The sequence below is a fragment of the Choristoneura fumiferana genome, chromosome 29 (assembly GCF_025370935.1).
Source record: "Choristoneura fumiferana chromosome 29, NRCan_CFum_1, whole genome shotgun sequence".
Lineage (NCBI taxonomy): Eukaryota > Metazoa > Arthropoda > Insecta > Lepidoptera > Tortricidae > Choristoneura > Choristoneura fumiferana.
In genome coordinates, this window is record NC_133500.1 from 11,088,432 (window position 1) to 11,160,520 (window position 72,089).

A 72,089-nucleotide genomic window follows, 5' to 3' on the forward strand; every position below is an offset into this window, starting at 1 on the left:
ACGAAGGTGACATCATCCCGTCAGTGTTAGGAAAACCATCCACATTAGGTGGTTTTATTCCTGCCTTTCCATCATTCAAGCCTATATAGGACGTATATACGTCCCACTGCTGGGCAGCCTCCTCTCCCCTCCTCCCCTCCTCCTCTCCTCTTTTTCTGCCGTGTCACCTAGTAACATAGTTTTAGTGCTAGTTCTAGTCTTAGTTTTGGAGCCAAAATAAACTTTTCTTTCTTTCTTTCTTTCTCTCAGAATGAGAGGGCTTGGGCCGTAGTTCCCACGCGGGCCCAGTGCGTATTGAGAACTTCACGCACCATTGAATTGCTTCACATTTTTGTGCAGGTTTCCTCGTTCTTTGACTGTGCTCGTGGTAAATTGCTCAGAGGTGCGATCCAGGGATCGAACTCACGATCCTCTGCTTGAGAGGCCATAGGTTAAACCTAAGGGCCACCACGGCTTTTCGAGTTTCCTGCCTTTCCGCAAAAATATTATTCCCAAATGTTTTATTTGCCAGACTGTTTTATTTCCCAACACTCAATTCCTTCGAAACTAAAAAAAATATATCAGCGTATTCTCTTCTAGTTTTTAACCCCTGACGCAAAAAGAGGGTTGTTATAAGTTTGACCGCTATGTGTGTCTGTGTGTCTGTATGTGTGTCTGTCTGTCTATCTGTGGCACTGTAGCTCTTAAACGGGTGGACTGATTTGAATGCGGTTTTTTTATTGAAAGCAGGTTTTCTAGCGATGGTTCTTAGACATAGTTTATCAAAATCGGTTCAGCCGTTTTTGAGATATTGAACTTTTATAGAACACAGTAGGTTAGATTAGGTTTGTTATATAAAAGTTCCGCAAAAGATATGGTTTCAGAGAAAATCGCGGGTTGGGAAAACAGTTTGGCAAATAAAACATTTGGGAATATCTCGCCGAAAAGACAGAGAACCTTTTGATACATTATTTTTATGAGTTTCACTCGCAGTAACTCCTAGGCTCTCTCTTGTAAGCCATGGTGGCCTAGTGGTTTGACCTATCGCCTCTCAAACAGAGGGTCGTGGGTTCAAACCCCGGCTCGCACCTCTGAGTTTTTCGAAATTCATGTGCGGAATTACATTTGAAACTTACCACGAGCCTTGCGGTGAAGGAAAACATCGTGAGGAAACCTGCGAAGCAATTCAATGGTGCGTGTGAAGTTCCCAATCCGCACTGGGCCCGCGTGGGAACTACAGCCCAAGCCCTCTTGTTCTGAGAGGAGGCCTGTGCCCAGCAGTGGGACGTATATAGGCTGGGATGATGATGATGAACTCTTAGGCACTGTTCCGCAGGGATATGATTTGGGCGAATCCTTCTCCTACTACCCATATCCTATCCACACTAATATAGGTAAATGCGAAAGTGTATGTGTTTGTATCTTTGTGTATTTGTCCGTCTATCACGTCTAAACGGAGCAACGGATCGACGTGATTTTTGGCATAGAGATAGTTTATTTCTACCACAGGACACTTGCACAAACCTGCGAGGTAACTTAATGGTGCGAGTGAAGTTCCCAATCCGCCATGGGCTCACGTGGGAACTACAGCGCAAGCTTAGAGTAGGCGCGTGCCCTGCATAGTATATCCTCTTAATGCCCAAAGTCCTTTATTACGGTCTTATCAGTAATTTGACATTGAACTATCTCAGAAGTGACAAAGTTTCATGTTCATTATAACAAAAATTGAACTTGGGCGTTAGATAGAGACGATGATAATGATGAAATCTGTAGTATAATCCAGGGTTTCTCAAAGTTATGGATCCACGTACCCCCAGCGGCGTCTTTAGCCCATGTAGCGCCCGGGTGCAATTATTACTTTAGCGCCATCTAGGAAGAGCGCGGTCAAAATGGAATAGGTACAAAGTACCGCGGCCGGCGCCCCTAAGACCACTGCGCCCGTGTGCAACGCACACCCTGCACTATAGGTAAAGACGCCCCTGCGTACCCCTGTTAAAGTTTTTTGACGACAGCGTCATGGGTGTGTGAGATAGTTAGGTTTTTTATTTCAGTCATTAAAACAATCAATAAGGTAACAAAATAACAATCTTGCTATTGGCAGCCACCATTACGTAAATCTTGTCGCGAACCCCCTACCGTTGAATGGCGAACCCCTAGGGATTCCCGTACCCCACTTTGAGAAGCCCTGGTATAATCTAATACTTATAAAAGATAAGATAACCATATCAGTTGGCTACTGCTATCATTTCTTTATAAGTTTTTGACTGGCGCCAACTATAGACGTCATTTTCTTTGAACTGAATAACCGCAAGAAAAATTCCCGGTAAGATATTTATCTACTATCGTACAGATTAACGGAAGAATTTATAATAGTAGATTGTTCAAAGAGGGACTAAAACCAGGCATAATGACATGAGATGTTTAGCCACCCGAGCAGAGCGAGCGTGCTATAGTTCGAGTGTAATTATGGTTGTTTAGTGTCGCGTTAAACACTCTTCTTTTCAAAAATACGATTAATGGATATCTGTTCGAAATTCAAACACAAAAAAAGCGGCTTTTTCCTTTCTTTTACTTTTTTTGTGAGGTGACGCTTTATATGCTTGCGTATTATTATTATTTCACGCTCTAAAAATTGTCTATATACAATCACTGAATATGGCGATAATCCTCCATCCACAAATACCGTGATTGGCTGTTTACGGGTTTCTAACGTAAATAAAAAAAAACTTTAATCCCTAGAGATTAATAGGAGCTTTAGTCTCGAATTTCGATATACAGAGACTGAAGTTTAAGAGCATGGGAAGTGAAAATAAACTAAAGTCCTAGGTGCCTAGTGTGTTGACCTATGGTATCTCAAGCGGAGGGTCGTGGGTTTGAGCCTATTAGGACTGGAGGTCTATGAGGAAGGCATTCAACAGTAAACTGCTCCGTCAATATAATCCGACAATTTTCTAACATTTAAGACACCAAAAAGTGGCACACTTAATTATGCATGTGCCTGTTGATGTGATTATAATCTGTTCAATACATGATTGAACATTAATATAATAGGAACCTTTAGTTCCGTTTCTTTTTCTTCTCTGTAGTTGTCCGCCTGGCAACACTGGTTGTACAAAAAGCTTCGCAATGCAAGCTCAACATAATATTGTAAAATTGTTTCCATAATAAACAAGTTTATTAAAATATTCTACTCTGTTATTTTACTCAAGAGAGTAAGTGGTCCTTCGAGCCGGATCGCGCACTATTTTTTAACACACCATGCTGTCAATAATGAGCACAGTAAGACTACAAAATTAAGAGTGGTCTTCAATTGTAGCCAGAAGAAGAAAAAGAGACCAAAAAGAATAAAACTTACGTCACCAAGACCTTGGCAACCCGGTGTTCATATTAGATGGCTGGAAGTGTCTACAGGATTGACAGATTCTATTGAAACAAAAGGAAAAAATAAAAGAGAAAAAGAAGAAGAGAGGAAGGAAGGGATAGACGTCCTAGCGTAGATAGTTATGAGTTTATGACGATGAGGCCCGCGTGTCTTCTCTCAGAATGCCCAGAATGAAATGAATATATTGACCCGGATAATCACCCTAACCCCCCTTCCCCCCCGGATGCCTGACTATTCTACCTTACCTTATTATTACCTACTAAACCTACTTATAGGTAATAAATCCCGGGTAAAAAACAAATTATATTTAATCCCTCAGTTAGATTATTTAAATAATAGAAAAACTGGTCAAGAGCATGTCGGACACGCCCAAAATAGGATTCCGTAGCCATTACGAAAAAATTAAGTAATATTTTTCTAAGGATTTCGTATTTTATACGGAATCTTCCAAGTTTAGGTATATTTTATACCTTAGGCTGCTATTTACTCATAAATAGTTCTCAAGCAAACTTAGCCGTTATAGTTTTTCTTGACAGTTTGATATACTTACTACCATCATGATTTTTTTCAAAATATTCCACCCACCGGTTTAGATTTTAGAGGGGGGGGGACGCTCGATTTTAATGAAAATTTGCACTTTAAAGTTGAATATTTCGCAAACATATCACTGAATCGAAAAATCGTTTTAGCAACCCCCTAATGATTTTAAAAGACCTATCCAACAATACCCCACATTATAGGGTTGGATGAGAAAAAAAAATCACCCCCACTTTACGTCCATGGTAGGTACCCTAAAAAAAATTCCGTGCAAAATTACAGCTTTCTAGCATTGATAGTCCCTGAGCAAAGCCGCGGACGGACGGACAGACAGACAGACAGACATGGCGAAACTATAAGGGTTCCGTTTTTGCCATTTTGGCTCCGGAACTCTAAAAATGTTGGACACGTATTCTTCTTTTGTCAATCAATTAAAAAACCGGCGTAGAGCGAGTCGAACTCGCGCACGAAAGGTTCCGTACCATTATCTAAGCAACATTAGATATAAGCAAAAAAAAACACGTTTGCTGTATGGGTGCCCCTTTAAATAGTTATTTTATTTTGATTTAATTATTTATTATTAAATTAAATATACGACTAAATGTTCTACGAATATTTCAAGCGTCTACCTGTTACCGTTATTAATATCGAGCAAAAAACGGCAAAAATATCTCGTTTGTTGTATGGGAGCCCCCCTTAAATGTTTATTTTATTCTGTTTTTATTATTTGTTATTATAGCGACCTTACATAATTTCAACTGTCTAACTCACGGTTCATGAGATACAGCCTGGTGGCTGACGGACAGATGGACGGACGGCGAAGTCTTAGTAATAGGGTTTCCGTTTTTACCCTTTCGGTATGGAACCCTACTAAATTACAAAGTGGCGCGTCAAAATTGGGGAGTGGGGGTCCGTCACGACACTCCTTAGTAAAAAGTGTACGTAAGTACGTCGCACGAAACGTTTTTTCAATTTAAATTTACTTTAATCGGCTATATTAATTTTTATTTAGTCAATTGAACAAAAAATATTTATATTATAAAAAGTTTTTTCCAATTGACAAAATAAAAATTACGTGTCCGATATTTTTTGAAAATGTTGACATACTAATACAATTTTATACATTTTTAATATTATAATCTATTCTTGAAAACGGTTTTCCTAAAAGACCGAAACTTGTTGACGGCCGTTATTTTTTTAATAGTTCTGCTACAAAATCATATTTCTTTATCAATGAACAAGTGGTTGTACTTACATAATATCAAATATTAGCATATCATATTTGATATTCGTATCTTTAGTCCTGCATTCCTTCAACAAAAATCTTAAGCAAAATCCCTAGCACGTGGCAAACTTCCAAATTAAACCATACATTTGCGAAAACGATAACATTCAATTGTGAACTTTATGTTCTTGAAAATAAAGTTGCACCACTATTTTGCTGGTGCAAGACATTCTTGTTAGAATACGCGTCCCGTATTTGACATTTCCTAGTAACTTTAGTCAGCGTTATGACAGGCCTTAAACTACGAAGTTCGAGATTCGAACGTATCGTGCTGTCCCGTTCGCGTTAATAGTATTTAATAGCGGAGTAAGAAGGACGGTACGATACGAACTGGAAATTTCGCATTTTGGAGTAGCCCAAGATCAAGAAGTGAATGAATGGTATAAAATGGAATTTTTAATTTCACAGTCAATTACCGTCTCTCTTTCGGTGAGCATGTGTCTTTGAATTAAATATAAAAAGTTTTTTTTTATTTAACTCTAGTGTATGGATACAGGTGAGTCATGTAAAATTGCGTTTCTTTTTAAATTCTGAGACGTATTTTAATATCATTACGCAACAGTTGTTGAAATGATTGAGCAAGAGTGCGTGCTCCTCACGTGTGATTTCTGCTTTTGTTTTATTTTTACACATGTTATTAAGACGAACAATGTTTGTTCTAGTCAATATTCTATAAAATGATATTATAACGGATAACTCACGTCTTAAACTGAGTTTAGCTCGAGTTTGTGTGCGTGTTGCGGCAGCCGCCGAGTCGCGTGCTCCTGAGAGGAAGGGCTACGAAATAGCCCGAAACATGTCGAGCTAAACTCGGTTTAAGACGTGAGTTTTCCGTTATAATATCATAGTTCAAAAAATTCTATAAATTATCCTTTTTCTTATATAAGTAGGTACATTTTTAGTTTAAAGAAATTTGTTTATTACTTAACTAATTATAAGGATATGAAAAAAATATTAAAACAAAAAGTCATCGATAAGTTTATATTGTCACAAAAGCATCCAGTGTGGTCCAGCTTAGTGTTGCCAGGGTGAGTCTAAAAAACGAAAACCTAAAGTTATTTCTCGCATTGGAAATTTCCGTTGTCATTTTTACGGTTATGTACATAAAAAAATCCAAAAAACGTTTTTTTAAACTACAAGTACTACTACGTTTTTTTATATTTAAGGAACAAGTCAAAAGTAAGGTAACGTTGTAGGTACCTCATTTAAAATAAGTCTATTTAGGCAATTAACGTTGACACAGTAATAAACAAGTAATAAATTTGGATTATTTAAAAAACACATACCCGCAGCACCTCAAACTGCTTCAACTTTGCCCTCTGTCCCCAACATTGCCTGATTTGATTTAGAGTCGATAACTTAGCACTCGTATAGGTTTTTAAGCTTTTATGTATACGGGTATTATTATTATCTACGACGATAAAAGTTTAAATAATATATATACAGGTGTTAAGTTATCGACTCTAAATCAAATTTTGACAAATATTAATCGTATACCGCATCTTCAAATGTAGGTGAACTCGGATCTAAATAAGATATAGATAGTGCCAAGAGAGTTGAAGTGAATGATTACACACACAGCTACAACATGTCGTGTAATGACAGCAGGATGACATTTAGGGGCTGTTTCACCATCCATTGATTAGTGTTAACTGACGGTTAAATGTGATGCCGTCTCTATTTGTTTTGTTCGAATAGACGGAGACGGCATCACATTTAACCGTCAGTTAACACTAATCAATGGATGGTGAAACAGCCCCTTACTCATACATTCTCCGTTTGTGCAATCAGCTATTTTTGTAGCTGTACTATGTTTTGTAATCATTCACTTCAACTCTCGTGACGCTACATGAGACCCTTGTCTAAGACGTATGTGTGTACCATCAGCCAAATATGTGGTCTACCACCCTAAAGTTGATAATCGTTTGCATGTCATAAAACAATAATGCCAATAGACGTGTCTGTCAACTTGAAAGTTCGACTTTAGCGACATATTCATTTGATAGGAACTTGTTCATGATAGACCACTTATTTGGCTGATGGTACATAAAATATATTAGTCGTCGTATATTTTTTTTTTTTTTTAGCCTATAAGTGTCCCAAAACTTTCTCCTTACTCGTCTCTGGCCTCGGCAAAAGGCTGGAACAAATCGTTTCTTTTAGCTACCTTTACTGGAACCCAATCAGTGGTGATTTTGCAATCCATGCATTAGACATGTCCTGCCCAGACTTGAATTGCTTGTGACATCTAGTGCCATACTATGCTCTGCATAGAGAAAAGCGTTTTAGTCAAAGACCATCTGAGCATAGGTTAGGATAGCTTATAGTGGAACTTCAAGTGCTTTCATGGTTATCAATACGTTTGTCGACTTCTGTCGATCAAATCCATATTCGTCATCAACTTAGTCTTTGATATTCAATTGTAGAATAGACAAAAGTTTTATAAGAATGTTATAAATGCAAAGATTAGACAAAGAATTTGCGATAAATCCAACTTTCAATAGATTATTCAATAGATTAAAACACGCTGTATTATATATTTTTTTTCATAATAATAATAATATAATAGACATATCAGACATGGCAAATTCAGGAGTTGTCAAATACCGCAAATACCGCACTATCGCATTGGTATACCCAATGATGTAATAATCACAATCGTTTTCAACACTTCTTTCTGTCATACGGTGTAAGACGAGGGTAGAAAGAGACGGTAAATGCGATCGCGAACGTCAGCGCGTTGAGGCTTCTCCACATCTATCGACGCGGAATTGGCTCAAACCGGCCAAGAAACGCCTTATGTCCACGCAATAAGGGTGAAAAAGACGTCTTCCCGTCGGCACACGTCGTTTCGCGTCGGCCGAGCCGATCGACGTCTTTTTCACTCTTATTGCGTGGACATAGAGTTTTTGATCCCCCCCCCTCCCCCAGCCTATATTTGTCCCACTGCAGGGCACAGGCCACCTCTCAGGATGAGAGGGCTTGGTCCGTAGTACCCACGCGAGCCCAGTACGGATTGGGAACTTCACCCACACCGTTGAGTTGCTTCGCAGGTGCAGGTTTCCTCACGATGTTTTCCTTCACCGTAAAGCTCGTGGTAAATTTCAAATGTAATTCCGCACATGAATTTAGAAAAATTCAGAGGTGCGGGCCGGGGTTTGAACCCACGATCCTCTGCTTGAGAGGCCGTAGGTCAAACCACTCGGCCACCAAGGTTTTTTGATCAGCTAAAGCTGCTTCCGCATCGATAGGTTTGGGAAGACCCTTAGATTAACTTATGAAAAACTGGCCTAGCGCGAGTTGGACTCGTGTCCAAAAAAAAGGGTGTACAAAATAGATATGTCAAAATATAAGCTAGGCGTTATATTAAATACTCTATTCTTTTTCCGTATTAAGGTCCGCTTATACCTACAGACTTACAGACATTGAGCGTGCCAGACACGTGCCGTGGCAGACAAAATAATATTCTTCTATATAATGTCTATTAACGTATTTATATCTATGGTTACACGGCCGCGAAGACGCCGACAGACACTTAATATAATTAATATATTATTTCGTCTGCCACCCACCAAAAAAAAACCGACTGCCTTAAAAAATAGTGGGCTAGAACTTTGCTAAGTAGCTAACTTAAAGTTCAACAGTCGGGACCCATTAGGTAAGAATTTTTGAGCGTCACGATTTAAATGGGTCCCGACTGTTGAACTTTAAGTTAGCTACTTAACAAAATTCTAGCCCACTAGACTTGTTTTCTTCTTTTTAGTCGTGATTTTATGTATGTATGTATGTATGTGTATTGTTTTATTTCACACTTTTTTAATAGTTCTGTGAAATGGGTAGATTAAAACTATTATAACCCATATATATTGAAAATTATTAGCTTTCATTTGATACCCTTCTCGATAGGTTTGAATAAAAAACATTTTTAAAAACTTACAATTTGGCGGCAAAATTCCGCCATTTTGATTTTTCAAGAATTTCATGTACCCAGTGTCACTCGCGTTATCAAGACGAATCCAATGACGTATCATTTATCAAAATCGGTTCAGCCGTTGAGTAGTTATGAGAGGACATTGGAATATACATATATACATACATACATATCCCTCAAATACATAACCCTCCTTCTTTGCAGTCGGGTAAAAACCTAACTGAAGAAATAATTAGATTAGGAAACTACCCAATTTAAGGTCAATGTCCCTAACAAAATCTTAACCCTCCTTCGCAGTCGGGTAAAAACTTCTACAAAGCTTATTTTTCTTAAATAGATACTCTGTAACCAGATGGGTCAATCCACTTTTTAGTGTAGCTTGTTACCATGGTAACGTCTCCTGGGTTACCCATTAAGGGGCTGTTTCACCATCCATTGATTAGCGTTAACCGACGGTTAAATGTGATGCCGTCTCCGTCTATCCGAACAAAACAAATAGAGACGGCATCACACCTAACCGCCAGTTAACACTAATCAATGAATGGTGAAACAGCCCCTAAAAGTGTTATTTTATAGGGTACAAATCCACTAAGAGTTAGGAGTTGTGACAGTTTTAAGGTAATTACTTCATGGCTCATTTCCTAAGTGTGCTAATGGTTTAAATTGCAAATATTTTGACTGACGTCTCCTGACTTACGGGGCAGATTAAAACACTAAAAAATTGATTGACCCAGATAATGATGAAAAAATGAGGAAAGATGTTCTAGAGCTGAGAATCAAACTTAGGTCTTCAACAATCCAGGACTGGTGCTGTATTTAAGCTTTAATTTCACGGCAAAACCGAAAATAAGATTAACAAGACCAAGGTTCGATTCCCGAATCAACATTTCTTCTCTGATTTTCACTGTGTTCTAGATACAATAATTATATTTAAGTAAAATAGTTTCTAACTAGAAAAACATAACATACCTACATAATTAAATTTCCTAATTGAACTTTTCCGACTTAATACGACAGCAAAAAATTATATCTGTAATTTATCTTGTAGTTCGTTAAGCAAAGTTATAACGCGTAGAATTACGGGTTTCTTGCTAGATCTGGCAACATCGCTCCCGCCTCAACCAGTATATAAGGGTGGCAACTCACTAAAAGCAAGTATTCTGTCCCTTACCGAGTGACAAGCAACAAGTCAGTGAACAGTAAGCGTTTATTGTATTGTGATATTTTCCGGCGTCAAAAAAAGGTATGTCAAATTGATTATGCTAAATTATTGGTAAAAACTCAATAACTATTTTCACGGGGAATTTTCTGAAATAGAATAAAATTGAATAAAATATGAGAATTCATTTCATACATTTTTTTATTTGCGACCTCGATTTTTAAATGTTACAAAAAAGATTATAAATCGCAAACTCTTGCTTAGTGTTTATCAGTGTTACCACAAAGACTTGGACGACCGCTAAACATGTGTTTAGCACGTAGTTCATAGAAAGCTGTGTAGAAATATCCTTTCAGGCAAAACATACAATATTCAAGTAGTTATGTGTGTAGTAAAATACTCGTATACAATATGATTAGTTTAATTTTACTTTGTGATGGGTGTAAAAGTTTTTTTTTATTCGTCTTTTCTATAAATGCAGGGTATAATTAACACTTAAAAAGATAGAGGCGATTTAGCGACCACATGCATTGACTTGGAAATTCAACCTTATTTTATTAGTTATAAGATACAATATCCATTGAAATTAATGAAAATACTACTGGCTTTAAAAATATCCTTTGTTAAGTATGTAATCGACAGCTGCTTTTCATTCAGTGGTAGTATAATAATAATAAAATAAATAAATATCACGGGACAATTCACACCAATTGACCTAGTCCCAAAGTAAGCTTAGCAAATAAATAGGGCCTTATTAAGGGTAACACCTAGAAGATGTCGTAAATGTCGTACCTAATTTCGGGAATTATTTAAGTATATATAAGATTCTTAACTCACTGAATAATTTGTACTTTATCTAGTTATTCCTATCGGTGATTTGTTCTCTATAAAGTAGGCTAAGATTCACGAGGATATATTAAACATTAAACAGAGATAGCTTTCAATTAAATGTAAGATTTGTAATGTCTGTTCATTAGTTTTAAATAATATTCCTAACATGCGAACATACAAACACAGAAAGTTCATTATCTTTTCTGAAAATTTTGAAGATGTGTTCCAACACAATATGGTGCGTGTGCAGTTTCCAATCCGCACTGGGCGCGCGTGGGAACTACGGCCGAAGCCCTCTCATTCTGAGAGGAGGCCTGTGCCCAGCAGTGGGACGTATATAGGCTGGTACAGATAAGTTTAAGTTGCGAAAAGTTTCCAAAAAGTTGGAAAAGTACTCGGAAATTTCTGGAAATTTTCACAAGAATTATAGGAAATTTAAATTTAAGAAACGGAAAGTTTCAATCCCTATACAAAATTGTGAGAAGTTTCGGAAATTTTCCTATACGAAAAATTCTGCAATTTTGGTAAGTTTCCTTTGGCGCATCAGTAGGCTGGGAAGTGCTCTATCTCCCATTATCTTCACTTACCATGAGGCGTGATTGTGGGCAAACCCAAGAACTGTGCACTGTTCAAAATTCAAATTCAAATCATTTATTCAGTAAATAGGCCGCAATGGGTACTTTTACACGTAATTTTTGGGGTTCCGTAGCCAAAATGGCAAAAACGGAACCCTTATAGTTTCGCCATGTCTGTCTGTCTGTCTGTCCGTCCGCGGCTTTGCTCAGGGACTATCAATGCTAGAAAGCTGTAATTTTGCACGAATATGTATGTAAATTAACCGACATAATGGTACAACATAAAATTAAAAAAAAAAATTGTACTAACTCCCATAGACGTAACATGGGGGTGTTTTTTTTTTCTCATCCAACCTTGTAGTGTGGGGTATCGTTGAATAGGTCTTTTAAAACCATTAGGGGGTTGCTAAAACGATTTTTCGATTCTTTTCATTAAAATCGAGCGTCCGTCCCCCCTTCTAAAATCTAAACCGGTGCGTGGGTGGAAAAATTAGAAAAAATCAGGATGGTAGTAAGTGTATCAAACTTACAAGGAAAACTGTAACGGTTAAGTTTTCTTAAGAATTATTAGTAGTTTAAGAGTAAATAGCAGATTAAGGTATAAAATATACCTAAACTTGGAATATTCCGTACAAAATATAAAATATTTAGAAAAATATTACTATTTTTTTTCGTAATGGCTGTGGAACCCTATTTTGGGCGTGTCCGATACGCTCTTGGCCAGTTTTTTTTTAAATGCGCCGCAAGAAACTTGACAAAAAGTTTTTTTTTTTCAAAATAATTACAAATTATAAATACTTAAAAACTACAGGTATACAACACACACAGTACAGTATGTAAATTCACCACCTGCTAAAATTGATTCCTTACTTATCTATCCATTCCATTCCATTGTAAAGGTTGCATGGAAGAGATCGCTCTGAAGCGAAAAGGTCGCCTATCGCTTACCTCTGAAAGTCTCAAAAAAATTGGTTTATTAAAACCAAAAACAAATTACAGAAGGGTTTCCGTTGGTTCCACACTAGGCTAGTCTTTGTGTATATACCTGTGTTTTCCGTACTGCTTGCTATGTGTGGGTGTGCAATAAAGAGTTATGTATTGTATTGTATTGTAGGTATAAAATAAAAGAAAAAAATATCATGACAAAAAACTAAAATTTTGTTAAGGAAATCATAGTGAAATTGATTATTAACAGGTTTCATCCTGGTGCATAAATCAGTGTGTTCGACTAGACATTATGATAAGAGTCCGCCCATGATGCTATGACAGAGCACAAAAACTATGTAGTTAAGGCATAATTAAAAGTTGACGATTACAGTCTGTCAAAATACGATATGAAACCAATTACATCCCACTAATTATTATAAATGTGAAAGTTTGTTTGTTAACTTTTCACGTCTAAACCGATGAACCGATTTTGAAATTCGGTATACAGATAGTTTGAGTACAAGTACGGGGAAAGACAGGATATTTTTCACTCCGGAAAATTACATAGTTCCCGCGGGATAGCGATAAACGAATTCTACGCGGGCGGAGTCGCGGGCAACAGCTAGTTGAATTATAATCAAGTATTGATATTACAGAATTAATTGGTTATTTGTACAATAAAGAGTTTCCAGTGATATGTAGGTAATAATAGATTTGTTGACTTGTTAGTAAAAGAATTCTATTCTTAGATATGAGTGATTAATAATAATAATCCCAGCCTCTAACGTCCCACTGCTTGGCACAGGCCTCCTCTCGGAATGAGAGGGCTTGGGCCGTAATTCCCACGCGGGCCCAGTGCGGATTGGGAACTTCACACACACCATTGAATTGCTTCGCAGGTTTGTGCAGGTTTCCTCACGATGTTTTCCTTCACCGTAAAGCTCGTGGTAAATTTCAAATGTAATTTCGCACATGAATTCCGAAAAACTCAGAGGTGCGATCCGGGGTTTGAACCCACGATCCTCTGCTTGAGAGGCCATAGGTCAACCCGCTCGGCCACCACGGCTTCTGAGAGAGATTATCTCACTGAAAAAAGAAGATTTGCTAACAGTAGCAAAAAAAACTGTTTCTTGTAACATACCAAACATAACTAACTAAGGCTTACTAGTAGCTAAAAGTTAGGTGATGTCTTTCAAAACAGGTTTAGCTATATTAGCATAATTGGTTTTGGTTCCTAATTAGTAAATTTAGCCTAACTAGTTCAGCCATCCCTTTTTTTTCAGTGAGATATAAAATTAAATTTAAAGATGTAACCTTAAAGATAATTATTAAAGATGTATGCAACGATATTATACAAGACCCCTATAGATGGAGAGATAGATAGAAACAGCACCACACGCAATGTTTCTATCTCTTTCGGGTATGCGCAAATGACAGGAGTCACGTACACACTCTAGCTTGACTATAACCATCGCGTCGCGCTATACCCTTAATAGGACACCGGCAATATATTATCACCAAAGATAAGAACCATCGCTAGAAAACCTGCTTTCATATTTAAAAAAACGCATTCAAATCGGTCCACTCGTTTAAGAGCTACGGTGCCACAGACAGACAGACAGACACACATAGCGGTTAAACTTATAACACCCCTCTTTTTGCGTAGGGGGTTAAAAAATCAAAGCCAATCCAAATTGGCAATATTTACGGTTCAAAATCAAATGTCTTGACAAGGTTGTCAACCCTTTGAAAGGCATACCGTATTGTTCTTGAGTTAAAACTTTATGGCGTAATATGAACTTTTTCCTGTACTTTCATACCTGCGTATTATTACAGTCATTGTTTAAAAATAGTTATTATTATTATTATTATTATTATTTGTAATTCATTGTATTTTATGTTGAAAAAATGACTTTCTGCCAAGTTTCTTGCGGCGCACAATGATGGTCTTTCCGAAAGCGCTGGTAGTTTTAAAAAATGACGTGTAAAAGTGCCCATTGCGGCCTATTTACTGAATAAATGATTTTGATTTTTTTGATTTTTTTTTGATTTTCATATTGTAGAATTCACAATCTTGCCACGGACATTGACTTGACCCTGATTTTAACCCCCGACGCAAAAAGAGGGGTGTTATAAGTTTGACCGTGTCTGTGGCACCCTAGCTCTTAAATGGGTGAACCGATTTGAATGCGATGTTTTTTTTATTTGATGCAGGTTTTCTAACATTAGTTTTTAGACATGTTTCATCAAAATCGGTTTAGTCGTTTTTGAGATATTGGACTTTGAAGTGACAAAGTCGGGGCTTTCCAACTTTTTGTTGGTTAGGTTAAGTTTGAATTAAAACCGCTTTAGTTTTGGACCTTAAAAATGTCATAAATTAAGAACTTTTACATTGTTTTACGATACATAATTAAAAATAGGTACCTACCTTAATTCTTAATTATCTTTTAAAAAGTAAAGTAAGACCACTAGTATTATATAGCTTGACAGATTTTGATGAAATTTGGTATGGGGGTAGCTGACACCCTGGATTACAATATAGGCTACTTTTTACGCGACTACCCAAAAAAGGAGGGTATTTTTTACTGTAATCTGTACTTTACTGTAATAATACAACACACTAATATAATACACCTGCTCGTTTGCCATCCAGTCGAATAAAAAAAAACTAATAGTGACATCCTGGCAGTCCGGCCAGGAACGTCACCACAGGACGGAACTCTTCAACGGTAAATGATATAGACTTGAAATTTGGTATGCTAATGTAGTTTGGGTGACAATACAAGTACAGTCAACAAAAATCACACTCAGCAAAAAGCTAGTATTAAAAATGAAATTTTCCCAAAAACTTATTATATCCTCCTGAGTCCTGACATTTTTTAACAAACTTAGCGTTTAAAACCTAGACGTGGTTGACCTGCTTTGTTATTTTGGATATTATTATAATATTCTTAGAATTCTTTATTCAATGAACAATTTGTACTTTATAAAGTACATTCGGCCGTTATTCTTAGTGTTAATTGTTCCTTTATAAAGTCGCGAGGACTTAGAAGGATATTAGTAGGATTTCATTACGTTCACAAAATCCTACATTACTCGTAAAAGTTTAGCTTAAAGTTAACGAGACATTCATTGTCTGTTAGGCGGTACGAGGTTCGCTGGGGCAGCTAGTTTGTAATAAACGAGACTATGCAGTTTTCTTTTACTTCTGACATACGAGGGATTGAATGCTGATTAATATTAAACACAATAAACGTTTAAAAGTTGATGATTTAAGAAATACAACACTGTAGGTCGCGTTAGTGTTATATTACGCTTAGATATTTAGACTTATCTTTGTATGTCAGACCTATGTCCTTCATATAGTGCAATGACATAAGAATCAAATAAAATGTGGCAATTGAAGTAACTGACCTAGCGTGAAAATCATCATTATCATCATATCATGAAGTCAATGTACTCTGTAAAAGAGTACAGTGAGATTGTATGTTAGCTTTTTTATGTTGAATGTTTTATTCTTATTTTTTGTGCCTTGTTCAGCACTCCATTAGTTTTTGTTCTATTTTGTATGACATTTTTCTTATTATTGTGAGCTAATTTTTAAATTTAGTTTAATTTTATCACATGGGCATTATAATTTTTAAGACTTCATTTGGCACTCGCGATACAGACCCAGTCTAGTGCGAAGGCCGTCGAAAAGTCAGACGATGATGTTATTTGTAATATATTCAAATGTGTATTTCTGTAATTTTTTGTGCACTATGTAACTTTATTGCTAAATTAAAATTATTCTATTCTATTCTAATTAGTTATTTTATTATTTATTTGATTGATTGTTCCTATTTCCGTAAATTTTACATTTAGATTGTAAAATCAATTTTATTTTCGTGTGGTTACTTTTAACTATTGTCATTATATTTTTTATTTAATTGTAATTGAATAGACTGATGAAACACTTAATTAATTATTATTATTGTTACAGGCTCCCATTAGTCACACTACCGCCATCTATTGTGGGATAGTCAAAATGTTCCATTTAGTGTCGCTACTCGTCGCCGCGGCGCTGGTGTCGCTCCAATGCGGATCGGAAGCTCATTCACAGATGGACACTAACCAGCTGGATAACGAATTAAAAGTCAATGGTAAGTTCTCACATTTTATTACTAAGCAATCGAAGTGAAAACATCCTGAGAAGACAACTTCTTCGCTTTCTCCGCTGGATCACGCAGAATTTTCCCTCCACTTTGTTCTCCGCTCGGGGCGGAATGGCTTGAAATTAAATAATCGCTGCTTTCGTTAGAATGGGTCAGGTGCAACATAAATATTTTGGAGGTGTTTTATTTACGGCTTTCCTGAAGTTATGCTAATTCTAAGCATTTTATAAAGAACTTATGCCGTTTCATTATAATTACTTTCAACCAGATAATAGTACAACCAATCTATTTTTAACCGACCACAAAAAGGAGCAAGTTCTTACTACTATTTTTGTTATTGCCTGTATATAAAATACTAGTGCTTACCCGCGGTTTTGCACGCGTAAAACTAATGAGTTCAACAATAGACTGTATAAAGCAGAAAATAGCACGCGAACACACAAACTATATGTTCGAACCGCAACTGGAAGAAACACCGCTCGCCTGCCCAGCTTTTGTTTGACAAGAACTGCGTGCCCGGTACCACGAAACTCAGCGGGCACGGCGATAAGCGATGCCCATCATACAGTTTGCGATAATTTAGCGACTTTCGTAATTTCGAAACGTTATCGTAATACTTGCCAACTGCGAATATTAAGTATTGAACAACTGACAGACCTCAACGTTGCAGAGAACGAACGACTTAGACTTGCAGATTCGTCGCGACGAGAAATCTACTTACAATTTCAGATAACGCGTTTCCATACATATACTCACCAGCTGCGACTTTTGAATTTCAAATGAACTGAATTTCAGCATGTTTCGCTGAATCGCTTTGAATATGGCACGGACATAAATAATATATACGTGTGAATGGGCTTCATTCAAATAAAAATTGTCGTAAAACTTCATGTTTTGAATAAAATAACCAACAACCAGAGCAGGCCCAAACTAAGTGTCGCAAATACGCTCTTCTTTCGAACAAGTACATATTTGCGGCACTTGCAATAGAAACTTTGGGCCCATGGTCGTCCGACACAAAAAAAATTGTAAAAGATGTGTCGGACAAGCTCTTCGGCGTCTCAGGCGACCGTAGGGCTGGTACCTTCTTTGCCCAGCGCCTAAGTTTGGCGTACTCTTGGTTTGGCGGTGCAGAGGGGCAATGCGGCCTCCGTCCTGGAGACGATGCCCCAAGTGGGCGATCTCCAGGGTATTTTTTATTTGTAATTTTTAGTTTTGTAAAATTTTGGTTTGTTAATAAATATCATTTAGTAATTTTACCAACATATTGTATAGTCAAAGACATAAATATATGTACGTTACCATGGCGTCCAAAATATCTGTAGGTACACCTTTAAGCAACTTACCATAAAAAACACGAAAAAATTACATATAATAAACACAAAAGCAAATTCAATTCAATTCTATTTATTTCATTCACACAAAAATCCATATAAGGATAGTAACAATGAAAATAAAAATAATAACAAAAAAATATTAGGCACCAACTGTATTAGGGCGTTTTCACAAAAAAGTGCATGCTTTCTTTTTTCAATTTTGGAAAAAATATGGCTTTTCCTACCTAATAAAATGTCCCAATCAAGACAGTTCTGTGACGTTTTTTCATACACTCGGTATAGGCGTCACAAAACTGACTCACAAAATTTGTATGAAAAATTAAATACATTTTGAAAGAAAATTACACGTTATTTTGAAAACGCCCATTTAATACCTGTTGCATTATATTACTTTCCAGTGGTACCGTCCCCAAAACGCCGGCCCCCAAGTTCGTGTCTATACAGCAGCCGCCCCCCGAGAGCGCCGTGCTCACCGCCGCCCCCCTCGAACTGCATTGCGAGGCGATGGGGGTACCCGCGCCAACCATTCAGTGGCTCAAGAACGGAGAACCAATCGCTGACGTGAGTATTATTCAACAAGACACCCAAATACCCGTGTAACAGCCGTGGTGGCCTAGTGGAACCTATCGCCTCTCAAGCAGAGGGTGGGTTCAAATCCCGGCTCGCACCTCTGAGTTTTTCGAAATTCATGTGCGGAATTACATTTGAAATTTACCACGAGCTTTGCGGTGAAGGAAAACATCGTGAGGAAACCTGGACAAACCTGCGAAGCAATTCAATGGTGCGAAGTTCCCAATCCGCACTGGGCCCGCGTGGGAACTACGGCCCAAGCCCTCTTGTTCTGAGAGGAGGCCTGTGCCCAGCAGTGGGACGTATATAGGCTGGGATGATGATGATGATGATGACCCAAATACCTACTAGAGGAAACTAATATCAAAACATTTAAACGCCGCCTAAAAGATTTTTTATTGAGAAATCTTATTATAGTGTTCAGGAATTCGTACCAATTTGATCTTATTATTATTTTCATTATGAATTCTGACATTTTCCGTTTCCATTTTTTATTTCATTACTAGCTGTTGCCCGCGGCTTCGCCCCCGTTGTTTTTTTCTATATTTCATTCCATAAAAACCTTCTCCTGACAACAACGAACACAACAAAAAAAGAATTAGCGAAATCGGTCCAGCCGTCCCCGAGTTTTGCACTTAGCAACACATTTTACGATTCATTTTTAATAATATAATATATAAGAAGATTATTATTGTTTTTACTGCCATGACTGTATTATTATCTAATGTAGTCGGCAGTGAGGTTTACAAAATATAAATAGTTTAGTTGGTAATCCTTATCGGTATGTCCTGTTCTTTCCAGTATCTGGATGAGTCCAATGAGATCACGGCCGTCTACCCGTCTAGTTTGGCCTGGCTCCTCTCGACCCTGGTCATCAGCAGCGCTGCGAGCGGCGACGTCTTCACCTGCGTGGCGACCACTGGCTTCGCGACAGAGACTGCTTCCACCACCGTCTACACTGAACAAGGTATCTGCCCTACGAATAAATATAATAGGAAGGAATTGTGACTGCTTTAGAAAAATGGCTTTGCGTGTCCTAGTAGGCGGGGCTTAAAAGCGTGTTCTGCGCGTCATTTGACTGACATCTGACATTGCATCACGCGAGCAAACCTTCTTCTTCTTCTTCAGCCATTTTCTACCATTTTGGTGTAGGCCTCCTTCAGCTTTCTCCACTTCTCTGTGTCTGTGCCACCTGCATTCAGTTTGACCCGGCTATTCTCTTGATGTCATCCTTCCATCTCATCTGCGGACGTCCTCTCGGGCGTGTCGCGCCCCAGGGTCTCCACTCCAAGGTCCTCCTGCACCACGAGTCGTGCTTTCGAGCGACGTGGCCCGCCCAATGCCAAAAAAAAAACAGTTGAAAAAGAAAAACATACACTAAACCTAATCAGTAAAACAGTTTTTTGTGGCAAAAGGAGCGGACTCAGCATTTGCTGCGAGTGTAAGCGTAAGCCATTTTCAGTCCACCCCCCTCCCCCCACTCCTTACCGCTTTAACACATAACAAATAGCGGGTAGACTTAATTAACTAACATGCACCTTAAAAAATAACCGAACAATAGCTGTTAAAAAAACTCATGTATCTATGCATTAAAAAGAGAAAAAGAGTTATTGCTCTGTCATTTCATTACTCTCTTTTTTTAAATGCACGTCTATTTGTAAACTCGAAAATGATTCGTATTTGAATCATAAGTCGTTTTGGTTTAAAGTATGGCCTCTTTTTATAAGGAATTTGTTCTGAGTTACGCTCTCTGACTTATTATATTTATTTATATTATTTCCCGTTTGATTTTTTGTTTGGTTTGTCCCTACTGTCCTGTGGTGGAAAATGACGAATCTGAGGTAAATAAAACGCTATTTTTCCAGGTGAAGATTCCGAAGATCTGCTGAACCTCCCACTCTTTACGCTGCCTTCCAAACCCATCATCACCTCGTACTACATCCAGCTCTTCCAGGATATCGGCACCAATGCAGTTCTTCCTTGCAGGGTCTACAGCCCCACAGAGCCTCAAGTCTACTGGCAGGACAAGAGCCACAACGTCATTTATGGAAACTCCAGGATGAAGGTAATTTCAAAGATTGTTTTTGTTAAAAATTAAATTTATTTTATGCTGACTGTACTGTTTGTTGACTACTTTCGCGCATTGTCATCCAAAATACATTTTCGTACCAAATTTCAAGTCGATGCTATCAACTACCAGAATTTCACTACCATCCATCCCATCCCAGCCTATATACGTCCCACTGCTGGGCACAGGCCTCCTCTCAGAACAAGAGGGCTTGGGCCATAGTTCCCACGCGGGCCCAGTGCGGATTGGGAACTTCACACGCACCATTGAATTGCTTCGCAGGTTTGTGCAGGTTTCCTCACGATGTTTTCCTTCACCGCAAAGCTCGTGGTAAATTTCAAATGTAATTCCGCACATGAATTTCGAAAAACTCAGAGGTGCGAGCCGGGGTTTGAACCCACGACCCTCTGTTTGAGAGGCGATAGGTCAAACCACTAGGCCACCACGGCTAGAATTCACACTCGGCACATTCGCACATTCATTCACATTCGGCACGAATTTCACTACCAGATGAATATATTTGTCACCGGACTTACATCAAAGTATGCCAAATTTTATGTCAATCAGACCACTGGAAGTAGATCAAAATTAGGTTGTAAGATTTGACCCGCACATGGCAAGTTAATTAAAAGCTTGTAAAAATCTGCGATTACAGTGAATTCATGTGTTCCATTTTTGCGCGCGTGTGTGCGTATGTGTGTGTGTGTCAAGGTTTCGGTTTATTGTATTGTATAATTTTCTGTAGGTGCTGCCTTCTGGAGACCTCTTCATCACTGGTATCCGCTGGAGCGACATGGGCGAGTATACCTGCATCGCCAAGAATCTTTATGGGAAGACCAGTGCCGTCAGTTTCCTATACCCTGCGAGGCCGAAACATGTAAGGAAATATAATTTAGTATTTTTTAAACGTCAAATAAATACAATCCAACACCATACATAGTCAAACCGCCTCGCGTCTAGCAGGCGCAAAGATGCCCAATACAACCATAGCACCAGAATACTACGAAATTGGAGAATCGAAGTTCGTATCGTACCGTCCCTCTCATTCTCGTATTAAATAATATAAGCGGCAGCGGGACGGCAAGATGATAAATAAGTGTTATGTTTTGTTTAATTAGACCAGGTTAGTGTTATGCACAGTAAAGTTATTCCAAATCTGTTATGTGAAATATGGGGCACCCAAAAACCGAGCCAACTTTTTCTCAAAGGGCTGGCAATGCGTCCGTACTTAATTAATGTTATGGGTGTTAATGTGTTTTTTTTATTCGACTGGATGGCAAACGAGCAAGTGGGTCTCCTGATGGTAAGAGATCACCACCACCCATAAACATCTGCAACACCAGGGGTATTGTAGATGCGTTGCCAACCTAGAGGCCTAAGATGGGATACCTCAAGTGCCAGTCATTTCACCGGCTGTCTTACTCTCCACGCCGAAACACAACAGTGCAAGCAGTGCTTCTCGGCAGGATTAGCGAGCAAGATGGTGGTAGCAATCCGGGCGGACCTTGCACACGGTCCTACCACCTGCAAAACACACCTGCACCTGTGTCGTGGTGATTGCTTGCCATCAGGCGATCTGCCCGCTAAAAAAAAAACTAAATGCTCGATGGTTTCCAAGCTCGGAAACGAGTCACAGAAATAAGGTCAAGGACCCATGGATTGAATGACAGATTTTTTTTTTCAGTAAATGATGCGCCGCACCAAGGAAGTTACCCGCCGATGCAAAAATGATGTTCCTATTCGTAGTAAAAGTATTTAATTAAAATTAACTTATTCCTTAGATTAAGTTCGATTAATTTAGATCATTTTATAATAGGGCATTAGGCAAAGCTCTGCGCAGGGGGCGACACTAGCGCAAACCGCCATGACAACGTCAGTTCTCTTTATACTTGTTGTTGTTTCTTTAAAAAAATATGGCTCTGTCCATTGGAGGACAATTTTGCCAGTGTCTAGTAGTTTTTGCCGTTGTACGGTAAAAAAAAATCTAGAAAACGAAATATGAGAGGTGATGGTGGATGAACGATGACAGCGCCCTCTTTATACTTGCTTTATACCTATTTTGTCGCCATGACGGATCATGAGCAAAGAGTATTAATACCTATAGAAATCATGACATATTTTTTAGTAACAAAATAAAATGATATTTACATCGATAGCAGCGATAGAGCTATATTTCAAAAAAAAAATTGAAACAATATGATATTATGGCATCCTATGGACATTAAGATACACAAAAAACTGCTTACGGTTTGTGCCAGTGCTGCACTCTGGCGGCAGAAAATTGCAGTAATACTCCCAATTGCTTTTTCATAACTGATGGCATTTTTTATTTATTGACAGGGTAGTTTGTTTAATTATTTATTAAGTAGTAAATTTGGATACTACGTACACCAAATGGATGTGCCGGGTACACATTTTACTAAGACCCCTAAATTTTGTTATAGTATAAAGGAGCGGCCACACCACTGCTTAAAAAACGGTGACGGTACGGAATCGCAGTGACGCATCGTATGCGCACCGTTTTTATCGCATGCTCTCGACACCGCTGCATAAAATACACAATCACAGTGACGTACCGTAAACGTCAGGACTTTACCGAACAAAAGTCGTGACGTTTACGGCACGTCATTGCGATTCCGCACCGTTTGCTTATTTTGAGCAGCGGTGTGGAGAGCATGCAATAAAAACGGCGCGCATACGATGCGTCACTGCGATTCCTTACCGTCACTGTTTTTAAGCAGCGGTGTGGTCGCGGCCTAATGTTGGCTTGAAACATCGTTCAGGAATAATTAAGAGTACTTATACACAAGTATAACCTTGATTTTTCGGGAAAATTTCATAATTATATCCAAGGTTTCTTATAAAGTTATGTGAAACGATGAATCGGCCAAACATTGCGTTAGAATTATAACAAACAAATATGCGACGCAACGTTTACTTTATTTTTGACAATATTGTTTCACTGATAAACCCTCGTCTAACTGTTTTGTAACTGAATAATTAAAACAAAATTAAATTTAAAAAAACAGATGCAAAACTTAAAATTACTTAAAACTGTACTTAATTTAAATATTTGTGAGTAGTCTAATCATTTATATTTATATAACATTACTGTATTTACGTGTTGTATAAAAATAAAAACTACTTTAAACTTTTATTAAGCTGATTGTTTAATGGATACAAATCGATAAATAAAATTAAAAGTGTGTTGATACAATTTTTTACAAAGTACGAGAAATCGTGTAAAGAAAAGACCAAACCGCTGCTCAAAATACGGAGACGATACAGAATCGCATTGACGTGCCGTGAACGTGACGAATTTACCCCATGCTCTCTCAAAGTTGTGATTTTTACGGCACGTCACTGCGATTCCGCACCGCGGACTTTGAGCAGCGGCGTGGAGTGCATGCGATAAAATCGTGACGCTTACGGCACGTCACGGCGATTCCGTACCGTGTGCGTATTTTAAGGAGCGGTGTGGTCGCTCCTTTAAAGTTTAAATCGCGCTGTTTTTCAAATATTCACGTTATTTAGTACAACATTAGGATTATTTTGCCTCTTTGTTTTAGGATGTTATAAATAAGTACAACTTAAATATTTAACTACATGTTTTGAATGTTTATATGTCCTGTGATTTGGAAATACATGTTTTATTATACAACTAACAGCGTTTTTATTATTATAAGGTTTATTATTTAGCTTGACCGGTTTGTTATTATAACATTTTTAACTTTCGTGATTTTCACTCATAGTAGGTGGACTGAACTGTGTGTACACTTCAGTCTAGTCGTGACCACGGTCACTGTAATGTGGTCGAAACGTCGAGGTAAATATTGCTCGTGTGTTTTAGCGTGATAAGTCTTTGTGGTATATTGACTGTTTGTTATTGTTAGGTCAAATTTATTGGGTTAGGATCGAAAAACTCACTTTTTCGAAACGTACACTGTCTCTAAAAGTGCACTTACCAATAGATATACTTTCTCAAATAGTGCATTTTCTCAGCAGGTGCACTTTTCAAAAAGTACATTTTCTCAGATAGTGCACTTTCTCAGAAGGTGCACTTTTAAAATTATGGAAGTATTAACAAAAATCTCGAAATTTAATAAACGGGCAAGCGCATGTCAAGCCATGCTTAGTGTAAGGTGCCCGGTCGAAAATTTTAACCCCACTTTGTATATGACAGGTATTCAATTTTTTTTGTAGCGTTTTACCATTTTGTCGGCATGAATAATGTACATACATATACCAAATGTGTGCGCTTTTTGAAATAGTGCACTTTTCAAAGAGAGCCCCATTGGGAAACTGTTCCTTTTGGGAGTGTACATCTAGCGGAAAGTGCACTTTTAGAGAAAGTGTACTTTTCGGGATAGTGAATTTTTCGAGCCTAACCCAATTTATTAATTGAAACCTGACCTGACCAGCGGCGTAGCGTAGTGGGGGGAAAGGGGCGACTCACCCTGGGCGGCACTATTAAGGGGGGCGGCAAAATTCCATAATAAATAATACTTTGCTTGCCGAGTGGTTAGAGACAAGACTATGAAACTTGAGGTCCCGGGTTCTATTCCCGGACGGGGCAGATATTTGTTTGAACATTTAATACGAAAGTCTGTTCTCCGGTCTTGGACTACTACAGGAAAAATAGCATATTTTGGCGGCAAAATATGTACATCAATGAAACTTGGCACTAGAAATGAAGATCTGCCGAGTCCTACAAAAACTAAGGGGCCCTTCCCCCTCCCATATTCTCAACAAACTAGGCTATTCACAGCAGTCATCCGCCATAATAAAGCATTATTATGGCCGCTATATGACGGTAAGCCGTGTGGCCTAGTGGTTTGACCTATCGCCTCTCAAGCAGAGGGTCGTGGGTTCAAACCCCGGCTCGCACCTCTGAGTTTTTCGAAATTCATGTGCGGAATTACATTTGAAATTTACCACGAGCTTTGCGATGAAGGAAAACATCGTGAGGAAACCTGCACAAACCTGCGAAGCAATTCAATGGTGCGTGTGAAGTTCCCAATCCGCACTGGGCCCGCGTGGGAACTATGGCCTAAGCCCTCTTGTTCTGAGAGGAGGCCTGTGCTCCGCAGTGGGACGTATATAGGCTGGGATGATGATGATGATGATGACGGTACCGCTGATCCTAGGTAACCAAAACTTTAACGTTAGCACGGTCTTTATTTATCTAAGCGTGGCACGACACAATAGCCGTACACCCCCATCTACCGGCACATAGATATCGGATCGGATAGTGTGAAAACGCTTTTAATTATTGTTTCTGGCGATTTATCTGACATATGACATACTGACAGAAATCTGCCAGGAGTTTCGATTTTAAATGCAATGTGCAATGTAATAATTAAGAATATTTAGTTGATATGATATAATATGAAATAAAGATGCCGGAAAAAGAGATGTCAAAAATCTGGTCACGTAATTTTAAAATATTTTTGATGACATTAATACGGGTAAGATTATTGAAATAATATAAACATTTTGCGATAATAAGTGTATCTCAATGTTAGTAAGTAATCGAAACTGTATAAATTTACTTTATTTACATACGATAATACAAAAATATTACAAAAGCAAACAAATATAAAAGTAAAACTTTGCCCGTACCGACTTTTTTTTTTTATTCGACTGGATGGCAAACGAGCAAGTGGGTCACCTAATGGTAAGAGATTACCACCGCCCATAGACACCTGCAACACCAGGGGATTGCAGATGCGTTGCCAACCTAGAGGCCTAAGACGGGATACCTCAAGTGCCAGTAATTTCACCGGCTGTCTTACTCTCCACGCCGAAACACAACAATGCAAGCACTGCTATTTCACGGCAGGATTAGCGAGCAAGATGGTGGTAGCAATCCGGGCGGACCTTGCAAGGTAAGGTTTGTAGTTTATTTGTGTACATTTATGTGGTCGATAAGTATATGTACTACGACTGGAAAAGGGTTAGGCTGCGTTACCATTAGAGAAGTGCGAGGAAAGTGTTTTTCTCGAACCATTGAACCAATAGGAACGCTTCATTTACCTATACTCGCACAGTACACCCCTAGTGAAAACAGCTGAGCGAAGTGAGGATAATAAAGGTAGTATTTAAAGTACTTAAAAAGAAATAACAATAACCTATAGTCAAAATACCACGCACAGGACTTATCACGCTAACACACACGAGTTATATTTACCTCGACGTTTCGGCAACATTACAGTGGCCGTGGTCACGAGTAGACTCAAAATCTATCTATGAGTGAAAATCACGAAAGTTTAAGACAATATACAATAAACTAACCAACGAAAAGTTGGAAAAACCCCGACTTTGCCACTTCAAAGTTCAATATCTCAAAAACAGCTGAACCGATTTTAATGAAACATGTCCAAGAACCATCGCTAGGAAACCTGCTTTTTAATAAAAACCGCATTCACATCGGTCCAGCCGTTTAAGAGCTACGTTGCCACAGACAGACAGACTCTCCTTTTGTGTCGGGGGTTAAAAATGACGATGAGCAGGTGGGTAGTTGTGCGCCGGTATTAGTCGCGCGAGCAGAGCGCGTGTTCCAGCAGCCGCCGTGTCGCGTGCCTATGGAGGACTACGAATTAGCCCGAAACATTTCAAGCTAAACTCGATTTAAGACGTGAGTTATCCGGGTTCATTGTCACTGTCAGCAAAAAAGCATGTAAGTATTAAAAATGTTTTTTTTAAGAATAAAATTTGTTCTAGTACTCAATATCTCTGCTATATTGGCGTCGAACCAAGCGACTCTATATTTATTTGAGTTGCGCAGTGATTGTGCTCTGTTGGTCAGTTTGGTACTCCAGCACACACCGTGGCCAAGAGGGCCAGTTGATAGAGTTTGCAAAGATGGCAGACGACTTCGACAAGTAAGTTGGTAAATATGATTCAATTCAATTTCAATTCAATTTATTTCAAATAACAATGTACATTGTGTTTGAAGTTACAATACATGTCCAAATTATTTAACAAGTCAAATTAAATTACTACAAAATTATTATTACTAATTATAAAAAAAAACTACAAATTTAATTAAATATGTCAATAACATTTGTCAGCAATCTGGATTAAAAAAGTAAATAAATTAACATTCAGTATAATTATAGTTTGCAAATAAAGGCAATATTCAAAATAGGCAATTAAAAAGACCATTTTAGCAATAATCCCGGGCATGATTACAAAATTCCTTTAATTGTTTTTTGACTTTAATTTTGTTTAAATGTGCGACTGTTACTAATAGATTTTAGTTCAACGGGTATTTTGTTAAACAGAACTATTCTCTGATAACCCGTTGAGTGCTTAGCAATTTTGAGATTAGTACCTACTATTTGGTTGAGGCAGGTCCTTTCAGCTTGTTGCGAGTCGTTTATCTCTCTGTTCAGCAGTTTCAACATCATTGATATAGCTCATCAAGTCCGTAAGCACCACTAAAATGTACAGGCTGGGTACGGTGAGAATTCCAAATTCCTTGAAAAAGGGTCTGCAAGATGGTAAATATGACCCTACAAGACAGGGGTTGGAACCAAAAAGCGGTGTAAAAATGGTCGAAAGTGTAGTGATGTACGCTCCTTGTGTGCTCATAGTTCTGATAGACTAAGAGACCTCACACTAGCGTCTTTCGAGCGTTGTCGTCGAGCCAGAGACCGCGCAACGTCGTGATGCCAGCCCAACGTTTTTTTGCGAACAAGTCCAGCGCCGCGTGAGCCCGGCGTTCGGTAGCCGGCCATGGCCGGCGTCACGTCGACGCTGTGTGGACGCTGGCACGACAATAACGCTCGAAAGACCCTGTAATTCCGCACATGAATTTCGAAAAACTCAGAGGTGCGAGCCGGGGTTTGAACCCACGACCCTCTGTTTGAGAGGCGATAGGTCAAACCACTAGGCCACCACGGCTTCACCATAAGTATTTTAGTGAAATTTTTGAGTTGAAAATGACCTCTCACGATAAAAGTTTTACCTTGGAAAATATACCTACTATGCGGCAAAAAATCTGGCCCCAAAATTTTTTTTTATTCGACTGGATGGCAAACGAGCAAGTGGGTCTCCTGATGGTAAAAGATCACCACCGCCCATAAACATCTGCAACACCAGGGGTATTGCAGATGCGTTGCCAACCTAGAGGCCTAAGATGGGATACCTCAAGTGCCAGTAATTTCACCGGCTGTCTTACTCTCCACGCCGAAACACAACAGTGCAAGCACTGCTGCTTCACGGCAGGATTAGCGAGCAAGATGGTGGTAGCAATCCGGGCGGACCTTGCACAAGGTCATCATATAGAATGCAGTAGGTTAGGTTAGGTTAGTTTAATATCAACTCTGAAGAAATTACTATTTCAGAAATAAATTACTTTATGGCAAATGAAAATTCTAGAAAACGATACATTCGGGCATATTAAATTCGGGCAAACGATAGAGAACCGGTCCTACCACCTGCAAAAAAAATTAGTAAGTAATAGGTTATTTTGTAAGAAGAGTGGGTCAAATTTTGTGCCGCTGAGTATATAACAAGGTATTAATTAAATAACTGAAAACCACAGGATCGTGGGATTAAAACCGGGACCACACAAGATTACATTTGAAATTACTTGAGCTTTACGGTGAAGGAATCAATGATCCATAATTGTCATGTTACAACAGCTAATGTACCTAATATTATAGTAATCGTAAGTCAGGTTATAGTATATAAACAGAAGCAGGTAGTATTTAGTAGAAGTTATGTAACGCATATATTAATCGGTCTTATTTCCTACATGGATCCTGTAACATAGGGACTCCTAGCATAGGATCGAGAGACGTAGACTGTTGTTTGACTCTTAACATATTTAACGTTTGGGCTCCACAGTAAACCAGCGTTACTGCACATAATGTGCGGCAACACATGCTGAGTGGAGACCCTTTTTGGTATCCTGTCGTGTCACAACGTAACTTAGGTTTAGTGCTAGTTTTAGTCTCATTACTGTAAGGTGGTGGTGCTTATGGAGCCAAAATAAATCTATCTTTCATTTCTTTCTTGTTTTTAAGCTTTGCAATAAATTATTTTCATTTTTTTTTTCATTTTAATATTCGCAGGAGGCTCCGTGGTGACGCGATTAACTACGTAATAGAGAGCAAAGGGAGTGGTTGCGTGATACCTACACTAGACCCATTTGATGAAGAAGCTATGACGTATGAACGGGTCTTGCCACCAAGCGTTTGCGAAGAAACAGACTGGGTGGACTGCTTTGTAAGATATATACGAGTATATGTCGGCGGCCGATCGTAAAATCAGCCAAATCACGAAATTCCTAGGCATATCGTGAAATGGTGCCATTTCATGAATTGGCTAAGGGACATCCACCATATCGTTCAAAACTCAACGTTTAACAATTGTTACAACCCCAACCCAACCCCACCCTACCCCCCCCTACCCCAACCCTAGTGACGTTTAGGCAAATCATGAAATGCCTAGGCATTTCATGAAACGCCACCATATCGGTTCTGGTACTTCGCGGGCCGCTCCCGCGGCATGCTCGCTTCGCTCGCTCGGCTCGTGCGGTGTAGGCACAATTAATTCTAACCACTCCTCGCTTCGCTCGTCGAACCTAAATTTTTCTTTTTTTCGACATATCACAATGTTCCCGGTATAGAGCTAGGAATATCGACGAATGCGTTGTTCTTATGAATCTGCCGTATTGTTTCTCAGGCACATCGTGATATGCCTGGCCAACTTTTAGGCATATCATGATATGGCGCCATGCGCCAAGGAATGTGTTTTTCATGAACCAATAGGATCGCTTCATTTACCTCGCCTCGCTCCGCTCAGCTGTTTCCACTAGAGATGGGCTGTGCGAGAATAGGTACGAGTAAATGAAACGTTACCGGTTCATGAAAACATTCCTCGCAACACATATTCACGCATGGTGGAAACGCAGCCTTATGGTAAAAACTCCCTTTTCTACAGATGGACAAATGCTTTGTCACACAACGAATCCGAGAGAAACTAAACGTGTCTTGTGTTTACCGAGACTTGATATTTGTGGACAGCTCCAAACACCACCTGGGGCATCCGAAGAAGTTGAGAGGACATCAGAAATATATCTTGAAACAGAGCGATCATGTTCACGTGACGTGCCATGATACAAATCATCGGTAAATAAAGAAAGAAGACATTTATTCACATTATAAATAATATAAATTTATAAATTAGATAGGCATAACGTTTACAACAAAAATTAAAAAAAAAATTAAACAACTCGCAAATAAAGATTGGTTTTTGGAGTATTTTTTATTTCAACTCCAAATTTTGTTACTTTTACGGTCATCCCGTAAAATCCATATAAGACTCTAAAAACCAATCTTAATTGATTGCTTAATAGCGACAGGTCTTGTCTGGGTGAGCGGTTAGTTCCGAGGGAGTGTTAAAAGTTTCTCGATGAGGGCTAAAACATAGATGTCGCTAGTGTCGCTGCTTAAGTGACTAAATAAGAAAACAACCAAGCTGAGATATGTGGTGCATAGGAGAAATTTGTGTCTGTACTCCTGTCATGTGGTAGTATAGGGGTATAGCACGCGGCACAGAATGCTGAGGACCGGGTTCGATTCCCAGAGCAGGTCTCTTTTTCTGGTTTTTCTGTGCATCTATGTTTCAGTTTGTATTTTCTATACTCATAAATAAAACAAAAAAATACAAAAATGAAAATACATACACGGTGTGTGTGTGTGCAAAAGTGGAACGGCCGTTGACTCAGCATTATGCTGAGGCGTTAGACACCTGCAGCGCTGATTTTCTGTCAGAGCCGTCTGTGACTCAAGTCTGTGTGTCTGTGTGTGGTGTGTGTGTGTGTGGGGAGGGGGGGTACGGTCAAGGACTTAAATTCATGAGTTATTACGATTTACCTTGTTAATTAATGCGATGTCACTATGACGTTTACTGTGAAATGGTTCCGTGGTGGGTCTGGGATTAAAGTTCTTAACCGTACATCATCATATTACTAACTGTTCACATTACGTTTGGCTGACGGCTCTTGGTCTATGCTAAGAGCCCGCAACGGCCAGACCTTCGGTATTTTATAATTCTGTTTTTTTTTTATATTGTTAACTCAGGTAATGGTACTGTCACACTGGCTGTGTATAACTTTTGTTACAACTTGTTAGATGTTTTAAACACTACCACATTGGTATAAAAATGTTATATAATATATGCGAGGAAAAAAAACAATGTTCTGTTCAAAATTACGATATTACTTTTTAAAAACGTACGCTCGACCAATGGACAGGCCATCTATTCAAAATTCATATAGAAAAAAAAAATGTTGCGCGGTTTTCTTTTATTTTATTTTTTATGAAGTGACTTTTTAAAAGCTTCCATATTTGGCCAACAGTTTAAAAATTGGAAACTATTTTAAAACTAATTAGACTATGCATAATAAAATGAATGAATCCTTAATATAATTGAATAGATTTATATTCGTATGTTCGTATTTTCTTTCTTTCTTTCACGAAACTAAATCGTGTTTTTTTTAATATTTTTGCACAGTTGGCATTTTGAGGTTATTTCTACGCCCTAAAAATCCTCCATTCACAAACACCGTGTAGGCTGTTTAGGGGTTTCCAACGTAAATTAAAAAAAAATACTTTAATCCCTAGAAAATAAAAAGGAGCTTTAGTTCCGATATGCAGAGACTAAAGTAACATTTTAAGAGCATGAGAAGTGAAAAGGATATTTAGTTTTGTATTGTATTGTAATTTTGAAGCTTTGCTTAGTTTGGGACTGGGTCAATTGATATCAATTGTCCCATGATATAATTTCTTTACTTATTTATTTTTTAAGGTAATATAACTAGGTACTTACTTTACTTTACTCTTAGGGGTGCTAATTATTATTTTACAGGCTAAGTCCGCCGCCGCCATCTTCTATGAACAAAAAGACGAGCATCCCTGAATCATTCAGCAACATTGCTTTTGGGTAATTATGCTTAACCTCTTCACCGCCAGTCATCCAGTCGTGAGAGCCAATGGAATGCCTCACACGCCACGGTCATACATGAACATGACATACATTATGCAATTAAAAATCGCTGGTTTTTCTGTGGCGTACAGAGAACGTCACTTCGTTAGTTTTTTGGCAGTGAAGAGGTTAAAAATGTACTGTAAATAGAACACATTGAAAGAACCAGAAAAGAGATTCTGGAGCGTTAGGGCCTTATCACAATAGCGATTTGCGGGCGAGTTGAAAGCGAGGCCGAGCGCGCAGCGAGTTCGCTGCGAGCGCGTAATGACTTAGATCTGCGGGCGCACAAAGATGTCGCTGCGAGCGTGCAGCGAGTTAGCTGCGTGTAGCGCCGAAGACGCCCTATTATTATGCTAGGCTAGGGCCACACACATCGCGATAACGCGAACATTCGCTTTATCGCGATGTGTGTAGCGAATATTCGCGAATACTTCGGCACTACGGGCGAAGCCGCAGACACTTTCCCCACTGTCGGTAAACTCGCGCACATCATAGGGTTTCTTTATCGATCGATATTTCTTTGTTTGCAATGTGGCCATGCACAATGCCGTAGGCCGAAGACGAAGTTTTATCGCAATAATTTTTATGCGCGATGTGTGTGGCCCTACCATTATTGTACAAGAGTCTACAATATGGCGTTTTTGGCGCTATACGCAGCTAAATCGCTGCGCGCTCGCAGCGACATCGTTGCGCGCTTGCGGCTTTTTTGTTGGCGCTACTTGCGTGTGACGTTACATGCAAGAAGTCTTTCTCTGACTAGTCTTGAATTTTAAACCTTTATATATAACTCTGTTATTCGTAAAGGTAGCTTCAAATTGTTTTTTCTGCTCGATAACATGCATTGGCCGTGGTGGCCTAGTGGTTTGACCTATCGCCTCTCAAGCAGAGGGTCGTGGGTTCAAACCCCGGCTCGCACCTCTGAGTTTTTCGAAATTCATGTGCGGAATTACATTTGAAATTTACCACGAGCTTTGCGGTGAAGGAAAACATCGTGAAACCTGCACAAAGAAGCAATTCAGTGGTGCGTGTGAAGTTCCCAATCCGCACTGGGCCCGCGTGGGAACTACGGCCCAAGCCCTCTTGTTCTGAGAGGAGGCCTGTGCCCAGCAGTGGGACGTATATAGGCTGGGATGATGATGAACATGCATTATCTGGCGACTTGTAGACGCCCGTTGTTTTCACCGGTGTTGTATGGCTTCGTCGCCGAACAAGTGTCCGGTGCGTGTGTCATTGTAAGCCATACAAAACCGCAACTCCGGCAAAAAAACGGTCCGCTGTCCGGTGAAAACAACGGACATCTACAAGCAGCCTCAAGTTTTAGTTTATGAAATAAATAATGAATAGTCAAATCCTTTAGTATTTGTAGTTCATTTTCATTACATCACTTCATTAGTATTGTTATTCTTTAGACGACCAGATGGCCTAGTGGTTAGAGAACCTGACTACGAAGCTTGAGGTCCCGGGTTCGATTCCCGTGTCGGGGCAGATATTGTATGAAAAATACGAATGTTTGTTCTCTCGGTCTTGGGTTTTTAATATGTATTTAAGTATGTATCTATCTATATAATTATATTTACCGTTGCTTAATACCCATAACACAAGCTTTGCTAAGCTTACTTTGGGACTAGGTCAATTGGTGTGAATTGTCCCGTGATATTTATTATTTATTTATTTATTCTATCGTAGTTCTCAAGGTGTTCTGAAATGGACTGGACTCAAGACCGGCCTTCGGCGGTTACCTCAGCGTAAGCAGACGCAGGGTTCTCGCCTCAACGTCCTGATGCTGTGCTTCAACGCCATCTCCAAGAATGGTTTCATCAGGAAAATGCCCAAGAGTCATGCTGCTCTCAAGAAGATGGGAGCAGTAATACTGAATGGGTGAGAATTAATAAGCTGCACATTTGCACATTAATCTTTCGTCGTCAGAATTAATAGCGCTCGTGATTCTGAGTAAAAAGAACCCAGAATTACCTAACTAGAAAAAAAGCGTCATTTAACCCCTTCACCGCCCCAGTCATCCAGTCGTGACAGCCAATGGAATGCCTCACACGCCACGGTCATTCTATTCATGACCAACATTCAGCTCGAAATGAATCCTTCTGCAATGGAATTAAAAATCATGTTGATTTGTCGCTGGTTTTTCTGTGGCGTACAGAGCATGTCAGTCACTTCGGTTGTTCTGTGGCGGTGAAGGGGTTTAAGTAAAATGCCCATCTGCAGATACAACATACTAGAAGACCTACCTTCAGCTGCCCCGTACCCTATCTTCACGGGAAACTTAGAGGAGACGAGGAAAAGCTTCACCAGGGACTTGGTTGATGAGGACAGCTTCATATTCAGCCAACTTTCCAGGAAGGGGTGAGGAAACAATATCATCATCAGCTCATCACCACTACCTATCATCATTATCACCTCTACTGACGTGCCAGAAGAAACTTTCCTCGAATCTCGGAACCTTCTCACAATTTCGTATGGGGAAAGAAATTTTCTAATTTCTTAAAATATTTAGATTTTTTTTTTCAACTTTTTTGGAAACTCCGCAATTTGCACAGCTGTAATTACTACCATCATCATCATCGCCATCATCTCGGCCCTCTCATTCTTAGAGGTTTGTGTTGCCCTCCTACAAAGTCTCTGACAGTGAAGAAAGCGATTTCTAATATCATTCCGAATAAAATATATAAATTTGGGTTTTATAGTATGATGAAACAAAGGTAAAGCTTCTCGCCAATCGTTGACGTTTATGAGGAACGACGGGTTCATTTGGGTGACACTGTTACTGGCCCGGATAATACCGCCATGGAAATACCGACCCGATTTTTCGTGTAAAAAGTTTAAACTGACATAAGTTTCTATGGGTATAGCGATACAAACGCTCGAAAAACGTGGCGTTTGTATCGATACAAGCAAGGATCAGTGTAAGGCTAAAACGTGCCGGTTTCCTTGCGTGTGCTGAGCGTTCGACTTGCGTTTGTACCGATACAAACGAGCGCAAAAAAGCGTAGTGGAAAAGCCAAGGGCACCGCGCACCAGCACCAACAGGTAACCATTTCGATACCGAGTAGACATGGGTAATCTCAACTCCGTGAAGTGATCTGACTCACTAGATCCAGCTCCGGTGTCGGTATCGAATCTGCTTATTGAATCCGACTCCTTTATTGACTCCGGTTCTTTCGAGCGATTATTAATTTATCTATGGCGATGAACTGAAGTACCGATTCATTTCGTCCTTTTAATGTTGAAAAATTCTAAATTGTGTATTTTTTAAAGAACTATGAGCTACTTTAAGAACCTACTAGTTTTCTGTTTGACTATTTGAAGCTTGAAAACAGTGTTAAATATGCGTCGCCCGCTCCGGTCATATTATATTGTGTTTTAATTCTATCTCATTTCTTTCCAATATAACCGAGTGAGAAGTCCGTCCGAGTACCGACGTAGGTACCGGCTCACTCAGCACCCGACCAAACGTAATAAGATCCGATCTGATCCGATCCGAGCCGAGAGTGAAAGCGGAGCGAGTGAGTGTGACGGCGATCACGAGCCGCTCGATCCGGCCGGACTTGGTCGGAGTTAGTAACTCCGGAGTCGATAAAATTTGAAAGGAGTCATTAAGGGATTCGGATCCGCTTGAGGATCTGACTCTTTTGAATCTTCAGATCCGGATTTACCCATCTCTAATACCGAGATGCACTAATGTTCCTTTGAACAGCTATCGCACGGCGTTCTTCGAGGACACGGCAGTCCTCAGCATGAGAAAAAACACATTCAGTGGCTTCGAGAAACCTCCAACGGACCACTACTTGCTGCCTTTCCTCCTGCGAGCGCGTGAGGCTTGTCCTAGAGGAAGTAATGGATACTGCGTTGGAGATGTACCGCTGTATGGATTACTGTTGAATCTTACTTTTCAGGTAACAGGGCATTTCTATCTACCGTTGTGCCCTGAGTTTATCTCTCCGATTTCAATAAAATTTGGTAGGTAGACTCAGTCCATGATTCCGAGCTGGAAAAACAGGGTGTCCAGATGTGTCACCAAAATATTGTATAGATGTGTCCGTTTTGTTACGAAAAGTATTAAGAAAATTTCGTAACAAAACGGACACATCCATACAATCTCATAGCTCGGAATCATGGACTGAGGACTCCCAAATTTTGTTGAAATCGGAGAGATAAACTCAGGGTACAACGGTAGATAGAAATGCCCAACAATACTTTGTTTTACCATTTTACCGCGACCACACCACTGCTTAAAAAACCTTCACGGTACGGAATCGCACTGACGCATCGTATGCGCACCGTTTTTATTGCATGCTCTCTCTCATCTGCTCCAAAAGTAGTGACGTTTACTGCGATTCCGCACCGTCTGCGTATTTTGAGTAGCGGTGTGGAGGGCTTGCGATAAAAACGGTGTGCATACTATGCGATTATACTGCGATTCCGTACCGTTACCGTTTCTTAAGCAGCCGTGTGCCTCCTAGTTGAATGGTAGATGAATCATCATCATCAGCATCTCAGCTCAGCCATAGGACGTCCACTGTCGGACATAGGCCTCCCCCTTATACCTCCCGTTGCTTCGGTTGGAAGCGGCCTGCATCCAATGATCCTGCGGCTTTAACTAGGTCATCCGTCCACCTCGTTGGTGGACGTCCTATACTGTGCTCCGTGGTCTCCATTCGAAAACTTTTCGACCCCTACGGCCATCCGTTCTCACCCGCAACCTTATGATAGCTACGCTTATGCAAGATCTGTTCAGCTCTGGTTGAGTTCGAAACGCGTCAGTGTAGTGTGGTGGTGTCGATAGACGAGTTTGTGTGATTTATGCGAGTTTTTACAGTGTGGAGGTGGAGGAACTGCATGAACACGCATATCTTGCATAAGCGTAGCTATCATAAGGTCGTCGGTGAGCAAAGTAATTGTTTTAGTTCATTGATGAAGATATTGTTGTTTCACAGTTCTCCAAGTTGGAAGGCAACCGTTTCTCCTTCACGTTCATATCCGATATCGGTCACGAGGAGTTCAGCATGCGCTCCGCGGCTGACGAAGACTTGGCCTGGTTCTTACGCCGCATTCAGCAAGCCGGGATCCTGGAGGATACCATGCTTTTTGTCATGGGGGACCATGGTCCACGGTACGATCATCATCATCAGCTGGAAGACGTTCACTGCTGAACAAAGGCCTCCCCCCTATAACGCCGCAATGACAACTCGCCACTTGCATCCACCGTCAACTCTTGCGATGTCGTCAGTCCACCAAGTAGGAGGCCTGCCAACGCTTCGTCTTCCGGTTCGTGGTCGCCACTCGAGAACCTTTCTCCCCTACGGTTATCTGTTCTTCGAGCGATGTGGCCCGCCCAATGCCACTTAAACTTGCAGCTAAATATGTCGGTGACTTTAGTTCTTTGACGAATTTCCGTATTCCGGATTCTATCGCGCAAAAAACTCTAAGCATAGCTCTTTCAGTAGCTCATTGCGTGACTCTGAGCCTAAGGTACGGTCCTTGGACTTTAATTCATGAGCCACCTGGCCACCTTGGAACCTTTCAAAGAGAAAGTCATTACGATTTTCCTGGTTAATTAATGCGATGTCACTATGACGTTTACTGTGAAATGGTTCCATGGTGGCTTATGAATTAAAGTCCTTGACCGCACCACACTAATTAGGCTCCGTTTCCACCAGAGATGTGCGGATGTGTTGCGAAGAATGTGTTTTTCATGAACCAATAGACGCTTCATTTACCTCGCCCCGCTCCACTCAGCTGTTTCCACCAGAGATGTGCTATACGAAGATAGGTAAATGAAGCGTTTCTATTGATTCATGAATAACACATTCCTCGCAACAGCATCCAAGCCAAGATGATGATGATGATGATGATGATTTATTCGTGACAGCTTGACACCATTCCGCGAAACTCGACAAGGAAAATACGAGGAGCGTCTGCCCTTGATGGCCATAGTAATACCAGAGCGTCTACATGAGAACAGGCCTGAAGATGCAGCGGCGTTGGTGAAAAACGTGGACGTGCTGACGACCCCGTTCGATATCCACACAACCCTGACTGACCTGCTGCTGATGGAGTTCCGAAGGAACCGGTTCAAGGTGCCTGGAGCTGACATGGAGAGGGGCCAGTCCCTTTTGAAACCCGTAAGTTGTATACAAAACCCGCCCCGCGAGTTGAGCAAAGTAATTCTTTTAAGTCCGTTGATAATATGGACCAGGGATCTTACGGAGCTCCGATTCCGCTTCCGTTATGTCGGAACTTCCGTTTGATATTAAACATCCGTTTCAGTTCCGGTTCCTTTACTTTTGAAACGGAAGTTATATCGGATGTCAATGCTTACCGCGGCGACTAGACATGAGCGGCGTACATCAAAAGCAAACAGAAGGCGATCACAATCTAATGAGACTTTTTGTATGCGAAAACTATCATATTGCAAGTGGTAGGACCTTGTGCAAGGTCCGCCCGGATTGCTACCACCATCTTGCTCGCTAATCCTGCCGTGAAACAGCAGTGCTTGCACTGTTGTGTTTCGGCGTGGAGAGTAAGACAGCCGGTGAAATTACTGGCACTTGAGGTATCCCATCTTAGGCCTCTAGGTTGGCAGCGCATCTGCAATCCCCCTGGTGTTGCAGGTGTCTATGGGCGGTGGTGATCTCTTACCATCAGGAGACCCACTTGCTCGTTTGCCATCCAGTCGAATAAAAATAAAATAAAAAAAAAACGCAATAGACAGACCCTCATATGTTTAGTAGATCTACCCTTAACATCTAGTCCACCTATCACTAAGACTCCGATTCTTGTTCCGGTTCCGTTTCTGTTCCGATTCCGTTTTCGGTTCCGATTCCGTTTTCGGTTCCGATTCCGTTTTCGGTTCCGATTCCGTTTCTGGTTCTGATAAACTAAATTGAAAACATCTGGTTCCGCATTCGGTTCCGATAACATCACATCCGTTACATCCCTGATATGGATCTTAACAAATTAACGCCTGATTCGATAAATTCTTTAACGACTTTTTTGTTTTTGGATCCCCTCGTCGCGGTCATGCGGCGAGGCGGGGGTTTCGCCGTATTGGTGCGCGTGCGCCGTCTGGCAACCCCTCGACCACAGCAACCCCCATCGCAAAGCCGTCGGGGGAGTAGTGGCTGACTACATCAACAGTCTCACCCACGAGCTGAGGTATCTCATCCAACCCTATGGCATCCTTTCAACTGCCATAATTTTACAAGCTTTTATTTAGTTTCACCTGTCCCATTGTCTGTATGTCTGTCTGTCTGTAATCAAATCTTGCAAGTTAAATTTGACCAATTTCCAGTACCTAATCAGATTGACTTGAAATGTAGAATACTTATGACAATACAATAATCTAGTAGTGACATCCTGGTAGTCCAGCCAGGATCGTCTCCGCATGACGGAACTCTTCAACGGTTAATAGCATCGACTTGAAATTTGGCGTGCAAATGTAGTTTGGGTGACAATGCACGTACTCGTACAGTCAACAAACAGTACTGTCAGCAAAAAAAGCTTGTATCAAAAATGAAATTTTTGTGGTTAGTTATTATAAGTACATAATGTAATGTTTGTCATAATTATTGTTGGTCATCATTTTTTAACGCTGAAACCGTACATCTTTCATAAGTTTTTAAATGGTCATCCTGTAGAACTCTATAGGTTAGGTTAGGTTTCATCCATCCATCCCAGCCTATTTACGTCCCACTGCTGGGCACAGGCCTCCTCTCAGAATGAGAGGGCTTGTTCCGTAGTTCCCATGCGGGCCCAGTGCGTATTGGGAACTTCGCACACACCATTGAATTACTTCAGTTGTGTGCAGGTTTCCTCACGATGTTTTCCTTCACCGTAAAGCTCGTGGTAAATTTCAAATGTAATTTCGCACATGAATTTCGAAAAACTCAGAGGTGCGGGCCGGTGTTTGAAACTTTGAACCCACGATCCTCTGCTTGAGAGGCGATAGGTCAAACCACTCGGCCACCACGGCTTTTTTAGGATAATCAGGATGGGGTTGTTTTATAACAATTCTGAAAAATAAATGGTTTCAGAGAAAATAAGAGTTATGTCAAACATAATATTATGACTAACATTACATTATGACTAACAATTTTCGATCAGTCCATATAAGTATACACCCCAACCCTATACTACAAAGTGAGAAATTCGAACTTCGTATCTTGCCGTCCCGCTTATGCTAATATTATTTGCTTAGGGGTTGAAGTAATTCCAAAAAAAATGTAGGCAGCCCCTGACATCTACTTGTAGCGGGAAATAAAGTCGCGAAGTGAGCCGCGCCTGATATTAAGAGGATTAATAAAACTTGTGCATTTCATAACAGAAAGGAATGCTTACTTTGGAAGTTGGTGTCAATAGAAGAAGTACTCCTTTTGGCGCCGCGTAAAAAACTGCTGAGCTACAGAACGCAGTTGGCCGAACAGGGATATTTTGGGAGATTCGGAAAACTGTTTCTACCACAGAGCCAAACTTACCAGGCTAAGGTATTTCTATAAGTTCTAGAAAGTTGAGGCGTGCAGCCGGGTTTTTTAACCAGTAAGTCCGGCACTGTCTGGGCTCTCCCCTCTCAGTGGTCCTTTTCCTGAATGCACGCCTCATATTCTATAAAGCATCATCATCATCATGTCAGCCGAAAGACGTCCACTGCTGGACATAGGCCTCCCCCAAGGCTCTCCACTCAGACCGGTCTTGTGCTTTTCGCATCCACCGCGATCCCGCGATCTTAACCAGGTCGTCGCTCCATCTTGTTGGAGGCCTACCGACAGCTCGTCTCCCGGTCCGCGGACGCCATTCGAGAACCTTTTGACCCCATCGGCCATCAGTCCAGCGAGCAATGTGCCCCGCCCATTGCCACTTCAGTTTCACAATTCTTCGGGCTATGTCGGTAACCTTAGTTCTACTGTGGATATCATCATTTCTGATTCTATCCCGCAGAGAAACCCCGAGCATAGCCCTCTCCATAGCCCTTTGAGTGACTTTGAGCAAAATCGATCTATTCAATAAATAAATTAACCCTTAATAAGGTAGAGGCGATTTAGCGACCACTTGCAAAGAGTTAGAAAGTGAACCTTATTAATTTCATAATATGTAACATTTTCCATTGTAAATTTTGAAAATACGACTACCTTTAAAAATATTCTTTGTCAGAATATTATTAAGGGTTAATCGATTTACTGAACAGATTAATTATTTTGCAATAGGTTCTAGGTTCAAGTAGTCTGTGGTCCGGTTAATGGCGTCTTTGTTTACACTTTTTATTTTAAACCTGGGTTTACAGATAGTAATGGCCCCTGGTCGAGCAATTTTCGAATCGACTCTCAAGTATTTTCCAAACAAAGATTTGTTTGTCATCGCTGAAGATGATGTTTCTAGGATAAATTCGTAAGTTTGATTATTTGTTTGTTTAAAACTCTTTACTACACAAAAATGCCACAAAAAGTGCTAAGTACCTCTATACAGACGGCCTAATCCCTGAAGGAATCTCTGCCAGTTCTTATGTTAACCTTTTATTTCAATCATAACTATCAATCTGATTGGGAAATATTACTGGCCAATGGCGTTTCTTTCTGTTAATATTAATTGTAGGAGATACTGTATACCTTATTATTTACGGAAACTACGTACAGTCACCAGCATTCATGTGTGCCACAGCGGAGCGTGCAAAAATATCTGACACATCCTTCCGACGCTTTTTGTGTCAGATATTGGTGCTGGTGCTATTCGTTTATTTCGCAACAGGGCCAATCAACTTTTTTACCGACACTAATCTGTCCGCGACATTTTTCAATCAATTGCAGATTTTTGTAAGTAAACATGTTTTTTCTGTAATTTAATAGATGGTGTACATGAATACATGCCATCCTATGTAAGTTCAACCTATTAAACCGTGAAATATCTTGTTGGAAGTACGATTTTTTGGTAACGCCAGAGACAGTTTTGGTAACGCAGACGCCCAAAGTGTCGGTAAAATAGTTGATTGGCCCAACAACGTTTGGCAACTTGATTCATTCCGCAACTTTTCATTTCGCAAACTCTTAAACTGTAAATATTTCAGGATTTATTATGCAAGCACTGCTGCTTCACGGCAGGATTAGCGAGCAAGATGGTGGTAGAATTCCGGGCGGAACTTGCAGAAGGTCCTACCACCTGCAATAGTATATTTAAACCTGCTATAGTTTATTTATACTATTAAATTACACCACCATTATTGCACCACCTGCTAAAATGTATTCGTTACTTCTGCCCATTGTAACGGTTGCCTGGAAGAGATCGCTCTGAAGCGATAAAGCCGCCTATTGCTTGCCTTAGAAAATCTCTATGCATATACCTGTGTTTTCTTAATTGCTTACTGTGTTGGTGTGCAATAAAGAGTTATTGTATTGTATTGTATTACAGGGGTATATCCATGTTATGCAAACCCTCGAAACATTCAGAGCTCTGATAGAGAATAACATTTTACAGATACGCCAACGAATCAGCGTGTCTGACCAACAAGGAAGACCTAAATATAAATAAATTTTGTTACTGTAAAAAGTATATAGAAACAGTCAATAAATGAAGTTTAAGTAAACAGACATTTTCTTTTGAATCTCTACCGAAATAAGAGAACCTATGTGAGTTCTTGCACTTGCAGAAATACATACTAAACTAAAATTATAAATGCGAAAGTGTGTGTGTTTGTATATTTGCCCTTCTTTCACGTCAAAACGGAGGGAAGGATCGACGTGATTTTTGGCATAGAGATAGATTATTGGCCCGAGAGTGACATAGGCTACTTTTTATCCCTGAAAAATGCACAGTTTCCGAGGGAACAGCGCGCGATAACCGAATGCCACGCGGGCGGAGCCGCGGGAAAAAGCTAGTAGTCTTATAATGGTACAATTAGCTACCGGATTACCGAAAGTTCCAAACAGATATCACATCACGGCCTATTACAGGTTGTAACATTTAGATCGTTCGTTATGGGAAAGTCTTAAACTATAAGGCATGCGAAGATCTGTTCTTAGGCACCATGTCAGTGATGTTAGTAACAAGAAAATCTGCATTCATACATAAAAACTGGTTCTCAGTTCAGGAATCAAATCCGGACGTTTTGAAAAATAACATTTGCCTACATTACTAAAAGAATATGAAATACATTGCATTTATTCATATGATTTGCACTATCTAAATACAAAAAAGCCTACTAAATATCTGAACACGCTTCTACGCCGTTAACAATAGAGTCGTGTTAAGATATTTTTGATCATATTTTTTCTCGCAAGCTTATGAACTTGACTGTACAAGTAAGTACCTATAAAGCCTAGTAAAAATAAGTAGCAATTTCTTATACCTATACATTTACTCATTAAATATACTGACGAGCAAAGATATTTTCTTGATTTAAAAAGTACTCTACGCATAAGATAACTACCCCCCCCCGGATTGTTACCACCATCTTGCTCTGTTGTGTTTCAACGTGGAGAGTAAGACAGCCGGTGAAATTACTGGCACTTGAGGTGTCCCATCTTAGGCCTCTACGTTGGCAACACATCTGAAATACCCCTGGTGTTGCATATGTTTATGGGCGGTGGTGATCTCTTACCATCAATAAAAACATAAAAAATAAAACTCTTTATTAAACTCATCTTACTCCAAGATGCTATCACAGCGGGTTTTGTAGTAAACGTCATTTTTTTAACCGACCCTTTTTCTTTGCTCATCAGTATAGGTAGTTAGAAATAAGTAGAATTTCTATGCAAGAAGCAGGGGTCTATTTACCCAAGAGTTAATGAGGCCATAACCAGGGTGGCAGGCTGCGAGGGGTGGCGAAAATAGCAGAAACGAGACCCTTATAGTTTCGCCATGTCTGTCCTATGTCCCTCCTGGGGACTCAAACTAATTTCATCTAAGTAAATTAGTTCAGCGGCTTAGACGTGATGAGGTAACAGACAAACAAACAGACTTACCCACAACCTTTCACATTTAATATTAGAGGGGTTGTATTCCATAGGGCGTCTATCCTATACGAAAGTCATCTATCCTTCTTTATTTTTTTATGCTGGAGTATCTATCCACACAGGTAAGCACCCAGCTTGCTTATTTAGAAACAAATGTAGATGCAACTGTAGCAAGCGCAGCGTAGGACGTCCACCAACGAGATGGACGTATGATCTGGTTACAACCGCGGATTCATGGTGGATGCAGGCCGCTCCCTCAGGGGAGGCCTATGTCCAACCGCTTCAGCCCTACGGCTGATATGATGATGATGATGAGGATGTAGCTGTACCTGGGCAACCAGAAAAGCCACAAAAATAAATTATCTTCATTAACCTATGGTTCTCAATAACCTTCAAACTTAAACAGCGTTAAGCAGTTTCAGTTAATCTAAAAACTCCATTATCGCAGTTAGCCAGTTATCGAGAGGTAGTTATAGTTCGCAGTTAAACTTAACCTTTGGTTAAATGTTACCCGGTCAGGCGCGCGCAGCGTGCCAATAGGAATGAGAAGGGCGTAGAGTAGAGCACCTTTGCCTTTTGTGTGTCCAAAAATTATAGTTAAACTGACTGTACAAAATTGTAATATGGTGCGGGTTGATCTCAGATTGTCCAGGTTGTAAAATGACTCTTAGATTGATTAACCACATAATGACTAAGGTCGCAAAAGATAATTTTTAACAAAAAAGTAAAACCGACTGCAAGAAAAAAATAACAAAAAATTGAACCGACTACAATACTCTTGAAACTATTTTTCTAGGTAGGTACCTACTAGCTCGAAGTCGGTGCCTCAGCACGAGCCAGCAGGAATGGAACAATAGTCGTCTACCTCACCTACATACTATGGGTTCCAATCACTCCTGCTGGGAGTCAATGAAAACAACGATGTAATTTTAGGGAGCTCCCACGAGAATTTAATAAAATCCCGGAATTTCAATTCAACTGCTGTATCTAATGATTTACGCGTGCGAAGCCGCGGGTAAACGCTAGTAGGTAAATAACAAACAGGGCAAGCTAAAGCTTGTAAAAACAAATAAGTGCTCCACTGTCGTTCTGTGCAAGCGCAGGAATGCCGACGTCACCTTGGTGTCGCCACCTTTCTTCAATACATCCGAGATGATAATTCGTTAGTATTATACGGAATTTAAACACGTATAACAACCGGATCCTCATCATCATAATCAGCCATAGGACGTCCGTTGGACATAGGCCTCCCCCGTAGACCTCCAGTTCGGTTGGAGCGGCTTGCATCCACCGTAAACCCGCGGCTTTAACCAGGTCATCCGTCCATCTCGTTGGTGGACGTCCTACGCTGCCTCCATTCGAGAAATTTTCCGCCCCAATGGCCATCTGTTCTCCGTGCTATATGGCCTACCTATTGTTACTTCAATGAGCTAGAGTATCTCTCTCCTCGCTAAGCAACTCTGAGCCTATTTTATAAAGCCTAGTATTAAATATTAAAGCACACATATCGAAAATACAAACTGAGACATAGATGCACAGAAAAACCAGAAAAAGAGACCAGCGCTGGGCATCGAATCCAGGTCCTCAGCATTCCGTGCTGCGTGCCATACCCCTACACTACCACTGGACAGGAGTACAGACACGAATTTCTCCTATGCACTCATATCTCAGAAAGGGTGTTACGTCTCTCGATGAGAGCTAAACATAGATGTCGCTAGTGCTGCTGCTTAAGTAGCGTAGTGACAAAAGCAACCTGAGATCGCCACACATTTTTTTTTAGCTTATCTTACTCAAAATCGTTTCTACGTTCGAACTTCATACAAGTAAAAATATGTCCCAAATTTTCCATCTCAGTTTGTTTTTATTTCTATGAACGTGACGCAGCTGAGAAATTTTAATATTTTCAAAGTCAAAGTCAAAGTCAAAATATCTTTATTCAATTTAGGCTATAACAAGCACTTATGAATGTCAAAAAAATCTACCACCGGTTCGGAAAAACCTCTGCTGAGAAGAAGCCGGCAAGAAACTCAACGAGGTATATATATTTTTTTAAAACAGATTTACAATATTATTATTATTATTATTATTTTACCATTAAAAGCTTGGAACGGGGTGTATGTTTTCTGCAAATGACCCAGCAGCGAGGGCCCAGGCCCACACTTGATGATCTAGCTGGCTGACCTATAGGATCTATCACGGGTCGCACAGAGAATGTGGGCTAGGCACCTAAAGTAACTGCTTTAGAAGGGTATGACAGATTCATAAATGGATAAAGTCGCACAACGTGCCAACTACAATTGCATTAATAAAATCAACAAAGTGACCTTGAACTAAGACCAGTGATATTTATCTTTCCTTACTATTAAGCTTATTATTGAGAATCGTGGGTTCAAACCCCGGCTCGCACCTCTGAGTTTTTCGAAATTCACGTGCGGAATTACATTTGAAATTTACCACGAGCTTTGCGGTGAAGGAAAACATCGTGAGGACTCCTGCACAAACCTGCGAAGCAATTCAATGGTGTGTGTGAAGTTCCCAATCCGCACTGGGCCCGCGTGGGAACTATGGCCCAAGCCCTCTTGTTCTGAGAGGAGGCCTGTGCCCAGCAGTGGGACGTATATAGGCTGGGATGATGACTATTAAGCAGCGTTTTCACCAATGATGTGCGAGGATGTATAACCAGGAATGCGTTTTTCATGAACCAATAGAATCGCTTCATTTACCTCGCCTCGCTTTGCTCAGCTGTTTCCACCTGTGCTGTGCGCGGCGAGGTAAATAAAGCGTTTCTATTGGTTCATGAAAAACACATACCTTGCACATGTTTGGTGGAAACGCTGCTTAAGCATAAAATGAAGTAGTTTAGTTTTTAGGGTTCCGTAGCCAAAATGGCAAAAACGGAACCCTTATAGTTTCGCCATGTCTGTCTGTCTGACCGTCCGCGGCTTTGCTCAGGGACTATTAATGCTAGGAAACTGTAATTTTGCACGGATGTAATTTTGTAAATATGCTTTCGGTCTGTGGCACCGGAGTGGATTCAAAAAAAAAAGACCAAAGTGAAAGACGTCATGTCATGGCTGTCGTAGCAAAGAAAAAGTGGACATGGGCGGGACAAATGTGTGAGTCGCGCTAGACAAGACGAGTCCTTGAATGGAGACCCAGAGCGGATACTCGGCAGACCACCGCAGCGCTGGATGGACGACATTCGACGGCACGGAGGTCGAGACTGGATGAGGGCACAAGATCGCCAAGAGTGGAAGAAGAGGGAAGAGGCCTACATCCAAGATTGGATAACCAAAAGGCCGCCATGATGATGATGATGATTGCATTATCAATTGTTGTTATATCCTTCGTTACGCACCGGTCTGTGGCACCGTAGCTCTAACAACGGGTGGACCGATTTGATGCGGTTTTTCATTTGAAAGTAGGTTTTCTAGCGATGGTTCTTAGATATGTTTTATCAAAATCGGTTCAGCCGTTTTTGAGATATCGAACTTGAAGTGAACATGTAAGTGACAATGTTTTTTTTTTTCTAACCCGTGTAATGTGTCGGGATTTTTCCAACTTTTTGTTGGTGTTATTTCTATCACGGTCACGAAATGGTCCCAAATCAGCATAAAGCGTGAGCGGGTTAGAATATTCATACAACAAACCCATATATTAATACGCAATGCAAAGCTACACTCATCCACATTTCAACGGCATAAATGCGAAATGAATCCCACATCGCCGATGATACATTTCGTTAGCAAGCTGTGCTCCAGATCCCTTTCAAATTTAAGCTAAGTTGGCTGTACATGTGGATAAAAAACGCAGCAGATTTAATCTGCTTTAAAAGTACGAAGACGTACAAGTACATAATAAGTTATTATTAATAGCTTAATAACTAGGTAATTGTATAATAATAACGTAAACAACTTAGAAAAGTTGACCCTCGACTCGACATTGTCATTTCAAAATTATATCTCAAAACCAGCCAAGAGCGTGTCGGACATGCCCAAAATAGGGTTCCGTAGCCATTACGAAAAAATTAAGTAATATTTTTCTAAGGATTTCGTATTTTATACGGAATCTTCCAAGTTTAGGTATATTTTATACCTTGGGCTGCTATTTAAGAGTAAAACTACTAATAATTCTCAAGCAAACTTAGCCGTTACAATTTTATTTGTAAGTTTGATATACTTACTACCATCCTGAATTTTTCAAATTTTTCCACCCACCGGTTTAGATTTTAGAGGGGGGGGACGCTCGATTTTATTGAAAATTTGCACTTTAAAGTTGAATATTTCGCAAACAAATCACTGAATCGAAAAATCGTCTTAGCAAAGCCCTATTGGTTTTTAAAGACCTGTCCAATGATACCCCACACTATAGGGTTGAATGAGAAAAAAACACTCCCAATTTACGTCTATGGGAGGTACCCTAAAAAAATTTTTTTTGAATTTTTTATTGTACCATTTTGTCGGCATAGTTTACATATATATCCGTGCAAAATTACAGCTTTCTAGCATTGATAGTCCCTGAGCAAAGCCGCGGACGCACAGACAGACAGACATGACAGTTTTTGCCATTTTGGCTCCGGAACCCTAAGAACGGCTGAATTGTTTTGACCCCTGCAAGAAAACTCGGCGTTTTCTCACCGCATGTAGCCACAGCGTAAGGCCATGGGTAAGCGAATAGAAAGGGACGCACGACATCCGTTGGAAAGGCCGGCAACGACCTTGCATCGCATCTATTAGAGATGAGTAAAAAAACGTAATCGTAATAACTCAATAACCTATTTTGCTGTACTAGATTACCTATAGCAGCGGATTAGATACGACAAAAACCTGCCAAGTGCGAGTCGGGCTTGCGCACCGAGGGTTCCGTACATGTACGCATCTACGAATATACTATACAGTGTCAGCAGACCCCTAGAAATTGGTATAGATGTAGACAGACGGACAAAAAAAACAAGATTTTTAGCCTTTTATTTGTTTGTTTATGCTCTTTATTGTCAAAAAAGTAAAGGGATCTCTGCCAGTCAACCTTTGAGTGTAGAGAAGAGCTTTAGAGATCCAAAAATAGAGCAAAACATTCCCTTTCCTTTCATGCCTTCGTGCTTTTTCTTGTTTACTATTGTACAGTCAACATCATAAATAAGTGATCACTTTTGTACCTTGTCATTATAACGTCATGTTTGAAAGCCATACGAAATTGTGTACCGTCTGAAAGCGATAAGGTACAAAAGTGATCACTTATTTATGACGTTAACTGTACAACAAATTGGTTGTAGTGTAGCTCTTATAGAAGAGCTATAAATCAAATTGCAAGTTTCTAGGACAATCGTAGTAGCGCAGACCTGAGTATTTGATAATATTCTGTTTATCCTTTTTGAGGTAAGTATCTTTAGTTTTGTTGTAATATTTCACTTTAATTATTTCTCTGTCAACGGGTAGTACCTTTATAAAATTACTAGGTTTTGCCCGCGGCTTCGCCTGCGTGGAATCCCGTTATCGCGCGCTGTTCCCTCGAGAACTGTGCATTTTCCGGGTTAAAAAGTAGCCTATGTCACTCTCTGGCCCATAAAGTTTCTCTATGCCAAAAATCACGTCAATCCGTCGCTCCGTTTCGACGTGAAAGACAAGCAAACGTACTTTCACATTTGTAGTTTTAGTATGGATAAAAGTATTTTTGTGTTTCTCTTGTTTTTTTGATTTTAAGAAATAATAAAAGTGACAATAACATTACAATTAAAACTGAAAACAATTTTAAAAACTCATTTTAATTAATCTTAATAAATATAAGCAACATTGCGTTCATTTCCTAATTAATAACGTTAAATAGAACCATAGCCAAGTCAAAGGTTACGCTACTGAAGTTTGATAGACAGACAGACGTGTAGATATAACATGTGTCAGGTGGTGTAACGTATGTATTTCTATTTCGAGTTTGATAAAGGTCGCGTGACATGGAACGCGACGATATGATGTAGAAAGAGTGGAACAACAGAACACTTGATACAAATGTCATTTTTAGTACAAGATTTTTTGCTGACTGTACTTTTTGTCGACCGTACTTTTGCATTGTCATAAACTACATTTCCGTACCAAATTTCTGTGCAATCAACCGTTGAAGAGTTCCGTCCTGCGGAGACGATCCCGGCCGGACTACCAGGATTCCACTGCCAGATTATTGTACTGTCACCATATTTAAAAACCGGCCAAGAGCGTGTCGGACACGCCTGAAATAGGGTTCCTTAGCCATTACGAAAAAATTAAGTAATATTTTTCTAAGGATTTTATATTTTGTACGGAATATTCCAAGTTTAGATATATTTTATACCTTAGGCTGCTATTTACTCTTAAACTACTAATAATTCTCAAGAAAACTTAACCGTTATAGTTTTTTTTTGTAAGTTTGATATACTTACTACCATTCTGAGTTTTTTCAAATTTACTACTTTAAAGTTGAATATTTTGCAAACAACTCACTGAATCGAAAAATTGTCTTAGCAACTCCCTAATGGTTTTAAAAGACCTATCTAACGATACCCCACACTACAAGATTGGATGAGAAAAAAAATCACCCCCACAACGATTGAGATAAAATTTGCCATGTGGTCGTTTCCGTGAAAGAAAAATCAATCCAGCTAAGTTTCACTGGAAAAACGTGTGTTTTCGAGTTCAAGCCCAACCAAAGCTCGGTCGCTCAACTGCATTATGTATTAAAGCGTTCGGTTGTTTTATGCGATAAACGCAATGCATTTGACGCACATCTAATCTAACCAATCACAATCCACGCTAGTTAATTATCATGCGTTTGCTGCAGCGCTCACTGCGTAAAACAATGTTTCATAATTAAATTATCTAATGCAATTAACTAAAAAAAAAACTTTGCTCACCCGTGACCTTATGATAGTTAAGTTTATGCAAAATATGCGTGTTTATGCAGTTCCTCCACCTCCACACTGTAAGAACACACACAACACCTGGTAACATCTCTTGTGTCTAACATCTGGTAGCACGGTGTATACGGTTGTGTTGCTCTGAAGATGAGCTCTGGTTGAGTTTAAAACGTGTCAGTGTAGTGTGGTGGTGGTGATAGATGGGTTTGTGTGATTTGTGTGTGTTCTTACAGTGTGGAGGTGGAGGAACTGCATGAACACGCATATTTTGCATAAACTTAGCTATCATAAGGTCGCGGGTGAGCAAAGAAATTATTTTAGTTCATTGATATCGTACCTCCGCAAGATATCGCCTGATTCAACAAATTTATTTATCTCGGGCATTCTCATTTTATCGTGCACCTGTCTAACTACCGTACCGCTTTTTTGCCAGGAAAAAGCGACACGGCACTGAAACTGAGTGCACATCTAGAAAAAGGATGGCTGCCATTTACATTTATCTGTGCACTCAAGTCTAATTACCGTGTCACTAGTGCGGGAAAAAAGCGGTACGGTAATTAGACAGGTGCACAGTAAAATGAGAATGGCCGATCTTATGCAAATTGATGTGCGTCAAACGCATTGCGTTTATAGCATAAAACATAAAACAGCCGAGCGCTTGGTCGTGAGTTAATGTACTTGAAAAGTCATATTACGTAACGAGAGTACATTTTCATCAGCCATGTATTTCTAATTACAACGTGAATTACGCAGATTAATCAACTTGAGGTCGTTTTGGAACAAATTTGGTATTAATTAGTACATCATGATTTATATTCCATTTGCATACTTATGTTTAACAGCCTTGTGGCCAGTGACCTAGCTTGCGTTTCTACCAGAGACGTGCAAGGATGTCTTGCGAGGAATGTCATTTTCTCAAACTTGACATGAAATATTGACGTTGTGTTACAAATAATAGGCTGAGAAGTATCGCGCTGCAGGCGCTGCGGCTCGCCTGCCTGTGCGCGGTCACTCTAGCGGCCTGCAAAGAGATTTCATACAACTTTGCAGGCCGCTGGCCGGCAATGCGACCGCCTTTTGTTTCAATCAACGCGCGCTCTGTGACACGGCGCACGCCCACACCCAGCACCACCGCCTGCAGCAGCCGCCAGCAGCCAGCTCGACACGCGCAGCGTCCCGCCAGCTTGATTTATTGTTTTTTTATTTTATTTCATGTCACGTTTGAGAAAAGCATTATACAAGCCTCGGCCAGAACGTGGGGTTGCCGGCCTCTCATCCCTATCCACCTATATCTGCCCTATATCTGCATGGCCGGCAACCCCCTACTTCCCGGCCTCTACAGTAATGTACTATTTCATGAACCAATAGAAACGCTTCATTCACCTCGCCCCGCTCCGCTCAGCTGTTTCCACTAGAGCTGTGCTGTGCGAGGATAGGTAAATGAAACGTTTCTATTGGTTCATGAAAAACACATCCCTCGCACATCTCTAATTGAAACGCAGGTTAGGTTAGTTAGGTACTTAAAGCCACAGACACAGACAATAATTCTACTACTAAAAATCCTAATAAGTAGGTTGCTGGACGTATGGAATAACACAGGCTACTTTTGATCCCGATATTTCCACGGGATAGGGATAAAATCTTGAAATAACAACCGCTGGGCTTTGAGTCATGAAATTTGGTATGTAGATAGCTGGACATCTGAAATAACACATAGGCTACTTTTTATCCCAATATTCCCACGTGATAGGGATAAAATCAAAATAAAAATGGGGAAAGAAGGCAAGCGATCTTGACGTGTCTTTTTATTAAAAAAACACTTTTGAAAAATAAGTCACAGCAAATAATAATATGTAACAATCAGCAAACATATAAGGAAGTAGGAGTAACGATGCCAAAATACCAAAAGCAGTGTAAATGATCATTAACATTGCTTTTGGTATCATAAGTAATAATTATTGTGTTAAATTGAGATCGATTGTCAAGAAGACATCAATATCTAAGGCTTATTATAAAGTTAATGATTATATCATAGAGGGATATTTGGAAATAATTCCGATCCGCATTAGCGATCCTTCAATAGCGAACTGCTGTGTTAAAAATAAAGTTGTGTTAAATACTTGTGATGTATAGATATCATTAATAATAATATCTATGTTAATAAAGGCAAGATTATTTCAGGAACGATTCGAGCGGTTTTTTAATAATATAAAAATATTATTTAAGCTGTAGATTTATTATAGTAGAAGCTCTTGTATATGATTGTATTTCTATAAGTTATATTATAAATATCATTTAATAATGTAAATATGTTTAAAAAAAATATACCTCGTTGAGTTTCTTGCCGGATTCTTCTCAACAGAGGTTTTTCCGAACCGGTGGTAGATTGTTTTTGACATTCATAAGTGCTTGTTATAGCCTAAATTGAATAAAGATATTTAGACTTTTGACTGTTTTTTTAAAAACGTTTTTCAATAAAGACTCGTCAAGATTGTTTATCCTTTTTCTGAATGCTAAAAAAACAAAGTAAGTACTTATAGATTGTCCTAGACGATCATAGATCCAAATGATCAAGGTATAATTAGAGTGCTTGTGCGCCGGCTGTCAAATGATTCATAGCAATTACAGCAAGTGGCCTTTAATCGATTGATTGGCGCGCATCTATCTGAGATTTATCGTTTTTCGCTATTCTGAATAAATCTTTATTATATTATGGCCAGTGTGGTGCCGGGTTAGAATTACACCTCTCCATTTCTTCCGTGGATGTCGTAAGAGGCGACTGAAGTATATGTTAAGGTATACCATAGGCGACAGGCTAGCAATCTGTCACTATTGTACCGTTTTTGAAAAAACATAAAACCTAAAATTGCTAAAAGTGGCCCCGAAGCGGTAACGTTTTTTGGTGTGCCCTGCCTACCCCATTTGGGAATACAGGCGTGATGTTCGTGTGTGTTTGTATATTATATTGCTGTAGCTGTAGTTATGTCCATACTAATATTAAAAACGGGAACTATATTTTCTGTCACTTTAGATTTGTCACAAAACTGCGATACCCTAATTATTATATTTAGGTATCCCAAAGAAATATATTGGTCATCAAATTAATCAAATCTGTCTCTAAGTATGAGTCATCAGATTAATGTAGGTAAACCAAGGTATCCTAAATTAGTATTCGATCACCAAAATAATAGATCTGTCACCTAATAAATAGATCAGTTCCTTAATTCGATGCTTCTACCTATTTCTACTAAGGCAGGTCTGGTTAGGTACGACGACGAGCGAAGCGAGGAGGAGTGTTAGGTAGAACTGCGACCCTCAGTGCGCGAGCCGAACGGGCGGATCGAGCGTGCCGCGGCAGCGGCCGGCGAAGTGCCAGAACCGAACATTTTTTGCTAATACTTGTATGATGAATATAAATGTTTGTAGTAGGTACTTGAGTGTATGTATTTCTCTCTCTCTCTCTCTCTCTCTCTCTCTCTCTATGTCTCTCTCAGGGCCTCGAACTCTGTCAGTAGCAATTGTAACTTAATTGGTACAGTCAAGTTCATAAACTGTGGCTGTTATAACAACAAATATACTAAAAATATAATAAAATAAATATTTGAGGGAGCTCCCATCCAACAAACCGCCGTTTTTTGCTTGATATTAATAAAGGCAATTGAAATATTTATAGATAATTAGTCGTGTATTCACTTTAAAAATAAATTATCAAATTGAAATAAAATGAACATTTAAGGGGGGCTCCCATACAACAAACGTGTATTTTTGCTAATGTCTAATGTTGTACAGATAACGGTACGGAACCCTTCGTGCGCGAGTCCACCTCGCACTTGGCTGGTTTTTTATTCCTAGATAGTTTTGAGCATTTAAAGGCATATTGCCGTGGCAAGCCGTGGTGGCCTAATGGTTTGACCTATCGCCTCTCAAGCAGAGGGTCGTGGGTTCGAACCCTGGCTCGCACCTCTGAGTTTTTCGAAATTCATGTGCGGAATTACATTTGAAATTTACCACGAGCTTTGCGGTGAAGGAAAACATCGTGAGGAAACCTGCACAAACCAGCGAAGCGATTCAATGGTGCGTGCGAAGTTCCCAATCCGCACTGGGCCCGCGTGGGAACTATGGCCCAAGCCCTCTTGTTCTGAGAGGAGGCCTGTGCCCAGCAGTGGGACGTATATAGGCTGGGATGATGATGATGATGAAAGGCATATTACCATTGAGTCAAAACATCAACTTTGTTTAGGGATAATGAGTATCCCAACACTTTTTTCTACATCTCTTTCTCTTGTTAACTGTAATTGTAGACGCTGTAGACGACCAGATGGCCTAGTGGTTAGAGAACCTGACTACGAAGCTTGAGGTCCCGGGTTCGATTCCCGTGTCGGGGCAGATATTTGTATGAAAAAAACGAATGTTTGTTCTCGGGTCTTGGGTGTTTAATATGTATTTAAGTATGTATCTACGTATGTTTTAGCAAAAATAAATGATTTATGATTTATGATTTATAATTATATTTATCCGTTGCTTAGTACCCATAACACAAGCTTTGCTAAACTTACTTTGGGACTAGGTCAATTGGTGTGAATTGTCCCATGATATTTATTTATTTATTTATTTTTCATATGTTTCATGTACCTACAATAAAGAGTTACAATACAATACAATATAATACAATACTTTTTGATATGTGTATTATCGTTATTAGTATGTATAGATTGGAAATCGTTAGATCATGCAGAAAGTGCCATCGCAACGAACCTTGGACCGCCTGGGAATCAGGCATTAGTGTAATTGCTTTGCTACCATGTAATCTTGTGTATGGAAGGTCGCGATGAAAATTGTTTCTCCCAAAGGTCAGGTGTATTAAAGCTATCATTAAAGTAAGCTTATTTATTTAATTATTTTTAAAAGTTTAATCATCATCATCATCATCATCAGCCGGAAGACGTCCACTGCTGAACAAAGGCCTCCCCCTTAGCTAGAACGCCACAATAAACGACAACCTCTTCTCCGCAACTCTCACGATGTTGTCAGTCCACCTGGTGGGAGGCCTGCCAACTTTACACTTTCCATCCCAGTTACACGTCCCACTGCTGGGCACAGGCCTCCTCTCAGAACCAGAGGGCTTGGGCCATAGTTCCCAAGTGCGGATTGGGAACTTCACACGCACATTAAATTGCTTCGCAGATTTGTGCAGTTTCTCACGATGTTTCCTTCACCGCATAGCTCATGGTAAATTTCAAATGTAATTCCGCACATGAATTTCGAAAAACTCAGAGGTGCGAGCCGGGGTTTGAACCCACGACCCTCTGCTTGAGAGGCGATAGGTCAAACCACTAGCCACCACGGCTTACTTTTTTTTTTCACTTTACACTTTAAAGTTGAATATTTCGCAAACAAATAACTGAATCGAAAGCAACCCCTAATGGTTTTAAAATACCTATCCAACGATACCCCACACTATATGGTTGGATGAGAAAAAAAAATCACCCCCACTTTACGTCTATAGTAGTTAGGTTAGGTTTGTTTTAGATTATAACAATTGTGTAAAATAAATGATTTTAGAGAAAAAAAGTTTTAGACCAAATTTCGACCAATTGACGACCGGATGGCCAAGTGGTTAGAGAACCTGACTACGAAGCTTAAGGTCCCGGTTTCGAATCCCGGCCGGGACAGATATTTGTATGAATAATACGAATGTTTGTTCTCGGGTCTTGGATGTTTAATATGTATTTATGTATGTATTTATCTATATAAGTATGTTTATCCGTTGCCTAGTGTCCATAGTACAAGCTTTGCTTAGTTTGGGACTGGGTCAATTGGTGTCAAGTGTCCCATGATATTATTTATTATTTTCATTTAAATTCATTTTCATTTTGTTTTCATTTAATTTTTATTTCCTTTCACGTTATTTTAATTTTCATGACATTCTAGGTAAAGCACAACAGAATCGGTAGGTCCGCGCCAGTTTTACGGAACCCTAACATCATCATTTGTCGAGGTCCACATGACGTATGCATGATTTGTATGGTCGTGATAGGGCGCAGAGCTGACGAGTCGCTAACTTGACGAATGCGGAGCGTAGGCGCCGATAGCTCATGCGCTCGCTACATGTGAGTTTTTTAGATTTTTTTATTATGAAAGGGAGGCAAACGAGCAAGTCAATCAACTTTTTTATGTGTTGTTATTCTGTTTCGTAACTCAGGAGACATCAATGATACACTTTCTCAGAAAAATGATTGCAATGTATAAATTATTAGCATGAAGGAATTATCTAAAAATTGTTACAATCACAGCACAACTCTCAATTTTCAGTGGACCTCATAAAATCATAGTTTTAACGTAATAAACGTACCTACTTGCATGTATACTCGTACTCTAAGATGGGTACGCACTGTGTTCCAAACCATTTTGTAGAATTAGTGTTTTCTCTGTAAATGAATGTTTATATTCTTTTGAGAAAATAAAAATCTTAAACCACTACAACTCAGGGGACGTTGCCATGTCAGCAAGCTTCACTAAAAAGTTAATTAACCCGGGTCTTGTACCGCTCTAATATTTAAAACTAGTTAAAATTTAACTTCAATTCGCACATCAATTTATCGTACACATTATCGTAGCGTTTCTCACAACTCTACCACAGCCATAGTTCAAGAACTTCTTTTGTAGAACTCATCTCGAATTTATTTTAAAAAGAGTTCATTGTATTATTTTAACCTTTTAACCTATGATACAATTACTTCACTTAACTGCTGTTAAGTATAACAAAGTCCTATGATTCGTGTCAGAGCAATCGATATCCTTCTCTATGCCTTTAAATTAAGGTTCTGTTTTGATATACGAAGAAAATTTCGGTTTTTAAATGTTTTAACTAGCGATAAATTACCGACATTTAAAATCCTACTAGTTTTTACCCGTGGCTATGCTTTTATTATTAGGCAGTTGTCTCACCGCCAGCGAGCAAACGATTGACTATCGACTATTTTCTCGCTCAAGAAACGAACAAAATATATATCCTATATAAATATAAGATCCTGTGTGAGTAAAAGAGCCACATTGCATATATTATATTAATAGTTGATCGCTGGGTGTTTAAACTGCCGGCGAGAACTCGCTCTTACATCTTTGGTCGCAGCGACAAGAGCTATAAAACTATGTTAGCTTGGCGGCCGCCCCGCTCGAGCGAGTGAAGCGAGCAATCGCCCATCGCACTCGAACACTCGCTTACAGCCAGCGACAAAACTACACTCGCTTCTCGCTGCTCACCCACTCGTTTCTAGTTACTCGCTCTACTCGCTTATCGCTCATCGTTGGCGGTGGGACAAATGCCTTAGTGCGGTTTTTAGTTCCGAACCCGCGGGAATATCTAAGTCTAGAGAAGTAATATTTTCCTACCCGTACAAAATTTTACTTTCGATTCGTCATACAACGTAAATGAAAACTATAATGTGATTTTTAAAAATTCCCCTGAAAATGTAGTAAATTCATCGAATTTCAATTCGACGACCAAACCTAATCATTCGCGTGAGCGAAGTTGCAAGTTAAGATTTATAAATGCAAAAGTTTGTGAGTGAGTGAGTATGTCTGTTACACCTTCACAATTTCGAAATTTGGTATATAGATCCCGAAATTCAACAACCCAATAACCGCTGGGCTTAGACTCATAAAATTTGACACGATTGTTTTTAATGTAACGTCAATGAAAACCACGATTAAATTCTCGGGAATTCCCACGGGAATTTTTAAAAATCCCGAAATTACAATTCAGCTGCTAGACCTAATGATTTACGCGTGCGAAGCCGAGGATAAACGCTAGTACTAGTATATAATAAATTTGTGTAGGTTAGGTATGATAAAATGTTTGGGATGTTTATCTGTTCTATTCGTCATAGTATATTATCATGGCCATCAAATCATGCAGTGTTACGACGTTTAAAAAATCTAGTACAATACAAATAAAAACCAATGTAATTTTCGGTATAGGTACCTACCTATTTAGTAAACTCCCAGAATTTTAATTGAATGAAATAAAACAAAATCGCGGGAATATTGGCAAGATTCGTGATGGCAACGACCTTGGCAGCAAGGCATCGCCATTAACGCAGAGGTGTTAGTCACAAATTCCTTTGAGTTTACGGATGTTTTCGCATATAACAATACCGGTAATCAGAAGCCGAAGATATATCTTCCTAATAATATCTAATACTTGGGCCGACTTCTTAGACGTGAAAGAAATAAAGAAAGAAGACATTTATTCACTAATTAATACGGAAGACACACAAGTATAATAAAATTTACACAATAAAGTACACACAAATAAACCAATAAAAAAGACATAAAAAAAAATAACATAATACACAATTTTTTTAAAGCGAAACGGCCGCTGACTCAGCATTATGCTGAGTCGTTAAACGCCAGCAGCGCTGATTTTCCGCCAGAACCGTCTGTGACTCAAGGAACGATGCACAAAATTATAAAGAAATAAAATAAATAAATAAATAAACCACCCAGAAATAAATAAATAAATGACCACTAACAAAAAGTGAAAAGCAGGGACGTACACACAATTTATTTTACAAGCTTTTATCTACACTCATATAGTAAATCCTCAATTATGCGTTCAAACACCAAAAACCATAGGTAACCAGCATTACGACATTGGAATCTATTATGACCACGGCTGTATCGTAATGGTCATTACGATACAGAAATCTGTATCATAATCAGATTTCATACATCATTAAAGCACGGGGGGGGGCGCCGCGACCACGTGCAGCAGCAGGTCGTCGCGCGCGCATCGGGCGCAGCTCGTGAGGCAGACTTACTACCTAGTTCTCGTTATTGCAGGTCATTCTCAATGGTTCTTGAACACATGATAGAGGATTTAATATATGGATATAGATAAAATATTGTATGCAACTGTACGTAATTAGGCCTTAAAACACTCATGTGACCCTATTATGAAACTCGACTACGCCTCGTTTCATAAACCCACACTCGTGTTTTAAGGACCCTTATTACGATACAGTTGCATAATAGTACATTACTGCAGAGGCCATGAAGTAAGGGATTGATGGACGAGTTCGGGGTAGACGGCCGAGTCGTAGACGAGGCCGGATAGAACGAGTCCAGCAATCCCTGTTCTGGCCGAGGCTTGTATAGTGCTTTTCTCAAACAATGTGAGGAAATATTTCATCCATCCATCCATCCATCCATCGCATCGCATCGCATCGCTTCGCATCGCATCGCTTCGCATCGCATCGTATCGTTTCGCATCGCATCGCTTCGCATCGCATCGCATCGCTTTGCATCGCTTCGCATCGCTTCGCATCGCTTCGCATCGCTTCGCATCGCTTCGCATCGCTTCGCATCGCTTCGCATCGCTTCGCATCGCCGTCGCATCGCTTCGCATCGCTTCGCATCGCTTCGCATCGCATCGCATCGCATCGCTTCGCATCGCATCGCTTCGCGCATCGCATCACATCGCATCGCATCGCATCGCATCGCATCGCTTCGCATCGCATCGTAGTATCGCAAATGCTTACAGAGTAGTGGTGGTTGGCTGTTCGTAATTTTTCCATTGTCAGTTTAATGTTAGTAAGCAAATTTAAAAAGTTAGAGCAGCGGACAATAATGGATTTTCATACATACTTCATGGCCTAGGCCAAGAAGTTATGTAGGGAGGTGGTAGTGAGCCATAAATGAGAAACTTCATGTCTCCATTTCGTGACATTAACGCATACATTTCCGAGCATGTTTGAGAAAATTACTTTTATTTGGTGGTCCGGCCAGCCCAGGATCGTTTCCGCAGGACGGAACTCCTCGATGGTTAATGGCATCAACTTGTTTGGTACGGAAATGTAGCTTAGATGACAGTGCAAGCAAAGTCTACAAGAAGTTCAGGCAGCAAAGAGAAAGCTTGTATTAAAAATGTCATTCAAAAAATTAAAACTTTATTCTTACTCTGTACCTTTAGTTCACACACGTGCCTAATAATTTTGTGTTAAGTGATTAATAAAATAAAATAGCCGTGGTGGCCTAGTGGTTTGACATATGGCCTCTCAAGCAGAGGTTCGTGGGTTCAAAACCCGGCTCGCATCCCTGAGGTTTCGAAATTCATGTGCGAAATTACATTTAAAATCTACCATGAGCTTTACGGTGAGGGAAAACATCGTGAGAAAACCTACACACACCTGTGAAGTCATTCAATGGTATGTGTGAAGTTACTAATCCGCACTGGGCCCGTGGGAACTACGGTCCAAGCCCTCTCATTCTGAGAGGAGGCCTGTGCCCAGTAGTGGGACGTAAATAGGCTGGGATGATGATGATGATGAATTAATTAAATTAAATATACTTAATTCTGTTTATTTTAGAAATAAGATTAAAAATCCTACTAATACTATTAATGTGAAAGTTTGTAAGAGTATGTGTGTGTGTGTGTGTGTGTGTGTGTGTGTGTCCATGTTTGTTACACCTTCACGCTGAAAAGTCAATGGTTCCTCTGGTCCGAAAGTTAAAAATTAGAAGCAAATTCATGACCAGTGTTTAGCAAAAAAAAAACATAAGCGGGTCAAAGGTGGTTTTAAGACAATATATTACCCCGCCTACCTCGCCTTGACAGCCTCTGCGTTGCGACAGACAGACAATCGAACGAAACTGGACCATTGTTCACATACACAACAATGAGCTGCCCTTGACATGTTTGGGTATTTGCTAATTTGTGTTGATCTTACTTCCGATTTATGTATGCGCTAGAGCATCGGTTCTTAACCTTTTGGGCTGGCGATCTAAAATATAAATCAATTTAAAGCCCGCGACCCAAAAATACTGATAAATTGACGTCAATGTATAATACCTTTAAAAGAGCCTTCTTGTATATATGTATTTCGGCAACGGCTCCAACGATTTCGATTAAATTTGGTATTTAGGGGTTTTCGGGGATGAACAATCCATCTAGCTTGGTCTTGTCTCTGGGAAAACGCTTGGTATCGAGTTTTAACCCGAGCGGAGCTCGGTCACCCAGGTATTTTACATAAATCAATGTAAGATGTGTGTGTTTCCGCGGGATAACAATAAACGAACATTACGCGGACAGAGTCGCGGGCAACAGCTAGTACTTAAATACATATTAAGCGCCCAAGACCCGAGAACGAACATTCGTATTATTATTATTTTTTTTATTCGACTGGATGGCAAACGAGCAAGTGGGTCTCCTGATGGTAAGAGATCAGCACCGCCCATAAACATCTGCAACACCAGGGTTATTGCAGATGCGTTGCCAACCTAGAGGCCTAAGATGGGATCAAGTGCCAGTAATTTCACCGGCTGTCTTACTCTCCACGCCGAAACAACAGTGCAAGCACTGCTGCTTCACGGCAGGATTAGCGAGCAATATGGTGGTAGCAATCCGGGCGGACCTTGCACAAGGTCCTACCACCTGCAAAATATCTGCCCCCACCGGGGATCAAACCCGAGACCTCAAGCTTGTCAGGTTTTGTCAGTCGTGTATCATCATCATCATCATCTCAGCCTATATACGTCCCACTGCTGGGCACAGGCCTCCTCTCAGAACAAGAGGGCTTGGGCCATAGTTCCCACGCGGGCCCAGTGCGGATTGGGAACTTCACACAAACCATTGAATTGCTTCGCAGGTTTGTGCAGGTTTCCTCACGATGTTTTCCTTCACCGCAAAGCTCGTGGTAAATTTCAAATGTAATTCCGCACATGAATTTCGAAAAACTCAGAAGTGCAAGCCGAGGTTTGAACCCACGACCCTCTGCTTAAGAGGCGATAGGTCAAACCACAAGGCCACCACGGCGTCTAACTTTTACTAGATAATAATTAGCAGAATTTCGTCGTCTACCCAATTAAATAGCGTGCTATAAAACATCATAACCGTAATAAATGCTAATCTCATACAATCAAGAAACCATCGGATAAGATCTAGCTAAGCAGTCCAATCTTTTCAACTCTTCATACAATCTCTCAAAGTAGGTACGAGTAAGTATATGTCATTTAATAGAACACTAAAAACCGAAGTTGCCTTTAGCCTTTGATCTTTTAATTCAGGCGAAAGAAAGCGAACTGGAAATAAAAATGACTAGGATGCGAAAGAAGAAGAGAATCACACTAATTAATAATTATAAATACGAAAGTATGTATTCATGTATAAGTATTTAAGAATGTTTGTTACTCTTTCAGTTGAATGGACAAACAGAATAACACATGATATAATGAGGGCTATCGCGTATGAATTCGCCGCTAGAGGCGCTAGTGTAGCGTGAGGTCTCCGAAATGTCAAATCTCATAGTTTTTTGGTGAGCTACGCGGGTTTATTTAGAATTGGGATAGTTTTGTGAATATTTTGCAATATCTGAAATTAATTATGGCAAGTATGCGTTTCAGGGCAATGAATGTCTGTGTTTTGAGACAGTTTTGTCTTTCGGAAACCTTTGTCCTCCCTATTTCCTAACAAAACGGGGACTATGCAACACTGTGGTATGCTCGATATTTTTATGGTACGGTTTAAGGTGTATTAAATATGATTTTAATCTAAACTTTGTTTTCACGCCCGTAATAAAAGACTTTGAAATCCATACTTAAAAACCTCACGCAACAGTGCGCCATCTAGTGAGACAAAAAACGATAGCCCTCATTATTTATTTAATCGTATGGCATACATTTAAAATAGGCTTATAATACATAGGTACATCATCTTTGCCTATTTGTATATCGACATATGTTTGTCACTCGTTTAGCACCACCCAGGGGACACGTGCAGGGTTGTGGTGGGTTTCTCCTGTGGACGCGAGTAACAATCGTCCCCCATGATATAACTGATATAAGTTTTCTATACTTTTTATCGCACTGGGTTCATGAAACTTGGCATAGTTATTTTACATGTACCTTTATAACGTCAATGAAAACCACAAATTATTTTTTGGTAATTCAATTTTTACTTTTGTAATTTTTATGAGGTGTGTAACTTTATTGCCAAATAAAATTATTCTCATTCTTGTTCTTATTTTAAATAATCCGTTGGCTACTTCTGTTATTGATACTTTAAGATAGTTTTAGACTTCAGTATCGTGGGAGAGGTCAGTATACATTGGTAGTTTTTGCTTTAATTAAGGATATATTATATAAATGCGTAGTAAAGTAATGTAGGTGCATCTGCAATGTTTAATGGGACCATTAAATGCCTCTTGCAAATGTCAAGTGTGGTAGGTTTTTATTGGTCCTTCGAACCGGGTCATCTTGAGGATTCCATTGAATTTATTGAGGACTTTAATAAGGGATTAATTGCGTCAATCAGCTTTTAAAAATAGATGCGATAGTGTTTATAAGGTGTTTGTGTATGTGTGCGTGCGTGTGTTTGTATTTTTGTTACCTACACTAAAACAGTTGGATAGATGTGAATACATATAGAATTTGTTTTTTTTTGTGGAGCCGCCTCAAGGGCCAAAAGTTTTCTTTTGTTTACTTGGTTTAGTTTTTCAGGGTTCTGGTGGTAAACATGTTTTTTTCTGTAATTAATAGACGGTGTACATGAATACATGCCATCCTACGTAAGTTCAACCTATTAAACCGTGAAATATCTTGTTGGAAGTACGATTTTTTGGTAACGCCAGAGACAATTTTGGTAACGCAGGAGACGCCCAAAGTGTTAGTAAAATAGTTGATTGGCCCAGATTGCAGGAAAACCGCAGGAAAGCAGTCGGGTGCGCGACGAGATGTATGTCGGCCGCACGGCACTAAGTTCGGGAGCAATTATTTTGCTAAATGTTAACGGTACCCTACCCCTTTTTCTAAATAAATAATGATTTCTGATATTATCGCGATTAATACATGAAATAACTTCCTACCGAATAACTCGTTTAAGTTTGTAGTCGTATATCTATTGTAATTGAAAAAAATAATGCTTAAATGTGGCTTAAATTATGTAGATTAAATAATAGGTAAGATTAACGATTACATTTATTTGCACTATCTAAGCCATACCTATATAATATAGCGAACTACATATTAAATAGCGAACCTACTGTGTTAAAAATAAAGTTGTGTTAAATACTTGTGATGTATACATATCATTTAATAATATTGTTAATCTATTTAAAAAAATATACCTCGTTGAGTTTCTTGCCGTATTCTTCTCAACAGAGGTTATTCCGAACCGTTGGGAGATTTCTTTTTTGACATTCATAAGTGCTTGTTATAGCCTAAATTGAATAAAGATATTTTGACTTCGACTTTGACTTTATAAGCACCTTTAAATGTCATTGGTAGCACTTATTAGGGTTTTGCGATAGTCAGCCCTGTGTGTCTTACGCACACATTGACGCGTGTACAGACATCGTCGTGCCTATGTACTCGTAGATTCAAGAACGCGTATTTTGTACGGCGTGGCTGCCGTGTGGCTGTGCTGTGCTGTGCTAGGATAGGTATACGAAGCGTTTTAGTGGTTCCTGAGAGACTAGCATATACCTGGCAACACATGGCGAACATCTCTGGTGGAAACGTAGTCTGAGGTGGATGCTGGATAGATTAGGACGAAATTAGATAAGCCGCCATTACACTTTTTTAGAGCTGGTTACAATTAGGGATGGTTCCGAATATTCGTTTTATATTCGGTATTCGGCATATTCGGCAGGTTTACCGAATTTTCGGTATTGGTACTCAAACTTTTCACTGTATTGAGTCATGTATGAGTTGAGTGTTAAATGTGTTTTATGAGGTACAGTGAGGCTTTATGTTTCTGTTGACACTAGCTTTATTCCCAATAACATCAGATAAATAAATAATAATAATAAATAATATCACTGAACAATTCACACAATTGACCTAGTCCCAAAGTAAGCTTAGGAAAGCTTGTGTTATGGTTACTAAGCAACGGATAAATATAATTTATATAGATATAGATACATACTTAAATACATATTAAACACCCAAGACCCGAAAACAAATATTCGTACCTATTTTTCATACAAATATCTGCCCCGACACGGGAATCGAACCCGGGACCTCAAGCTTCGTAGTCAGGTTCTCTAACCACTAGGCCATCTGGTCGTCTAAACCCATGTTCCCATCTCTAGTTATAATCTGTGGTACTTATTAATGAGGGCTATCGTTTTTTGTCTCACTAGATGGCGCACTGTTGCGTGAGGTTTTTGAGTCTGTTATTACGGGCGTTAAAACAAAGTTTAGATTAAAATCATATTAATACACCTTAAAACCGTACCATAAAAATATCCAGCAACCACAGTGTTGCTTAGTCCCGTTTTGTTCGGAAAAAAAGGGAGGCCAAAAGTTTCCGAAAGACAAAACTGTCTCAAAACACAGACATTCATTGCCCCGTAACGCATAATTGCCATTATTAATTTCAGGTGATGCAAAATATTCACAAAATTATTCTAATTATAAATAAACCCGCGTAGCTCACCCAAAAACTATGAGATTTGACATTTCGGAGACCACACGCTACACTAACGCCTCTAGCGGCGAATTCATTCGCGATAGCCCTCATTGCTTCTAGATTCCTATAGATAAGGCTAACTAGGATGACCTTTACAATATTGGAATGTTGCCAGTCATCTGCGCCATTATGCTCATTAAATAAGTTATCTGTACTTTCTACATACCTAATCTGATTGATTATATTGTCTAAGTTCTTATATATCTCTGTTTTATTAAGGAGCACCGAGTTTTAGCGAAATGTAAGCAATACAGAAAACAGGTACACAGAGAGAAAATTACAAGGTAAGCAATAGGTATTTTCTTCGTATTACTATTAAAAACAAATACATTATTTTAAAAATATTTCGTGTGCACGCGTTAGAAAACATCTAGTTTTCTTATCATTCAAAAACTCATAACCCGCCGCGCAATATTGAAGCCGTATTAAGGGTTTATTTTGGTTTTCCCTGACATTTTTTTTAATTATGTACAAGTAATAAGGGTTGGGGCTTGGAGGCTCGCGAGTTGTTTAGGGAGTTAGGTCGTCGATTGCGTGATAGGGGCTGCGACCCTCGCTCTGGCTCGTCCTTGTGCAAGGTCTCCATGGCCATTTAGCGGGGTATCGCTGCTGGTAATATGGGGACGTTTGAGCCGGGCACGATGCACGAGGGAGGGTTTTAAGTTAGTTTTTATGACGAAGCTTGTTGCGGATGACTTTAGTGTGTTAAGTAATAAGTAATAAGTCACCAAATATCTTACATATGAAATTAAAAACTAAAGCTTAACTAGTAATGACACACCAAGGATACATTGTGAGCTATAAAGCAGCGTTTCCACCAGAGATGTGCTGTGCGAGGCGAGGTAAATGTAGCGTTTCTATTGGTTAATGAAAAACACATCCCTCGCACATTATTGGCGGTAACGCTGCTTTTTAGCTTATATATAGCTCATTTTTAGGGTTCCGTACCTCAAGAGGAAAAAACGGAACCCTTATAGGATAACTTTGTTGTCCGTCTGTCTGTCAAGACCCTTTTTCTCAGGAACGCGTGGAGGTATCAAGCTGAAATTCATATTAAATACTCGATCTACTGTCCGTTGGAGCTATGAAAAAATCAAACTTCTAAGCCAACGCAATCAAAAGATACAGCCGTTTATGCTGCAAATTTTCGACACTCGCAAGGGAATTAAAACCTACAGGGTACTTGAAATTTGGTACAAAGCAACGTCTTATATAGCACGGATAAAGGAAAAATTGCGAAAAGCATAAATTTTTAGTTACATCATATTTATAATAATAATATAAAAAAAATGTACGGAACCCTCGGTGCGCGAGTCCGACTCGCACTTGGCCGGTTTTTTTAATAAAAATTAAATAGTTAATCGCAGAAATCAAACTAAATTGAAATAAACCTATCTATGGTATATCTCGAGTCGCCTCGCCTTACACGGCTTCATCTAAAATACCTTCTAAGTGAAGCATCGTTATCTTCGCGCTGACTGCATACTTGCAGCGAGGTCGCACTAATGCCATTGTGAATTGGCAGATAGATCTTAAATTAAAACGAAACCAATTCATAGCGTACAAAGGCACACGTTACTTGTACAACGGCGGACTTATCCCCTTATGGGATCTTACAGTGCGTGATGCACCTATGACTGGTTTTTTGGAAAGTGAAACGAGTTTTTAGGGTTCCGGAGCCAAAATGGCAAAAACGGAACCCTTCGCCAAAGTTTCGCCATGTCTCTGTATGTCTGTCTGTCTGTCTGTCCGTCCGCGGCTTTGCCGGTGGGTGGAAAAATTTGAAAAAAATCAGGATGGTAGTAGTATATCAAACTTTCAAGGTAAACTATAACGGCTAAATTTGCTTGAGAATTATTAGTAGTTTATGAGTAAATAGCAGCCTAAGGTATAAAATATACTTACCTAAACTTGGAAGGTAAAAAATATAAAATATACCTAAAATACGAAATCCTTAGAAAAATATTACTTAATTTTTTCGTAATGGCTACGGAACCCTATTTTGGGCGTGTCCGACACGCTCTTGTTTTATGTTATTCTTTCTTCCAGGTATATTCCAGGTCGCAGGTCGGTCCAGTTGAGGAGAAGTACCGGCTGAGTCGACGACGCAGCGGCAATGTTCCTATTTTTATAGGCGGGCTCATCCCCTCCACAATACCGACCTGCGTCCCCCCGATATGAACTTTATTATAGTAAAATCTAAAATATACAACTATCTTTATTATTTGCGACGCAGCGCACCCCTATGCTAATTGCACATATGTGCACATACTTGTTTGCCACCGCGCAACGCACATAGGTTATCGAATCGTGGCTGATTTTTCCCTTCGTCCGCGCTGGCAACTCCTGCTTCCGGGGGATCGCGTCACTCCACCCCCCCCCCCCCCCATGGCCGTCGAGCACTCGCTCAGTCAAGAGAGCTGGTGGCCAGAAGAGAGTCTCCTGTCCGTGTTGACGACAGGCAACCACAAAGCCGCTGAAAGGCCACCGGTCCCGTCATGCCACAGAACGGCAAAACGGGACAAAGCCAAAGACAGGCACCCGCCACACCAAGACTAATTAATCGGGTAAAGCCGCAGAGAGGCCAGACACCGAATAATGGTGTTGCAGAGACCGGCCCATGGTCATGGGCCGGGCAAGACACCGACTCAAAGGGCAATGCGGTCGTCAAAGGGTCGATTCACTTGCCGAGCGGCCCATCTGACAGCTCGCCTTCCCTTAAGCTGTAAAAGCCGTCAGAGGATAACAGTAACAGCCCGTTCGAAAAAAAGCGGGGTCGATCAGTCTCGATTAGCGCGTAGCGCGGCGGCTTGGCGAATCGAATAAGCTGTGTTTACATTAATTTAATTAAGGGCAAAGGATCTAATTAAAGCATATTCGAGCCGCCATAAAATGACAGACAATGAGGACCATGATTTATTTTTCAGCTCTACACTTAATTAAAAATTTATTTACCTATCAAACTTAACCCTTAATTTGGCAGTGTCCGTATATTTGCCAACATTTTTTAAGGCTTGCTTTTTGTTTTTTTATACATAGAATTTTTAGGACTCCAAAATTACGACGAGGCTTGAATCACGTTTTTTTATTTTTGTTAAATTAAGGGTTAAATATTGCAAAAACGACTTAATTCTACGAGATGTACGCGCGCGGGGACGCCTATCCAGTGCGCGTGCACTCGATAGCGCAGTCGTCCGAAACATCTCTACCAGTCAACCTTTGGATGAGAGGAGCAAACAGAGACCCACAAAGAGTGCGTTTAAGGGCCTGTGTCACCACTTGTCGACTAACTTTAAGTGACGGATATCAGTGATGCCGTCTCTGTTTGTTTTCAAAAATACAAACTGAGACATGGATGCACGGAAAAACCAAAAAAAGAGACCAGCACTGGGAATCGAACCCAGGTCCTCAGCAGGTGCTGCTGCTTAAGTAGCATAGTAGAAATAAGCAACCTGAGATATGTATGCATAGGAAAAATTCGTGTCTAGATTCCTGTCCAGCAGTGGTGTAGGGGTTATAGCACGCAGCACGGATTGCTGAGGACCTGGGTTCGATTCCCAATGCTGGTCTCTTTTTCTGGTTTTACTGTGCATCCATGTCTCAGTTTGTATTTTCGATATGGTTTCACGGGATACCCGTAAAAGTAACAAATTTGGAGTTCAAATAAAAAATACAAAAAGACTCCAAAAACCAATCATAATCTGTTTGTTTTGTCCGAATAAACAAAGACTGCATTACTTTTAACTGACTGTCAAAAACTGAGAGTCAAAAATAGTGGATAACAAACAGTGACCAAGTCACTACGTCATTATAACCACTCAATCCCTTAATGGTTGCATGACAGAGCATCTCCGGCCATACAAGTATTGTCGCCATGAATATTTATGTTGTCCACCGGAGCAACATAACTCATGTGAACTGCTCGCTCCGGGCTGCACGTGCGAAACGACGCTGCGTTTGTGCGACACTTGCAAATTTGTAAGACTCGAAGCTAGCTCAAAGTTCTAGATAAATACTTATAAATGTAATAAAAACCCGTAGTAGTACGTAGGTAGCCTAGTGCTTTGCCTAATGGCCTGTCAAGACGAGGATCGTAGGTTCAAATTCGGGCACCACTCATTCGGGAATCACATTTCTTTATCACGAGCCCAACGGTGAAGGAAAATATTGTGAGAAGTCCTACTAACGCCTGCGAATAAATTCAATGGTATGTGTGAAGTTCCCAATCCACACTGGACCCGTGTGGGAACTACGTGAAGGTATTGTTGTACCTACATTGTTGATTATTATTTACTAGCTTTTGACCGCGGCTTCGCCCGCGTGGAATTCGGTTATCGCGCGCTGTTCCTTCTAGAACTGTGAATTTTTCCGGGATAAAAAGTAGCCTATGTCACTCTCTGGTCCATAAACTATCTCTATGCCAAAAATCACGTCAAACCGTTGCTCTATTTTGCCGTGAAATACGGACAAACATACAAACATATACATTTTTATAATATTATATGGATTTCGACTCGGGCCGTAGTTCCCACGCGGGCCCAGTGCGGGTTGGGAACTTCACACACGCCATTGAATTATTCTGTAGGTCTGTGCAGATTTCCTCACGATGTTTTTCTTCACCGAAAAGCTCGCATGAATTTCACAAAATCCAGAAGTGGGAGTCCGAGAAAAATAATTTATTGAATCAGGCGTTACTTTGCGGAGGTCCATATCAATTAACTAAAATAATTTCCTGGCTCACCCGCGACCTTAAGCCGACCACTTAGGTCGCGGGTGAGCAAGGAAATTCTTTTAGTTCATTGGGAGTCCGGAGTTTGAATCTATGATCCTCTGCTTGAGTAGGCCTCAAATCAAACCACTAGGCCACCACGGATTTTTACTGCCGAATATAATGTTCTTATTACGCGTGCGAAGCCGCGGATAAAATCTAGTATATAAGTAAATAATATACAAGGATTGTTCATTTAAGCATATTAATAACGTAAGGTAATGATAATTTTGACTGGCTTTTATGTCAGACTGTACCAAGCTTTTAAGTTCAGTAC

General features: G+C 39.9%; 1 protein-coding gene and 1 pseudogene across 2 annotated transcripts; both read left to right on the forward strand.

Moving 5' to 3' along the window:
* Positions 1-6,186: 6,186 nt before the first annotated feature.
* Positions 6,187-24,381, forward strand: LOC141444238 (neural/ectodermal development factor IMP-L2-like; annotated as a pseudogene).
* A 1,693-nt stretch (positions 24,382-26,074) lies between these two features.
* On the forward strand, positions 26,075-39,090 carry LOC141444297 (uncharacterized). Of its 2 annotated transcripts, XM_074109796.1 has the most exons (10): positions 26,075-26,203; positions 27,459-27,619; positions 29,819-29,972; positions 30,690-30,877; positions 32,619-32,693; positions 34,425-34,616; positions 34,959-35,096; positions 36,448-36,646; positions 37,688-37,863; positions 38,623-39,090. In XM_074109796.1, exons 1-10 carry the CDS (start codon positions 26,135-26,137, stop codon positions 38,999-39,001), a joined length of 1,731 nt encoding a protein of 576 aa, XP_073965897.1. In that variant the 5' UTR covers positions 26,075-26,134; the 3' UTR covers positions 39,002-39,090. The 2 variants fall into 2 exon arrangements, with proteins under 2 accessions (XP_073965897.1, XP_073965898.1); XM_074109797.1 differs by lacking the exons at positions 34,425-34,616; positions 34,959-35,096.
* Positions 39,091-72,089: the final 32,999 nt, after the last annotated feature.

What these genes read in the sequence shown, in the direction of transcription:
- LOC141444297 (XM_074109796.1), top strand. Translation starts at nt 26,135, where the DNA reads ATGCCGGAAAAAGAGATGTCAAAAATCTGGTCACGTAATTTTAAAATA. An exon ending in GGAGCAGTAATACTGAATGG is followed by an intron (nt 34,617 to 34,958) that starts GTGAGAATTAAT and finishes GCCCATCTGCAG; the next exon opens with ATACAACATACTAGAAGACC. An exon ending in ATGGGGGACCATGGTCCACG is followed by an intron (nt 37,864 to 38,622) that starts GTACGATCATCA and finishes TATTCGTGACAG; the next exon opens with CTTGACACCATTCCGCGAAA.